Source organism: Pempheris klunzingeri, chromosome 16 (genome assembly GCF_042242105.1).
Source record: "Pempheris klunzingeri isolate RE-2024b chromosome 16, fPemKlu1.hap1, whole genome shotgun sequence".
NCBI lineage: Eukaryota > Metazoa > Chordata > Actinopteri > Acropomatiformes > Pempheridae > Pempheris > Pempheris klunzingeri.
Window position 1 is genome coordinate 22,175,529 of NC_092027.1, and position 72,089 is coordinate 22,247,617.

General features: G+C 41.5%; 1 protein-coding gene across 1 annotated transcript; it reads left to right on the forward strand.

Moving 5' to 3' along the window:
- Positions 1-4,820: 4,820 nt before the first annotated feature.
- Positions 4,821-33,948, forward strand: fam135b (family with sequence similarity 135 member B). Its single transcript, XM_070846488.1, has 19 exons — positions 4,821-4,897; positions 8,276-8,355; positions 14,069-14,208; positions 17,487-17,557; positions 18,277-18,450; positions 19,830-19,956; positions 23,579-23,738; positions 24,925-24,974; positions 25,834-25,989; positions 26,955-27,028; positions 27,117-27,271; positions 27,378-29,343; positions 30,101-30,267; positions 30,517-30,608; positions 30,718-30,815; positions 31,729-31,880; positions 32,092-32,202; positions 32,769-32,882; positions 33,743-33,948. The coding sequence occupies exons 1-19, from the start codon at positions 4,821-4,823 to the stop codon at positions 33,946-33,948; spliced, it is 4,170 nt and encodes a 1,389-aa protein (XP_070702589.1).
- Positions 33,949-72,089: the final 38,141 nt, after the last annotated feature.

Genomic DNA, 72,089 nt, shown 5'->3' on the forward strand with positions numbered 1-72,089 from the left:
AAGGTGTAAAGTCTGTTTCAAAGCTCTGGAGAATCGTGGTGGGGAAACACTGAATCCTGGTTCAAATGGTCTAAAAACAGGCCTTCTGGAAGAGTTTTTATTATAAGGACGAGGCTGCTAATACTCTACATTTTTCTTCAATGAAAAGACCAAAACCAACAAAGAAGAATTTATCTCTCTAATAAGTACAGTCAGAGTAGCCCAAGGCCTTTAAAAAAACCCAAGACATTTGGGATTTGTTTTTAACACATTACTCTACTGTACATCTTAAATGTAACAAGAATTAGCTGAGGGGGGGCAGACAGGCCTTGGGAGAGAGATGAACAAAGGCATTGTTAGTTTTGGTGAGATGAATCGACAATATGAAAATAAGATTAACCCCATGTTAACCTGTGTGCTGCAGTTCTTCCATCATCATCATCATCATCCATCATCATCATCATCATCATCTTCATCATCATGATGATTGACGTCGTCATCAAAGGCAACACCATGTATCCTACTTAGATGAATGACAGCTGTATGCCTTTGAAGCTGTCAGCGTGGGTGTTTTGGTCTCTGCCTTGCTGATTTGATTAACTTATTGATGAATTTTCTGCAGAGGCTGATAATCAGTGTACACAGAGTCTGTGTTCTGGAGCCACATGCAGACTGTTTTGATGGGAAAAGAACAGCATATTAGGTCCCTGGACTGTGAGCTTCCATTTAATCAAGTACACAGTGTTCATTCACCTCCTCACTGCATACCTAACACACTGCTGGAGAAGCGAGCAGCCCCTTCTTTGAATCTCTGACACAGCAGATAACAGATAACCAGGACGGTGGCTCGAGTAAAGGAAGCGATGAAGCAGCTTCGGCCAGTTTAATCAACGCTGAAGAAATCACAAGCTGCACATACTCCAGCGTCTCAGTCTCACATCAAATGTCTTTAATTGGCTCGTGACATTATGAGAACCGCTGTCATCCGTGGTCCCCCCCCCCCCGACTCACTCAGAGCTTCACTCTCATATGTGGCTACGACATGCAGCGTCAGCAAGAGGAGGCAAAACAGTGTCTCTTCAGGCCAATTGCAGCAGAGGCTCGCAACATTAGGGACGGTTACTGTTTGCTGTAGTACTGTAGCCACCTTTTTATTCTCCTCTAGACTCCTGGTTTTGGAAGGCAGAGGCTCAGGTTTTATTAAGATTTACTGGCCTTTCTTTCTCTACCGTTGGCAAGATTCTCATAATACATCTTAGCAGCATTAGTAAGGTGGATGAGAGTGTTTCCCTGCCAACTGAAAAGACACCTTGGACTCACCCTATTTTCACTAATGAAATTCTGGTGTTGGGGAGGGACACTGGAATAGGTTCTCTGCTCATGGTGAAGTGGCAAATCAGGACATTTTTTTTCCATTAAAGGAAGCAAATAACAGACCAGAAACTTACCAACACTCTTAACCAAAGTAATTTACCCTGAAAGCAATTGAATCAGAACTAAAAAAAAATTTGTTGTGGTTGCAAAATTGAGCAGTTTAGACAAAAGCAATTGACCCTTCCCTGAACAGCGGTATGCACGGGGCTACAGTGAGAGAGGTACTTGGCGTTAAAGAGTTTGGAGTGTGGTGCTTTTTTTTTTCAAAACCAAACACATGAAAGCAAGAGCATCAGGAATGGATTAAACTGTGCATTTATCGCCTTGAAGTTGCATTCGTTAGCACGTCCAGGTAACTAGCTGACAGCCCAGCATTGCCTCCAAGGCCAGAGAGCTCGACATCAGCCAACTATGCTAATTTGTGAAGTTAGTTGAGGATGCGTTAAAAAAAAAGTCCTGTTAGCAGCTCTGTCATGGTGTTTCATGTTACACTCCGGCAACTTCACCAAAGTTATCCAAAATGAATTTTCTCAAACATGTGGTTAGCCTTCATCCTAAAAGACCTCCCTCTTTTAACATTAAATGAAGTGAAGTTGTAAGACAGGAAGACGAACAATCATATTATTATGAAAAGAACATTGCTGTTTCTTTATCTCTGTGTATGATAAGTGGACCAAGAGCCGGTGAGGACGCTGACTTTTTGCCTATACTAATGGGACATGTAGCTTCATCCTCAGTGTTTTAGCATGACATCATATTTAGCCATCAGACACTATAAACGTTCAATTTACAGGGTTCTCATTTTAAATCAAGCCAATTGAAAACATTTCAACAAAATCAGCCAGTGACAGTGTCCAACCGGTTAATGCAGCTCATTTTAGCTATAGTAGCTGCCACCTTTACAATTCTAAAGTGGGTATGTGCAGAATGGACAGCTCGACAGGCGTGACAACAGAAACTAATGCTGCAGTGTATTGAAGGGACATTTGCTAGCATAGTGACAAAAAGACTAAAGCTGTCACTTTTTAGCGTACGGTACGTGGATTGGTTGCATTTACAGAATATGTGCAAGCTGTAGTTAACTTTAATTACCAGGAACTTTTACAGTTTAGTAGCAGCAAATGAACTTCTAACAGCACCCCAGAGCCTCAGCTGTGGTGTAATAAAAGCAGCCTGTCTAGGTAAATCTTCTCTGCTTAAGGACAGTGGACTGAAACAGTAGTATGCTTTTAAGCCAGCAAAGCTGAGAACGGGTCGTAATGCACAAGTAAAGTTGCACTTCTGGAAAGTGTTTTTAGCAGCAACAACTCTGCTCCTGTTGTGACACTAAGTGTCCTAACGTCCTCTCCTAGTGATCAGTCTCCATGTCGGTTTTTTTCTACCGCAACACTAACCGAATACGCCTCACATGTGAGGATTATGCTTCAAAGCAGTCAGTGAACGTTTGTTTGATACATTCTACTGTAAAAACTGTCAGTGTTTCATCTCCTTTCGTTTGGTGGCTGCTCACTTTTCTTTTTTTTTTACTGCGTTTCACCTTCTGAAGCATTTTCTCTGAACACTGCAGAGTATAAAATCCATACCTGTGTTTTCCCCCTAATGGTTTCAGACTTTGCAGATTTAAAGTAAAATTAGATGGTTCATGTTTGGAAGTGCAAGGGACACACTGAGCTTTAATCGCTGCAAATGGAAAACACTCATGCATAAACATTCATGCATGCATGTGAATAAAGCTTCAGTGAGCCTGATGTGTTGATCACAGGTTCTTTTAGAGACTTTCTTCTTTTAGAGACTTCTGGTGCATTTACACACGTGTCTCAATCAGCTGAGGCAATGAGCATGTTGACATGGGCCTGTATTCCTATCCTTTAGGACCTAAAGGTAATAGCCATTGTAGTCATTGCTAAATACAATAAAACACTTAGCAGAGCATTATCCTCTGACCTTAAGGGCTCATAGGAACTGAATGTGCATTTATCACACTTCAGTTTGCCATCATCAGTTTGGATGGCGGTAGGCTACCTACTAAATCTGATCACAAAAGAAGTTTCAACCGTAGAAGCACAAATAAAATACAGTAAAAATACAGCAACAGGTAGAAGAAATTTTGGTTGTCAAATCATCATTTCTTGTGTTAGTGGGAGCTGCATGTTGTTTGTGCCACATTAAACTTTAAGCTCCACATTTTCATGTGAAACAGAATAAGGAGGGTCCACTCTTTGAAATACAGAAGCATTTACAAAGTCATGGCACACTGACACTTGAAACTTGAAACTTGAGGAAGCTTTTTGATTACTTTGGTATTTTTTACATCTGGGCAGTAATTTTTACAATTTTTGGGTTCGAATGGCATCGCTGCAGTCGGCAGCCACGAAATGGGCAGCAATGGCTGCCGACTGCACCCCATCAAGGAACTAAAATGTCTTGTCTTTGCCACTGACAGGCTCAGATTGTTATGTCATTCAAAGTTTCTGACAGCACTACGGAAAGTATCCCTACAGAGACAGGCCTGTCAGACCCTTTTTGTTTTACCGGAAACATCCGTTATATCACTTTCTTCAACGCCACCGGACCTCATCGATAGAACAATGATTTAGTTAAACAGAGCATGACAGAGCTGGAAGCTGCTGGTTTACCATTTGTGTTAATTGTGTCGCTCTAGTGTTAAGAGTTAGAGTTAGTCTGGATCCAACACAATGTTTGCCTAACACACAATTACACAGACAAACTAACCAACTGAGGCAGTGGTAGACTGGAAACTGGAAACTCTCGTATTTTGTGACGTAAAATTCCTGTTTTCATCAATGGAGTCTGATTGTTTTAGAAAGATCGATATAACGTCTGCGTCCATCCATTGCAGCCCATTTGCTGCTGCTGCTGAGTGGATCTACTCAACCAAAATATGTTTTAAAAATGTAAAAAAAAAAAAAAAAAAAACGTAAATGGACAAAGATGATAACATGTAATTACCCCTTTTGTAGGTACTGGTCATTTAATTACAGGGCAGTATAATAAACACGGCAAAACTACACAATACATAGATCTAATGCTACTAATTATACAGCTTATCGTAACAATGTGCCAAAGGGCTGACACTAACAGTAACAGAAGCTCATTTGACCTGAACTCAAATCAGCTAAGACTGATAAAACAAAGAGAGCAGTTTCCTGCTGCACACATCTGTGCTTTTACTCTCTAATTCAATCAAAGCTTGTTGCTCATTTTTCCAACATTTATCTGAACAGTGACAGTGATAACTGCAGTATATTCAGACCAACATGTCTGTCTTAGTCTTATCCAGTCCGGTCTTCACACTGAACTGTGTGAGTCATATCACCTCAGCAAAACAGCTGAAATAACAGTGTGAGCCAGTTTTAGAAATGTCATCATAGCTTATTTTTTTGCATATTTGTCTGATATTTATTTTTATGTCCTCTCTTTTGACAGGTGATGAGTGGGATTATATCATGTCTGAAGTACAGGGAACACTGGAGTTTTCTGTAGAGCTGCACAAGTTTCACAATGTGGATCTCTTTCAAAGGGGGTAAGCACTTCATCTTCCTGAGTCAACACGACACTTGTTTATATTAGCTGGCTTCACAGCAAAGTCACAGAACATGTTCACATTGATTGCTGATAAATGCTCAACACAAAATATTTGTCAAAAGCATCTGTTTTTAAATTATTAGATATTTTCTCCACTAAAATACACCTTAACTGAATGTAAACTGAATTAAAAAGTTCAATTTATTAGATACATATTCTGTATATATATATTAGATACATTATATAGAATGAGAAACCACAGAGATGTGACATCACAAAATTATTTATTGTATTCAGCAGCTCAGTATAAGCACGACAATGAATGCTACCTGTACGCGCGCTGCTATATAAAAATGTAGAAAAAGATGGGTGAATTTTAATGATGTAAATCATCCAGGAACGATGAAGGTAAATTTTAATTTATCAGGTAAATTAAAGTGACGTGCCTCTCTTCCTCTTTCACTTCGGAGATTCCACTGTACACCTGGATCACTTAGGAAAAGAGATTCAAATGTGTGGAAATCCTTTAATCTCAGTTGGATTTGTCGTCAGGCAACAGAAACACCAAATGAAAAAGTTTGTCGGGACATCATGTGGTCCAGTGAAATGTCGGTTTACAGTTCAGCAATTCTGCTTTCAACGAGCGAAGAAGTTAAAATGTACAAAGAGGATGAAGGAACACATTTTGTTAGTACATACTGTGTTTTCTGCGTTGTTCTTTCACATAACCCGGACATTATTAAAAGAGCCCTTCCTCATATTGAAAATGACGTCAAACACAAACAGCAAACGCAGTCCTTGGCCCAGGACGCTGCTGCTTAGGTCCAGTGAAACCAAAAGCCTTCGCTGAGTTACTTTAACTGTCACAATGTATGTAATGTAACTGCTAACAGAAATTAAGTCACCCCCAAAATTCTCACTTCACTTCCATAACGTATGTATTTTAACCTAAACCAGGATCTTTTGTGCTTGACTCTTTGGGAGTCACTGGTAGGTGTTGTATCCAAAGGCATAGTGCAGCAATTATGTTTTGGCTAAAACAATCAGTCCTAAAATGTATAAAATGGAGGTCTTACAACCTTCCCATCAGCACTGACCTGAGAATGTGAGCACAATATAAAAACACATGAATTACACCATAGAAACATCTTTTAAATATAATAGGCTGCACCCATAAGAATAAAAACAAGGAATGTAAATAAAGGAGCAAACATCAATATTTTTCAGTTCAGTTCTTCATGATATTCCATGACATAAAAAAGGACCATACTTATCCCGCCATGATGTGTCTGCAGGAAGATTAAAACCTCTCATCTGGTCGGGCCTCCGATTCGCTGAAACGCCAGCTTTATCAAAATGATTTCCCCCCCTCTGGATGGGCTAAAGCTTTATCGCGGTAATCCTTTCAGCTGAGTGCACTAATATGTTTGTTTTTACCGGTCGCCACGCTGCTTCACATAGCAGTAGAGATCTAATGTGAACGCTAAGACCAGTGGGATCCAAAACTTGAAGCACTGTGGAATAAGAACTGTTTTGGTCTCCGGAGGACTTATGTATCTCACCACAAAGCAGTGTGATTGCAAAAAATAAAAAATCAATACAAATCCCTGCACCAGACCGGGGACCGCACAGCTGTAAGCTTTGGAAAGGCCCAGTCGTACGCTGATTGCATTAAAAAATACTGATTAAATCTGCATTTGATTTGTAAAGAAGTGTCATTTTTAGTTCTCGCTAATGGAGGCGATTGCTTCAGATACTCAAATTACAAATCCAGCAATTTCTTAAAGTTATGTATCGTAGTTTAATTGTACAAATAAAAACAAACAAAAAAATATTCTACATGTGTTTCAGCCTTTTATACCCAATAATGAAAGTAAACATTAATGCAGCACACAAGTCTATTAAACGTAGTCCACCCTTTTCATTCCATAAACATCCATACTTATTTATTTACTTATTTATTTGTCGACCCCGTGAACCTCTCCCATGTTCTTCTCCGCCAAGCCTCCATCTTTAGGAGTCACTGTCACTGACACACCGATGTGATGACTGTTCACAGCCATGCTTTGGTCTCTCAGATTGCCAGTGTGAGTCCCTGGAGAGCTGAGATGTGCTTTTACACAAAGCTGCGCTGACTTGAACTGTCAAAGTGACCTTTTCAAAGACATGTTTTCCATTGCCGCCTCGAGTCTGGAATGCCATGTAAATAATAATCCTTATTTTAGTCAGCGAGACTGCTGTAGTCTGCTTTCCATTTTATTGCGCTGTGACGATATTCTGTTTTCTTTCTTATCAATTTAATTACATTTCTAGCCACAATAACCTCATTTCCCTCCTGAGATCAATATATATATATATATATATATATTTTTTTTTTTACCTTACCTTAAATGCTGCCCAGAACTGCAGCATTCAAGCAACTGAAGCTCATCTGATACTTTGCAGCGTTTAAATAGCGTTGCATTATTATGTCTTTTTCATTATTAATAACCGTTTGCCCATCATCCTTTAATAATTCAGCTACATTTGTACAATTCATGGCTGATTTTGTTTAACATGATGTTAACTTCTCATTCATGTCATGAGGAGCACTTCTGAAGCTTAAAAGCTGCACTAGATTTTTGCATAAGACCTGCCTCGTCGGTGCTAAAATAGTGCCTCCTGGACTCTGTCTAGAAATACATTATGCCCAATTTGAAGTTAGGTCACACGAACGGTGAGCAAGAAAAGGCGACGCCACAGACACAAATGTGATCTAGGTCATGTCAACAATGCAAGTGCCCCAAATACTTATAATATTAGCTTTTACCTTATGTCATGCAGGAATGTAGGTAGCTGAGGGCTATTTTGGGTTCAGTAGTGTGTTTGCTGGGAACTGCGCTATGATGGTTACATCAGATCTTTTTGGTATAGTCTTATTTTACAGTCAGGCAACTTCTGTTCTGAATTCAAGCTGATGTATGTTCCCTGCACTTGATCATTTCTATAATGTCTACCCGGAGAATGCTTTGAAGCAACACTATCTTTAAATATTGTGGAAAAAAAACATTTAAAATATTATCGCCATAGATTTGTCCCATTGGCACACATGATATTCTGGTGTCAAGTGCAGTCAGGAGTGAAAAATGCCCACTCGCATCAAGATTTTAAGAGTGAAATTGGAAATATCTATGAGACAGCAGTGAGTTTAAATACCCTGATTATTGAAAACTAGATTCAAGCAACTTTTTTGCCTTCCCTTTCTTCTATCGTTGCATTAAATAAGACACAACACAACTTTTTTCTCGATACCTTCACACCATTAGGACAAACCAGTACGTGCACTTATTTAGTGCAGTTTGAAGAGTGACTGTTGTGTTTGCGTTCTTTCCCTCAGGTTCTACCAGGTACGAGCAGGGTTGAAGGTCTCACCTCGAGTGCCCCACAGGTTGATAGTGACAACACAAGACAATGCCGGTAAGGAGGAGTGATGCTTGCATCCGTGCGTAATATCCTCAGCCACCACACTCACCTCTCTCACGAGGCCATCCTCGTTCTCGGCTGCAGATGACTTTCCAAGTTCCTATATTGGTTCTCAGTAATCTTTCTCTGCTTTTGCTCTGTTGCTAGATGAACCCATGTTCGGCAAACACTAACTATTTTGAAACACGTGTAGAGACTGAAGATATTAGGTTCTAATCCATTCCCGTATTTAATCACGTGTAGGTAACGTTACACTAGATTAGAAGATTGCTGTTTGGACTAAAACGTGAAAACCAATATATCAGACGATATACTGTACATGAGCTCCTTGAGCAGCTAATATTTACAGGTATTGGGTTTTTTTCAGAGACAGTAATATTTCAGAAAATATCATTTGAAGCCAGATATGCAGAATCAAATATAGCACACATTGTAATATCAGTGCATATCAGTTCGGGCACCCTCTATTATCACTGTAGTATTACTCAATCATACAAACCAAATGAATTCTTTCCAGCATATCTGCGCTGTTTATCACTGACTGGCCAGAAGTTGAATTTTAATCAAATGTCATCATGGGTCTGAAATATTGACAAGTGATGATATTAGCTTGATCCTGTGGTTCGATCCTGTTGGAACAGTGTTTTATGATGGACAGTGGTCCACGTCTAAAAAGGACTGAGTGTGAGAAAGTCTCACTTGACCCAAGGAAGCGTTTCACGACTACAGTCTGCATCTGAATTACACAAATTGTGTTGTTCCTGTGTTGTTTGTCTTTGAAGTCTGTGGGAAAACAGTAATCTAACACAGTGTTTAGTGGTAAAGTACATGGTGGTGCAAGCTCTTATTCTCTGCCTTTCCTGGAACTAGTCGGTGGAATATAAGCATTTTGTACGTTCTCTGGGTTTTCAGTTCCCTCACAGATTCATTGCTTCATATTGCGGCTGTATTTCTGACATCCGTGGATTCAAATGAGCTTCAGTTAGAGATATGGTTTTTTGCTGAAAATCAATCTACAGATGCCCGAGGGAAAAAGTACGTAATTCAACATCTTCTTATTGAGGTGTATTGGATTTACCTCACAATGCACCTGAATTATTAACAGTTAGTGATTCTAGCAGCGAGTCATCGCCATTGTCCCAACTTATACTGAAGGGTTCTGCATCAGAGAAAGAGAGTGGTGCCTGGGAGTTTTATGGCTCCACCTTGTCTCTGTGATTTAGGACATTTGGCCGTCTTTGGGTTTAAGACTGACTGACTCACTCTGCAGACAATCCTGCCTTTCATATATCTCCCAAAGCCAAACAAAGACAATGTGATTTTGCTTTTTTCAAATGGAAATCAGTTTAAGTTTTAGCTGTAATTCTATTGAAAAACATTAGGTGATCTTCCTTTTTTCTGTGATGCCTCAAAATATTCTTTTATACTTTGTGGAACAAATACAATTGTATTGGAATCTCTGTGCTTCAGGTATTTTCCTTTTTTTTTTGTCATGATGAGGGATTTAAGATTTGACAGCTCAGGCTTAAAGCAGTGCAGCGTGGAGCACAATAGAACAGCTAATCTTAAAAATGCTGTACTTCAAAGAAAATGATATCTAGTACAATTGAAGTACGAAAACAAATAAATACATGACCGGCAACAAAACACAGAGCCAACGGGGTAACTGGGAATACAAGCAACACTTAACTTGATGATCTGTGTGTTTTACATCCCCTTATTCCAAAACACAATTATTTACAGATGGTTTCAGTCATAAAAGATTCCTCATGTCTGGTCCTGTTTTGTATTCATAGGTTGTGACACAGTGTTTCTGGCCCAACCCAAGTGTTAAAATCTGAACGTTTGGCAATGCGGGAAGCCGTTTCAGTGGCAATACAGATTCACAGTAATAACGGCTATTTTTAGCTTGCCATGACTGGCGCGCTGAGTGTGTGTGTGTGTGTGTGTGTGTGGCTCTGTGAGTGTGTGTGTGAGCATGATCTAGCCGTACCTCTGAGGACCAATTACTAACAGTACATCCCACTGTCCTTGTGGGGACGTTGTAGATTGTGAGGACAATTAGGTCCCAAATATGATTTCAGGCTCAGTCCTAGCTTAATAGGACTTAGATTTTAGGCACTTAGGGTTTAACGTGAAAGCCACCTGGGAGATAATGTGTCAGTGTAAATGTTCTCTTAGCTATAGCAGAAGCAACGCGTGTGTTGGGAATGACATGGCTGATTGCGTGGCAAGATGTGGCAGAGATTCGTGTCATTTCAAGTGTTGTCTCCAGAAACACAGTGACAGGAATACCAGCTGGGACGGAGAGAAATCCCAAAAGCCAAAATATGATAAATTGCAATGGAAACTGTAAAAACAGCAGTTCAGTAGTCTTACTCTCACTAGTCTAATTTTAGGGTTCTGAATCCCAGAGTTGCAGTTTTACATGATGCCAGGGGAGGAAAATAAGACAAAGCATATTGTGACCGCAGGCAAATGTGCTTCAGTTGACATGCTCAGTCAATTTGGTAATCATTTTTCGCTCGTTCATCCAGCCTGTGATGCCAAGGAATCTGACCTTGAGTGAGTCAGCAGCAAAAGAAGACCTCCGGCTAGCCTGGCTCTGTGCAAGGTGGAAAAAAAATAACTCCCAACTTTAAATGGCAACACACGCTCAACACCTGACTAATCAAGGCATGGTTTGCCTTTTGTTTAGCGCATGCATTAACAGAAATGCAACAATTACAATACGCAGTTTTCTGTCTGTAGCTATTGGCGAACAACAGTCGGATGGAGTGACCGCAAGGGAATTTTAAATATTTTGAATAAGCAGCTTTAGAGATGTTGGTTTGGCATATTACTTCACATTGGACAGAGCAAACGGAGCTTAGGTTCTTCATGCTAAGCTAGGCTAAACGTGTCCTGACACCGGCTCTGTACTTAAAGCATAACCATGAGATTGATATTGATCTCACAAGCAAACAAGGCCAAAATCCTACTGTATGTTCTGACCATGCAGATGTTACAAACCTACATCTCAGTGTTCCTCAAGTCTGTCACACATTCCAAAGCTCTGCAGCCTGCGGTATATCTAATCCACTGATGGCAGTCCCACATTTTTATCAGGCAATAGCACATGTGGAAAATAAGGAATATTGCAGCAGTGTACATTGCAGTGAAGATCATATCCATATTGTAATTGGAAGGCTGCAGCCCTCCCCATCTCCTCCCCTCCCCTCCCCTCCCCTCCTCTCCCCTCTGCGGCTCCTTCCACAAGGTCACGTATTAAGCCTATTCACCTCACTGGCTGAATCCTGAGCAGAAATGCACCAGCCAGTGCTCCAGCCAGAGAGAGGAACTACATTTATCATACAAAGACACAGGAAATAATCCCTCACTCTGTTTTTTATGAAAGTGTATGCTTGACATTTCAATTGTCTGTGCCCCTCAGACAAATGAGTTGTGTGTAAAGGATTGTGACACACACTCAGCTGAAGCATTTAATGACTGTGATTCGCTCACAACAACAACACAATGATTCTGAAGCCAGAGCGTTAACTGGGAGAATTGGATTTCTGTTTATGGTGTCTCCTATTGCATGGACTAAGATACTCCCTCTTATTAGTATCATGAAGAGCAATTCTACATTCTGCTTTACTGATATGGAGTGACGAGCATCCACACACACACACACACACACACACACACACACCCTCACTCACAGCAGATGTAGAGCACCAGAGGCTGTAAGCAGATTATTTCCAGCACAGACTCACTGTGGCTAAAGCTTAAGGGCATTTCAGCAGGTTTTAATGTGCAGGATGTGATAACTCTGCAACACCTGTGTAAACTGCAGTATACCAAAATATTAGAAGTGGGTGGGTTTGATGTATTTCTGTTGGTCTAAGTGACTGCAAACATGAATAGGAGCAATAAAATGTATTCTCATCGCGTTTAGAGAGCAATGGGAAGAACGTGGAAATAATATTGATATTAAAAAAATACAAATGATATGAAATGATTAGTATTAGATAAATATAAATTAATAAATATTAGGCTGTGTAATCTAAATATAAGACAATTTTGTCAGATTAAATATTAGGTATACCTTACTATAAACATTCACAGCAACACCAATAGAATCTGCAGTCTAAGACAACAAACAATTGGCACCTTTCTGTCTCAAGCGAAAGTGAATATCATACGATCCAGAAAAGTAGAATTCACAGTATGCTTGTTATATTGGATTGCATTATTATTGTACAGATGCTGCTTTTTTTTCTTTTTTTTGCTTTCCCCTCGTATGCAAACAGCATTGCTATCAATGTCAAAGCCGAGATCTCAGCCAAGCAGCTTTCTTATCGAAGGTCTTATCACTTTCAGCTCCTTACCTTGGTACATAATGTAACGTTTAATCAATGCTGTAAAACACAAAAAACAGTTTGTGTGAGTGTGTGAAAATAGCGACGGTAACTGCAGCAGGTACGCGTCGCTGATTTAGTGACTTTTGTGGTCACCCAGCACAGGAGAGAGGGCACAGAGGCACCTGGGGGAGTCCTTCACAGGTTAAGACAACAGACAATGATCTGTGCTAAATCCTGTGCACAGTTAAATCTCTCATCCACTTGAGCTGTGCGTCTTCAGAAATTGAAACCCTAACAAACACAAGACATGCCACCCACAAAAATATCAAGGTCACACTGACCTGACTGTGAGGCGACAGTGCTGACACAGAGCTACAACTTCCTCCACATACAGTACATACCCAGAGGGATTACGCTGCCTCTGTCACACATCCACCAAGTCTTTGACAACAGTCATGCTCCCACACATCCGTCACCCTGGCTGGGGCTGCTTGATGCTGCAAGTGGTGACAGCATTATCAGGAGGAGGCCTGCGGAGAGAGGGAGAGTAAGAATGAGATGGAAAAGAGCACAACCTCAGCAGGGGATTTTCAAAGACCTCTCATGGCTCGCAGCTGGATGGCAGCTCTGCCTCCGTGACTGCAGCCCCGCCGGGGACAAAGTGCCGGTAGCAAAAAGTAAACAGCCATCGCATTGTTGCATGAAAAAGTGCTGCAACGCGGGAGGCGCCGGCAATCGAAACACCCAGGGTCCGCACGCAGCTTTATGCATAAGGGTGTATAAGGGCTCATTTCTGTGCCTAAAATCCAATTTATCTGTTTCTTCTTGTGCTTGAAAATGTGTCTTCATTTAGATGTTCTCCTGACATCCAAATCTCCCGCTCCTCTAAAACAGACAGATATGACAGGGGTATCGATCTTCTCATCTAACTCCTAGCGAGCAAGAGAATAAGTGCCTTTTACAAAATGTCAAACTATTCCTTCAAGGGTAGTAGGACTTTAAACGGGATATGGTTGGCTATGTATTGCATTCGGAGGCATTTCTGTATGTAGATTAGCCTGTATGTGCACAAGCAGATACTGTAGATGTAGATTTTGCATTGTTTACTGCAGAAAAGTGGGCACCAACTACATAGTTGGTTGGCATGGACAGTTGTTATGAACATTTATAACTTGTTCTACGCATGGTGCTGTGGTCTGTTCTCAACTCTGCAGGATATTAACCTGATTTCACCCACGTTGAATTTAAAAACTGGACAAATACAAAGTTGACTTTAGCGTTTAGGGGGTTTTCAGATGTGTTTTTCGGTGGTGTTTTCAGATCTGAGTGTTTATTGTGCGTCTCGTTGTGTCCCACATCAGGAGAATGCAGCTTCAGCTCGACGGGGGTTTACGACGGCACGGTGTTCAGCCGGATATTTCAGATCCTTTACAGAAATGAGGAGATTGCGGTGAACGACTGCATGATCTTCAAAGTCCACCTGCTATTGGACGGCGAAAAGGTGAGTCATGCCGGTGACATTTTCTGCACACTCAGACGTTTCCTGTTGAAGCGAAGAGAAATTAAAAGGGAGAATAGGAAATGCCATTTGGCTACTTGCATTTTATCAGTGGTTTGGCTGTAAAATGCATGACAGATAATTACAGTGGAAGCCGCTGCATAATAGTTAAATTAAATTGCTAATAATCCATTTTGTCCCACACACAGTCCTGGTTACCGCTCCTACCATCTGACACAAACAATACTCCCCTTCCATTACAACGTTTTAAGACAGTAACTTGAAGCAGAATGTGGCTCTTTAATCTTAATAATAATCTGAAAAGTAACTAGGAACCGTCAAATAAACGTGGTGGAGTAAAAATGACAATATTTTCCTGTGAAATGTAGTGGAATACAAGTATAGAAATAGTATTACGAGAAAATACTCAAATGTTAGCATACAAGGACGAGTATCTCAAACAGTAAGATTGCAAGTATCTCACATTTGCACTGAAGTATAGCTCTTCAGTAAATGTACCTTATTACTTTCCCCCACTGATTCCACCTGCTAACAGGTTAGCATTGTTGTTTCAAGCACAGCAACACGATGGTGTTAGCATTTCACTGCGAGCATAGTTGTAGACTGTCATTATGTGCCTGCACAGGAGGCGTTTCAGCCACGTTTGTCAGTCACATGTCTCAGGCGCATCTGACGGAGCAAATACTCTTCTATTTTACACAAAAACGCTGCGTGCAAAAGCATTTCTGCATGTATATGTTATGCACTGTTGCCCATAAAGTCGGAATAATTGTTCAATACCCCCAATGTTGTTAAAGCCTGAATACACAGTTTGCAAAGGTTCATTGTGGTTTAAGTTTCACTGTGATATGTTTGGAAGAGTTTGATCAATAAAGTTGAGAAGATATAAACTTTATTTATCAAGAATAAATCACATTGTCACAATCATTTCACGAGAAGAGGTAAAAAACATTTTATTCCAACTTTATGGGCAACAAGTGTATATATAAGATAAGAGTGATGTTTCCTTGACAGAACAAAACTTTTAGTCTGAAAAATAGACTTTTACCAGAAACAACAAAACAAAATGTGTAGCCTGAAAACAATCTTGTTGATCAGTTTGCAGCCCCAGATTTATTTTTCGAGCTTCGGGTCGGGGTTCAGTGTCTCTCCCTCGGACTGGGAACTATCGATCACAAACACAGCACAGCGCCCAGCCCCCTCCCCCCAGGCAGAGCAGAAACTTTTGCATATATATCGGCATAAGCAAACTGATGTCCAGTTGGTGAGCTCTTCACCCCAGTAAGTCTTAGCAGTTGACACCGTGAGTGTAAAGTTGATTTGAGTTTGGGCCTCCAAAAGCAAAATAGAGCCTGGAGCCCCAAAAGGGCCAAAAATACATTCTACTAATTTTATCTACACAAAGTCCAGAAGAATTTGGCCGTAACCATTAGAGAACCAGAAACAGTCAGAGGATCATTGAGTTCAACAGCTTGCCTCTTGGAATTAATGTGCTTTAATTGACAGACAAATGTAAATTGCCTGTGCCCCACAGTGCCCGTGTTGAGCTGAAATGATCAGGCGTGTAAACCTCCCAGACAGATATTGATGTACTGTCCTTTACGGTTTCACCGTGGGCGCGACCCCGAAAATCCACTCTGCCTGTTTTTGTTGTTGGGAGCCACCGGAGCTCAAATTGATCAGCAGTGACAGCGATGAGACAGGCCCGAGGCTGGGGTGTTTGTGTGGGAGGGTGTGGGGTTAAGATGGCCCCTGCTCAAAGCTAATCATCCATGTGATAGCCATATCTCACACACTGACATTACCCTGCACCACAGCTGCTCTCTGACATGCCAACAGTATAGATGACTGGGTTAGTGTGGAAGGATCCCTGCTGCAGTCACAGTGTGGATATTCTCTCTCACGTGACTCTGCATGAGTCCTAATTTTAGAAGATTCCATTAAATGTAGGCATTCGTGTGGAGGTGTGGAGACAGAGGAGCTTTAAGGCATATCAGATTTCAGCTGTAAGCTCTCCCGAAGGCTCCCCGCTCATTAACCTTCCCGAGGTTATCTGCTGCTCACAGCTACAGATAGCACAGACAAAAATAGCCCCTCATCTCCCCCGTGTACACCCATATGTATGCTTAATCAATCAGAACATCAATATCGTGCTGAACTGCAAAGATCTGTGTGCTTACTGTACATTCTCGACCAATGTAAGGAGCAAGAAGAGGGAAGAAGAGGAAGAACTGCGCCTAACCCTCTGATTATAATAACCAACACTGAACCTCGATCCTCAAAAGACTCCTCTCGCGGCACCGCCTTTGTAGTCTGCTCATACCTTTTGTTTTTTCCTCCTTGTTTTTCCCATTCAAATCGGTGCTCTTTATTCCCATAAGCCGTGGCACTTTGAACATGAGAGTAATTGAATTCTGTTCACTCTACATCGGATGAAAAGAAATACGGGGATGCAGTTTGTAGACCAACACAGAGAACATAAACACTAAACAGTAAAAAAGACAACCTTGAGGTAACTAAGTGTGCATCGCAAACAAGGATGTTCACATAGGTTTCAAAGCTGAATGGCTATATTCACCTACACCCTAACCTATGTACTGTAATGGCCACCAAATTCTTGTTGATCACTTGCGGTCGATGCTCCTCCTCACTGAGGAAAACTTAGGTTTTCAAGTGTGACATACAGATTGACTGGTGTCTAATTAAAGGAAACTCCTGAATAAATGAGTTGAGAAACACACACACAAATGCAAGACGCTTCCATACAGGGATCAAACGTTCACTGAGCGGTTGGATGAGTATAAAAATGATATGCTGCTCCATCAGAGTCACCGGATCTCAACCTAGTTAAACACCTATAAACCCAAACAGAGAATAACTTTCATGCTTTAACCCTAGAACACTAACGTCGGGTGATTTTCACCCACGCGATTGTGGTCGCGTGATTTTCATTGTGTTTCATTGTGTCTTTTTTTTTTTTTAAAGGACTTTTTTGTTAACGATTCCCTAATTTTTCACTAATTTTAGAGCCTTTTTATAGCGTCCCCCCAATGATATCTTTTTTTCCGTTTTATGAGACGTTGTATAGGGGAAAATATAAGAAGAGGACTTCAATTTGCCATGTTTTGTTGTACTTTAATATATTTAGATGAGAAGTATTTTTTTATCGGGTAAAATATACCCGACGTTAGTGATGGTGTTACTGACTGTTAGGTTAGTGTTCTAGGGTTAACTTACACTACTGTACCCATGTTTTGCAGGTGGAGGAGGCCTTGAGCGAGGTGGACTTTCAGCTAAAGCTGGATCTCCATTTCACTGACAATGAGCAACAGTAAGTTTTCCGGTGGTTTAGTGTGTGTGTGTGTGTGTGAGTCACAGACACTGCTAGACTTTCCCCTTGTGCAGCTTTTATGCAAGAGTGAGAATGCAAACTAGGCATGAATAAGGGCTATTATGTCTTCTGGCTCATAGCCATCTCTTTAAGCACCTGATCACAGCGTTTGTGCTGGCAATACATGATTGCTGTGATTTGTCTGTTTGCGGCGGACAAACTGAAGTAAAAACGGGTAGTTTACATTAGCTTACATAGCAAAAGATGCAATTTTTGGTGGGACCCCGCTTTTGAATTGCAGCACATCAATGAAATGCAGTGAGTGCAGCATTTAAAGCGTTAATTCATGGTTTTTGTCGTACTTGTGTGATTATACTACCTGGCAAGACTGGATGGGGGAGCTCTTTCTCTATATGAAAGCATGGACTCTGGTTGCTGACTCTCTTTCATAGCTGCAAGGACAATATACAGTGCGTGTCTTTAATGATATTATATCATTGGTGAGCAGTAGTCGGCATCCTCTGACACCTTTTAAAGGCCCGAAACCAATAGCTGCTTCTTTCAGCACCAAGGTACAGACTTACCAGGGTCAGATGTAATAGATACAAACCTTCCTACTCAGCATGCTCAATAAAATCACTTCACTTGCACTTCATTTATTACTTAAATTACTATTGGTGCATTAGCGTAACATCTGTCTTTCTTCTTCTGTTCCTCAGGCTGGCAGAGATTACTACTGTCCCGTTGATCAGCAGTCGAACCCTCAGCCTCCACTTCCACCCGCGGAGAGGCCTCCACCACCACGTCCCCGTCATGTTCGACTACTTCCACCTGTCCGTCATTTCTGTCTCCATACACGCTTCACTGGTTGCCTTACATCAGCCGCTAATCAGGTAGGTTTACGAGCGGCTTTGCAAGCATTTGCATTTGATGGATGTCGAATTTGCTGAAAGCATGAAACCATTCTTAAATGTAATGTGATCCCAGAGACCCAATCGACCGTTAGCTTAGTTACTGTTGCTGCAGCGTGCCTGTCAAACTGTTCACAAACAGTTTACAATGATGGCAATGGCAGATTTATCTCCCATAAATTTGACTGATAAATATTTAAAACAACAGCTCTATGATGTCAGACGGAGATACAACAGCAGCATCTTATTTCTAGCCAATGATGGCCCATTTTGACGGTCGACATGACAACCTAACCCTAGTTACAAGCTGACTCATTTTAAAATGAGAAAGTGGGTTTTAAGTATGCCCTTGATGGCTACATACACAAGCAAAAAAAAGAAAAGAACATATCAGGACAAGGAAACATCAACAAAATGATGTGGTCGTGTTGGTTTGTGGTGCCGCGAGTCGCCATCTTGCTTTCGTGGTCGTTGCTATCTTGAGTTTTTGGATCGCTTTTACTCTAAATGGGACCATAATTTGCTAAACGATTCACTAAACTAAACATCATGCTGTATTGAAGAAGACTTAAAGTGAGAAATCGAGTGAGAAAAAGGTTCAGTTTCTCTTAGGCTTCCGTACAATCAGGCTTTCATCATTAGAAAGAAGGCAGGTTTAAGGCACCTCAGCATTGGCTTCACTGTCAACATCATAAAGTCGGTGTTCAGATCCAGAGGCTACGTTTGCACCTTTTATACAGTCAGTGCCTGTAACAGTCAACACTTAAAGCCTAGTTAGTTAATGATGTGCCTCTCGACCCTGGATGTAACGCTCGGTTAGGTTGTAAGCCAGTAACCCTGACGTGCTAATGATCGCAGCTTACGTTCGAGTACCTTCCATAGTCTGTAAATGCCGGCTTCACACTAACTTTGCACACCAAGCTTGACTGACCTAGCTATAGTTGCTAAACTATGATTGGACAATTAGTGCTCATGCAAGCAAATGGCTACTTGAATTTAGGGAGACGTTGAGCTCTAGAGTGAAAACTGCTATTGCAGTCGTATCCATAATATTAAGAGCAGACAAACTCAAGGGAATGAAACAGCTTTGTCTCCCTCGTATTTATTTTGGCAGCCACAATTAAGAGTGTTTCCTCTACTTGCTTAAATAGATGGTTTTCCAAACACTTATCTGATGAATTCAGCTGTCAATATCATAAAGTCGGTGTTTAGCAATGCATTACATAGATTACTGCAGCACTTGATTGATTGGAACAGAAGCAGCTCCTGTCTCTCAGCTTATCTGTCTTCCTTCACACACACACACTCACACACACTCTCATGGTGTGTCCCTGCATGTGTCCTCCCTGTTCTCTCTGCAGCTTTGCGCGGACAGGGAAGGGCTCCTGGCTGGGGAAGGGCTCGCCAGAGAGCGCGAGCGACCCATCTGCCATGTCTGTGGAGAACCTTGTGTTCGGGGCTGGCTACTGCAAGCCTGTCATCTCTGAGGTATGTTAACCTTTAGCAGATCAGCAGCGTTCAAACGGAAAGTCACACACAGTCAAGCCCATTTTGTCACAAAGCTGAAAACAGCTCAAAGTGAGCCGGGCGTTGTTCCCGTTTAGCTAGTTGTTCCCTTTTTTTTTGTTTTGTGAGCAAGCAGCTAAATGCCAGGCGATGACGTAAACGTGGTCTCGGTTTAGGGACACAGACCGATGGATTTAGTTGTGATTTGTTTTGGCATGTCATCCAGAAGCAACAGGACTCTGTTGAGCCCAAGAGCTGGATTACTGATCCTGGAACCGTCTGTCCCTCCGAGTCGGTCATTTGTCGGGGTTCACTGGAGTCTTAAGGCTTAAAGACCAAAGGCCAATGCTGAGATTATTACTGTGCTGCACTGTGACTTTTCATAATATCTGATTAACCCACCTGTCCAGGCATGTAGGCCCCAGGGTTAGCATCTGGAAATGGTAGCAATTCTCCCTGGAAATGGTGGTGTAACACGTCACCTCCCTCTCATGCTTCCGTGCCCATTCACAGAACAGTTGAGCTGCACAACTGCATGACGCCAATCACTGTTATCGCAATTATTCATTTTGATTATATAAGTTTTAATTTACATGGAACATAATTATTTCATGACCCCTCACTCACCTAAGCATTCAGTTACACTGCTTGTGGAGCAGTATTTCACCAGTAGCAGCAGGTGGAACATCTGGTCACTCTAAATAAATGAGCATGGTGTGAAATCAAACTTTCTCCAACTGGTGATCAAGTCTCAGAAAGGAAAATTACGTTTTCACAACAAAACTTTGTCCCTAAACTTTGGCCAATACACAGTAATTGCATACTAACAGCACACATTGTACTATTTACTACACATCTTTATAGTTTACTTATTTTAAGTTAAAGAAATAGTTCCACATTTTACAGAAATGCTTCCATGTAGTTCCATCACGTAATTCCTTATAAAACCACAAGCCCTTTGCTAACTGCTTCCTCCTGCTGCCAGACTTCACGCTGAGATAAACAGAGCTAAGCTAACTGTCATGACATGACATGAGAATGGCATTCAGACAGCCAATAATTGTCAGACAAAATGTCAGACTATGTCTTTGACATCAAATAGCATCATATATCTTTTTATACTAACGAGGAAGTGCGACTTGAGAATTTCAGCCTGAATCAACCTTCCAAAAGTATGTTCTTCATTTCATCTTTAGGTTTTGGGTTTTTTTAGTTTTCCAGGATCATTTTTGCGTTTCCACAATTTGTATGAATGTTTGCTCAGTGAGGAAATATGGCGCGTCCCTTTCTACAATCTTCTCCCACAATGCAATGCACAAAGGGAAATGAAGAGCTGCTTAAATTAACATCTGCATGTTTTGCAATCATGTTCTGTGAGTATGAAACAGTAAGGTTTGCTGTTCAAAGTGTGTACTGTGATGATAAGTATGCAGGGCCCATTATATAGATAGATATAGAAGTATGTAGCGGATTAGTGGACTCGGGACAAGCTACAGTATCCATCACAACAAAATCAAGCAGATTTAGTACAAATACTGACATATTTGAGCTCAGTTAATTCAGTCAACATACTGTACTCAAAGTATCAGAGTAACTGATTCTCTCACTGATGTTGTCATTATCTTTAATCAAAATCATCTCTTATCTGCAGTTTTCTCTTGTGTTTGCCAATTATTTCAGCTCATCTACAGCTGTAAATCCGTTGGTCCCATTTTCTCCATCCCTCTCTAACACTCACCTCTCAGGTCCCCGCGGACGTCACAGTCTACACTGTAAATCTTAATGAGCGCCACGGTCGCCCACCCCCTCTTCCTCCCCCTGGTTTTTACTCCCACCCCTGGCTGGGCACTTTAATAAGCTCTGCGTTTAGCCAGGCGGGTGGGGGTGGGGGTTAGGGGGAGTGGGTTTCGTTTGATCACAGTAATGAGTTCTGCTCACAAGCGCCACGTACCACATAGCTGCAGGTGAAATCACAGAATGCCGCCTCCTCCTTCACCTTTATTTATTTAGAGCTTTTCACCTGCGGCTACACTACGTTTTCAGCACTTTCCTCCTTAACACCTCCGCATTTCCTCCAAGTGCTATGTTGTTATTTCTGGGAGAAAAAAAAAAAAAAAATCACATGTTGTAGATTTCCATTGATATCAGCGGTTTCATCACAAGAGGAAGGAAAAAGTTCCCTCCATACATTTTGAGGGAAAAAACGATGCAGTTGTCTGAAGTCTTTTTGATGGAGATCAAACATGGTTCTGAAGGCAACTACTCAGCAGTCCTGTCAAATAGATATTGGCCTTTGAGAAGCTCTTCTCTACCGGTACAAAACCTCCTAACAGCAGCAGTGATCGGACGCTCAGACGCCGCTACACACCGCGATGGTGGACGGCAAAAGTTGCATCAAAAGCAGCAAACAAAAAGCAGGAATTCTCATGACAGGTGACCTAGAACTTGGGCACGTCCCAGGCATTGTCAGCCCAGAGAGAAACTATGGTTTTAGGATAATAACTAGTTCATACTGAAAAATAACTATTTTTCTCTGGCCTACACTCGCAGACTGATCCAGGCAGGCCTCTATAAAGGTAAAAAGAATTATGAAAGTAAACATACAGATGTTCCTTCCTGGTTGGGGTATACTGCACTGCTGCAATTACAGAGCGCACACAGGTATGATGATAGGGCGCGAGACTTTACTTGCTTGGGGCAAATTACAGTACATCCCCAGATACTCAGGCATGACATGCCTTTCAAAGCTGCGAGCCCCACTGGCGCTGCCAAAACATCCCAGCGACGGGAGGAACTCTGCTGGGGAGCCGACCGATTCAGGCGAGGGCAGTCGCTGGTCACGTTCAAGGCTCCCTGGCTCCAGTTGTTTGGGCTGAGGGCCATTAGCGCTTCAGGAAGATAAATGACAGACATGGTTATGACATCGAGGCTGTGGTGATTTGTCGCTGTTTGGACAGAAACTCGTGTTACACTCATCACATGCTGTAAATTGCAATGGTGAAACACAGCTGATATTTCTAGTGCATTGTTAGAGAGCCATCTACTGGGGACACGGGCCGTATTACAGCTTATATTTAGCTCCCACTCAACAGCAGGGCAGATTGTACTCGAGCTACAGAGGATATTTTTATATTATTTTTCTCCTTGACATTGTTTTGTTGTGTGATTTTGACTCTACACTACACACACGCTGTTAGATATTCACTATTCCTTGTTCTCCTTACTCATCAAACCCCAGAGGAAATGGGTCAACTTCCCATACTTGTGAACTTTTACAAGTCATAAGAAGGATGCGTTACATCCTCCTAAGGCCACGTGCACGTATTGATCTTCTTTTATAGCTCGCAGCAAGCTGTGTTTAGGAGCCATTTGTCTCTAGCGTCGCATTTGATCTTCCAAGTAATTATCTTATTCGTTTCTAATCAGAGACAAGCTCCTTTTAACACAAGGTCAGTGACAAGCCTGTACAACTGCTGCAGTGGCGGCTGTAAAGTTCAAGTACGTGTGTGTGTGTGTGTGTGTTATTAAGGCAGGCCATTTTCTGAGAGGTGACTGCTGACCTACATAGCAGCTGACATTTCCCCCCGTGTCTCCTTCTCCGCAGGGAAGCTTTTATGTTCCCAGTGAAAACTGCCTGCAGAGAGCTCATACGTGGCACCGAAGGCTGTGTCGCCTCCTGTTGGTCGCAGGCAGAGGCCTGCACACCTACTACACTGCCCTGATGAAGGAAATCCCACAGCTCCAGCAGACCCCAATAGACTCAGGTGGGCAGCGGCAAAAGCAGTGAACTCAAAGTTTTATTTTTTGGTCTTTAAGAATATTGGAAACATCTTCAAGCAGATTACTGAAATTTAAGGTCTATTTAGAATTCCTACTTTTGGAGCAGTAGGTTTTCAATAATCTATTGTATCTATACTAAAACACTTTTCTGTGTTCTTCATGTCCACATCGAAGCCATCATCTGACTGTAGAAGTATTCACATTTTTTACTCAAGCAAAACTGCTGAGCTAGTGAAGTGTGTATGAGCAGGATGTACTAATGCATATTGGACTCTCTCAGAGTATTATTACTTATTATGTAGTAGTGCAGTATTACTACTGACTCATTAATGTGTAAGGAACTTTTTAATGTTGCTACTACTGGAGGTGGAACAGTTTATATGCATTCTTTATAATGCATCATATTTCACAAACTCTTCCAAGAAAACTGTGGTCTGAAATCGACGAAAAATTAGTAATAAATAAGGAGCAGCTATAATTCCACCAATCAGACTTGTGCAGTCTGACCTCAGCTCCTCCAGGCCGCATATTTAAGTGTCCTGAGGCAAAAAACTGAACCCCAAATTGTTCGCTGGAGTGTGAATATGTGTGAATGAACACACACATCTCCTCCAATAATTAGGTTCCTCCCGTATGACTGATGTGTGAATGGGTGAATGTGAATGTAACAGACAGCGAGGTGCTACACAAGTACAGTCCATTTACCATTTAAGTGTAGTGGAGTATAAAGTGTAGTATTTGCATCAGAAATGTGGAGAAAGTGGAGTATTGCAAATTAGTTACAAATGTTACATTCCAGAAAACTGAAATACTCAAATTAAGCACAAGTACCTTTAAATTGTACCGTACTTGTGTACATGTACTGACTCACTTTCCCTCCACTGGTTAATAGGTGAGATTTTATGGCCTTAACAATAAATTTCATTTAGCTTTGTCCTTAATCACCCTCTTATGGTTTTCGTCTTCAGGTCCAAAGATTATTGGATTCGATAATTTTACAATTTTCCGTGGATTTGTTGTGTTTTCGCCTCCTAATTAGAATTGAAAAAGTTTCTAAAATCAGTTAAATGTCTTTCTGTCATTACATTTGTCTTATGACTATACTGATTACACACCGAGTGTAATCACATCATTTGCACTAAGCTCCACAAATGACTTATGTCTCCACAGACGTGCTGCCTGTAGAAGAAACTCTAAATCAGCTCACAATAGAGCTACAGGTATGTCTCTGCTCCCTTGTGATGGACACTAACATTTTTCTAGGTCATGTCTATAATTTTGTTGCTGCTTTCATGTTATTAGCACTGGCGCTATTTTATTTTGATGTTGTTTAGTTGTTGAGGAAAGAAATTGTTTTTGACCTACTTGTATCATGTATGTAGAACATTTATTAATTGTATTTAAAAAAATTGTGAGTCGGTGCAGGGTTTTATTCTTTATTCTAAATTAATTCTATGCAGAGACAATGAAACATTTGAAGGCTTAATCTAGATGTCATGTGATTTTTTTTTTGTTGACATGCAAAACATCACAAGAGGAATTTGGATTAATTGAGAAAGTGAATGCTGCAAAAATAAACTATTTCTTTCTTTCTTATCTCCTGTTTTAGAGTTTAGAGGCATCGTTAAAGAGCCATTTGTTTAAGGGGATGGATTTTGGTGACTGAAAATCTTAAAACAATTAGTCTGTTAAGACATGAAGGAGATCAATAAGACATTCAATTATGACTTTCAAGTGTTAAAACAAATCTCTTAAACATGTTGTGAAATGGATGTGTTGATCGGTATGATGGCCCAGCTGTTATTACACACAGAACAGCATTGCTTGATTGATTGATGAGTTTTCTACAATGATCCAAAGATGTAATAATAATAATAAATTCTATTTAAAGGTGCCTTTCTCTGCACTCAAGGACGCCGTACAATGGATTAAAAAAAGTAAAGGTAGAATAAATGCAAGAGAGGCACACTGCAGACACTACGTAGTCAGTACAGAGGGCTAAATACGTTAGACAAACACAATTTCACTTTGATATTATCGGAATAACTTGGTTTTCTGACCCCTCCCTGCCCCCGTCAGCTCCAGGAAGGCCACGAGAGAGTAGCGGAGCAGATCAGCAGGGATGTGAGCAAGCTCTGCTCCCAGCTGGCCGCTCTGTGGAGCAGCTTCCTGGACGCCGCCGTGCTCAACCCCCACATCCTCTCCTACCTGGCCCAGGAGCACCACACGCTCAGGGTGAGGGTCACGCTCCGTCAACGGCATGCTCCCACAGCATCAGCATTGACTGTGTGCTCTCTGAGCTGCGGCCCAGATTGTCTCCATATTAGAGCGCAATGAGGAGGGTTTGTGCTGATATGTTTAAATTTATCCATTTCCGTCCTCAGCGCCCACACCAAAATACAAAAATACTACAGAACAAAGGGTGGTTTCATAACCATTGACATTTTCGGTCTTTAAGCAGCTCCTTGAGGCATTCTGTGACCAGCTTTATCGAATACGCTTCTCTCGCACCGCACTGAAATGATCTCTCTGGGCACATATGAGTAAAAATATCATCCTATGAATTGGGAGTCAAAGGTCAGGAGTTAAAATGACCAAACTCTGGAGGCTCAGAGTGATCTGTGCGGGGAGTTAACCGAAATGATACGATCGGCAGCTTAAACCCAGCAGAGCAAGCTAATGTAATTTCCAATGCAATTTCTATGTAATCACTGGGCTGTTGGATACGAATGCGTGCTTCACAGTGGAGTAGCTCTCAAGATTCTCTCGTGTGGCACTGTTTCGTCTAAGTTGTCGGAAAATAATGAACATATTTGCTTTGGTATTAAATTGCCCTGAGGGGATACTGTCATGCCTACACCCCTCACTGGAGTTAGGATTTCAATTAACACTCATTCTGTAATTATTGTGGGGTGAAAATACACCAGAAATAGTGTTCCTGGTGATTTGCCTGTCACAGTGGCTGGCTTTCAAGGATGATGCCTTTTTTATTGGAGCTGCAGAAGGAGAGAGCTTTTGGAGCAAGCGTGTGTCACAGAGTGGAAGTTGTGATTTGAATCTCTCTTTGTGTGCAAGCCTTGAATGTTTGAAGTCAATGCGACCGACGGTTTTCATCATCTTATGCCGTAATGCCATCAAAGACTGAGACTGAGGCTCAGCCGAGGTGAAAAATGTTTTTTTTCTGTTTGTGGAAACACCAGGTCAGGAGGTTCTCAGAGGCGTACTTCTTCACGGAGCACCCCAAAGAGACATCTCTGACTTTTCAAGAGGAACTGTAAGTGTCAGCCTGCTCGGAGAAAGAAGAATTCTCTTCTGTGAATGGAGAGAAGTGCAGTATTTGTGATATTATTCTGCTGATTCAGAATCAACAGACACGGCCAGATAGCTGCAGAAGTGCGGAGCTCAGACTACCTGACCAAGATGCCTCCTTTACCTGTTGAGTGCCTGGACATCGATGGAGACTGGAACAGCCTGCCCATCATCTTTGAGGACAGATATGTGGAGTCTCCTCAAACAGGTAATACAAAAAGTGACTTCTTCTAGTCTTATTCACAGCTTCTAAGCTTTGATTTACTTTCCAAGGTATATGGTTCAGTGCAACTACAATTTCCTTGTCTTTCCAGAGTGGGTATCACATGTGCCAACAACTGACGGGCAGAGCAGCTCAAATTGTGCCATCTCTCCTGCCAATGGGATTTTTGAAAGAGGCCAGGGAGCCCGATCACCAGCAATACCCCAGGATCCCTTGGACAGTGACGAATGCATGGACCTGCCCACATACGTCTCACTCATAGCGGAGCAGAGTAAGACCAGCAGCAGCACCATAGGTACGCAAAACCTCATTCTTACCGAGGACAGTGCTGAACCCTCTCTAGCAGAGGCAGAAAACTCAAAGGGACCAGAGGAAAAACAAGGCCAGGCTGAGGAGAGCTGTAATCCAGGCCTGAGATTCATCGAAGTTAAGCCTTGTGATGTGGATCCGTACAGAGGAGAAGCGGTTCTGGTTCTGTGCTCAAACCACAGTCCCCTCATTGACTCTAATAACAGCAGTGATGAGTCTCCAGCTCATCATGGAACAGAAAATATGGTCCAACTTAGTGATACCGCAAGCGACAGCAATGCCAGAGAGAGCGAAAACAACGATGAGGAGTCTGATGTCGCCATGCCATTAAATCACTCCATGGATGATGAGAGCGAGGATGTTCCTGTCATCAACCTACCCACTGCCCATGGGCATCCAGTCATACCTCCCTTTCCTGGCGATCTCAGAAAAGAGATGACTCACCGTGGAGGCCTGGCCGGCTCCAAGATCATGAAGCGCTCGTCTTCAGTTATTTCCGACTCAGGAATTGAGAGCGAGCCCAGCTCGGTGGCCTGGCCCCTGGAGGCCGCGCTGCATAGCCGACCTCCTCTAGACTTCTCCAGCGAACGGGAGATCCCGCAGCAAATAGTGTGCCGCCACCCAGTTCACCGCAGCTCTCTGGAGGGCCTGCAGATGGAGAGCAATGGCAGCCTTCCAAGCGGAGGCATACAGGCCTCGCTAACCTCTATTAGCTCCCTGCCCTATGAGGAGGACCAACAGCAGAGGCAGCTCAGCAAACTGACCAAGTCAGTGTCTGCACCACAGATAAGTAGCCCTGAAGACACAGAGGAGGACCATGTGCTGCTCAACCAGGAAACAGACACCAAGGACTCATTTAACATCAACTCTTCTTTGAACAGCAACCTGGACACTGAGCAATCTGAATCATCTCTATTAGACCCAAGTTCAGTGACAAACCTTGAGAATATTAGCTCTGAAAAGTCAAACTCTCCACAGTACCTGTCAGAGACATACAGAGCCAAGTCAGCGTTAAGTGGTGTGTCTGAAGTCTTGCTTTTACAAGAGCCTGTAGAAAGCCCTCATGTGAAGGGAAGCACTGTTATTGGCAGCCATGGGGAGAAAATGAACCATCAAACACACATGAGCGGAGAAAGTGCCTCGGTGGACGATGTGCATCTCGTTGAAACCGAAGCAGCGCCCTGCAGCTGTGGAAACAAACCATGTGTGCATAAAAATGAAGCAGATCAGGAGAGGATTAACAGTGGAGATGAATGCCAAAGTTTCCATCAGAGCCAACAGCTCAGTGTTGAGGACCATAAGTGTCTGGATCCCTCCCGAATTCTTCTACAGCCTTCAGGGCTTCACCACTCCGGTGACCTCCCCAACAGCACCACCAACACACAGAGGCCCAGTGACCTCACGGGGCTGATAGCCAATGATGTCGCCTCAACCGCTGACCTCAATGGGATTTCAGATAGCGAGAAGGAGCCTTTAGATTGCCAGGGGAAGTCCTCCAAGATCCCCAACTCTGGGCTGGCCTTCGTGAACAAGAAGATGGTGGAGGTGGTGAACATGTCAGTGTCCTGTGCCCCGACCTGCCTGCCATTTTCTTCTGTTCTGAGAGACTCTCCATCCATCAGTGGGATGTCCGCCCGCCAGGCTACCTCACCTATCACCCATCAGCCCCTGGGTTCCTTCGGTATCATCTCCTCGTCTTCGCTCAATCCCTTGAACATGGATGACGAGACCAACGAACGAATGCTAAAGTGAGTTAATGTTTTAGCTAAACTTAGTGTTAGTGAAGGGAAGATTGTGCTGGAAACGTGTTGCATTTTCTGCTTCACTTTGCCTGCCTCATTCAGGTTTCAGCAAATAAATGTTTTAGAAAATAGCGTCCCTCTTCCAAGGAAAACTAGTGAGAGTCTGGGAGTGAGATTATAATCCGCACCAGCTACAGCAAACAAGGCCAAAACACAAGGTTTTATGAGTATTCGGAGACGCCTGGTGTCATGGGGTGCAGGAGCTGGCAGTTACTCACTCTTGGAAAGCGTAGAATTACAAAATGAAGGGAGGGCAAATTGGAAGCGTCAAGATGAGGTGAAATGCCTCCTGAGTGTATTAAACCACATCAAAGAGCGCAGACAAATCCATCATGATTAGCTCCAAGTACAGGAACTGGAATCGGATTTGTTTTGACTCTGTAACTTGGCGGGATGACAGGGTGATAAAACTCCGAGAAGCTACTGGGAGTCTGTGGGACTTTTGTTTCTAAGCTTTGGAAAGGGGCAATGTGGAATGAAATTAATCAAAAACAAAAATGCAGGGCGGGTTATCCTTTATATTTTGGACTGATTCACCTCTAAGAGTTGAGATCCAAACTTTTTTTGCAAAGTAAAATCTTAGATCAGCATTTGCTTGTCTTTGCACATTACTGCAAAGTTCTTTTTTCAATTTATTGCTCACATACAGAACATAATCTCTTGGTGTTTTTTTTTTTCCAAATGTCATTTCCTTTTTCTCCAGTTTCTACAAAGCCAAAGAGGAGCTGTTCAAAGAGTTGAGCTTCCAGGCCAGCTTGTACAGCGACCTTCCTGTGCTGGCATCAGATCTGCCCTATTTCCCTCCAGAGGAGGACGACGAGGAGTTTGATGACGGCATACACCTCGTGGTGTGTGTCCACGGGCTTGATGGTGAGGCTGCATGCAGCTGAATGTTCTGGCTGACACATCCATAGAATACTTTTACTTTTTAAGATTTTACTGTCGTATTAGCACTGTAAAAGCACAGTATGTCTTACAAACTTAGAATATCACTGTGCACTGTTTCCTGTGAATACTAATTCTTTAAAACAGATTCCAGGTGTCTCTTAAATGATTAATGGGCACTCTTCATAAGAGCTGAGCCAGAAACTGTGTGTATAATTTCCTCTCTGCTTCCAGGAAACAGCGCAGACCTCCGGCTGGTGAAGACCTTTATCGAGTTAGGACTGCCAGGATCCAGGCTGGACTTCCTCATGTCTGAAAGGAACCAGGTACATCTGACGATGGGATCAACCTGATAACACGCGCAGTCACATTTTCTGAGAATGCTTCAAGGCACATTTGTAGAGCGCTGACGTCTGTGCTTTTCTTTGCCTGCAGACTGACACGTTTGCAGATTTCGACACCATGACGGACAGGTTGCTGGACGAGATCATTCAGCACATCCAGCTGTACAATCTCACCATCGGCAGGATAAGGTCAGCCGCTCACATTTAGCACTGTGCAACATACACTGCACTGACAGCTGCCCTTCTGTGTGATTGTTTGAGTTTCTTTGGTCAGTAGATGGCAGCAGAGACTGCGCATTGATCCTTGGACTCGCACGAGGGCCTTAACTTATAAGAATCGCTGTTTCATCATAATATATAGACTGTACAAACACCAAAGGGATAAGAGGCACAAAATGGATGAAAAGCTCCTATCATACAGTGCCAATAAGTTGCTGACTTTCACTTGATAGACTGTACCCCTTTATGCAGCAGTGTGTTGCCCAGTTCCAATCAAATTAAGCTATTCATCTTTCTGCTTAATTGCCCTCAATGTGCCAATTCATTTCTTCGGAAGAGTTTCTACCCAAGTTTGTTAACTTTCCTTATTGCGGCGTATTCTCCAGAGAGCACGTATCAAAGACAAAAGCAATGGACTGCCATAATAGCATCTGGTTCTTTCCACATTACTTCTATATTTAGTTTGGTAGGAGACAGATGAGAAGGAGCAGACATGGCGATGAGGGATTTTGGGTAGCGCTGTAACAGTACAGTAATTAAACTAAGTGACAGACGTAGCTTCATGAATCTAATATATCCCTCTGCTGGGAAGACGCTATTAATTTGTATGGTACATTCTCAATGTTAGCATCATTAAGTTGTCATTGGCTTTGAGAATGTTTAAACATTTAACAAGTTAATGACTTTTCTGTAATCACCAGTGTTGTAGCTAAAAGCTCCAAATAGTCCTCATTGGAAGTAGTTCCTACTTACAGAGGACTCTATAATAAGATGCGGAACAGTGTCGTACCATAGGTCAGCAGCGTTGGAGGCACTGTTTTTCCAGCCACCCACTCAAGCTGCAAGTTTATCTCCCTCAAAGTTGTTTGTCTCCGGCCAACAGCTTCATCGGCCACTCTCTGGGGAACATCATCATCCGCTCGGTGCTGACGAGGCCTCGCTTCCGCTGCTATTTGCCCAAACTGCACACTTTCCTCTCGCTGTCAGGCCCACACTTGGGAACTCTGTACAACAACAGCACGCTGGTCAGCACAGGTGAGGCCACCTCTCAGCTGTGGGGAAAAACGCATACTGCAGATGTGCTGTATTAACAGTGCTGTGCCGCATTTGGATGTTTTTTTTTTGTTGCTCAGCAGCATCCAGTCTTTTATCTAAGAATACCATCCTCACTGCTGTGCTTCTGTGCTGGGGTTTCAAAAAGTAGGGGTCCTGATTGTGTGTGGGTGTGTGTGTGTGTGTTGCTCAGGTCTGTGGTTAATGCAGAAGCTGAAGAAATCAGGATCCTTGCTGCAGCTTACCTTCAGAGACCACGTCGATCCACGGAAAACATTCCTGTATCTCCTGAGTCAGAAACCAGGTAACCGTCTGAAAGCGGACGAATGTGAAAAAGAGACACTATATTGACTGCCTCACTTTACAGACTATTATTTGAAAGACAGTCTATTCAAATATTCATGAAACTGTTGTCATCTTGTCTTTTTTATCAAATTTCTCTGTGTGTCAGCTCGCTAACACTCAAACCCCTGCCAGCGAGCTGCGAGGCCCGTGAGAGGCCTCCCCACTGTGTGAGTGGAACAAAGCAGTCGTTTGTCACACAGGCTTGAAGAAGATAAGCCTGAAAACACTTTTTTACCCCTCCAGCACCGTGGCAAGCTGACAAAATGATCCAAACCCTGTCATTGGAAACCCACCAGAGCACTCTCTTAAAAGCACACTGACAGGAGACTTGAGAAAAAACCCTGTTTTATCGTATCAAGCCTGTCATTGCACTTTGTGATTGTACTTTGCGTTTTTACAACCAATTCACTTCTTTCCTCTGCCTTTCCCGCTCGCCACCTCTCTCTCTTTCTCTCTCTCTCTCTCTCTCTCACACACACATATACCCTGCAGTCTCATTTACTCTTTTGTTTTCTGTCCTTTCAGGGCTCCAGTTCTTTAAGAACGTGGTGTTAGTGGCGTCTCCACAGGACCGCTATGTTCCTTTCCACTCTGCCAGAATAGAGATGTGCAAAACTGCTCTTAAAGACAGAACCACAGGTCAGAAGTGCATGTATTAATGCTGTATCGGCCTCTCTTCTCTTTTCTTTGCAATCGTTTTTTATCGACAACACTAAAGCAGTGTATCTGTAAGCATGACATATTGGGATTATTTAAAGTGACGCTGTCTAAATTCTGAAAGAGGAAGTAACACATTCTTCCTCCGACAAATGTATTTTTAATTTACAATAAAAAGAAATAAAAGGCACCATGGCTCAATTTACTGCATGCATTGGCTTCGCTGCTACAGCTCTATGCGGTCTGGTATGACCAGTAGATTATTAGTCGCTAGCAAAAAAGATTCTATTAAGTTCCAAGGTTCATACATTTGTGTTGCTACAACTTTGTAACAGGAACAGTGTCTGTTACTGAAACACTTTCCACAAAATATTGCTCTCACCAAGTTACATCGTATGACACTAATACTCAACAGTGAAACCTATACAAATGATGCTATCCCTTTAGCTGCATTCGGCATTCCTTGGGTTGAGAGATGAAAACATACACCATGTGTCCATTGATCACATTTTTGTAGTTGTTGAGTAAAAAAAATGTTTAATCGTGACAGGATCTTTCCTCCAAATGTAAAGAACTGTAGCCAAGTAGGGACATGTGACTGCGCTCATCACAGCCTTTAAGTAGTGCGACGCTGTGGCTGTCGACAGTTAGATGAGAAGGCTCCTGCATGTCTATATGGTAAATGTGAACCTATAGCCAGCAGGTGGACAGCTTATTTTAGCATAAAAACTAGGGGGTTGTGTGCAGGACGCCGGTATTTCTTGGCTGGGATTTGAATAGAAAAGGTGCATCACGTACGTCATGTGACTCACTGTAACCTTGCTAATTCTTGTGCACTGAAGGGCCCGTGTACACCGAGATGATCAACAACCTCCTGCAGCCACTCGTGGAGGCCAAAGAGTGCCGGCTGATCCGCCAGAATGTGTTCCACGCTCTGCCCAACACGGCCAACACCCTGATCGGCCGAGCCGCCCACATCGCTGTCTTGGACTCTGAGCTTTTCCTGGAGAAGTTCTTCTTAGTGGCAGGACTCAACTACTTCAAATGAAGGTGCTAGTACTGCACGCTTACAGGCCAGAAGCTGTCGGTGGCTGATGGAGCCGCTTTGGAGGATAAGGTCCTTACCTTCTCTTTGTACAGTATATTCAGTGTATATAATCCCAGGCATCCAAGATGCAAGGCCTGTATTTCCCATTTGTTAGCAGCTGTTATTAAAAGATCAATGTATTGTGACTGTTCAAACTGCTAACTCAGACGTCTGAGTCTGACGTGTAGCCATGCAAAACGAAACATCTGACACCTATCGCTGGATTGACTGTGGATGTTTTGTTGGCCTTATGAATAACCTTTCAGCCAGAACACTAACAGATGCTAATTGTGGTCGAAAGCATTTAACTCGTCTCCCTTTAGAGTTGGTTCAGAGCCTGGTTGATCGAATCCTTCTTTAAGGGTTACACCGATGATAGTCTTAAGCTATCCTTAGAACCGAGGCAATAGATGCACAGCATTTATCCCCTGGATTGTACATGAAGTATTTTGTTGTACAAAACATAGATGTTCCTTTATACAGAAATGAATATATTGTTTAAATTATTTATTTTTTATCTGCGTATGTGTCGACAGTGTAAGTAGTCCATCTAAATGTGATCTTTTGTGTGTGCTGTCACCATCAAATCTATCATACGGAAATCAAGCGTTTATACAATGGAGGCAGAAGTATCATTACCCCATGTAGCCTTTAATCCCATTCAGTGGATATCTGCTCTGTCATACCTTTACGTTTGTTCAACTGCACAGCAGTTCAGCCTGACTCAGTGGCCCTGACTAGCGAGGAGTGGGCTCTGCGGTATGTCTGATACCAAATGGCTCTACCTGCTGTGTTAGCCTTCACTTTTTAATTGATTGTTTGCCCTGATTGATTAAGGTTGATTGGCTAAATCTATGAAGCCCTGCCCACCCTAGTTAGTGTTGCTGTGCTCCTGTCAAAAACACAGTGAGAACAGGAAAAACAGGTGGCACAAAACAGGCTAACTGATACGATTAGCAGCCAATAAACTGGACGTATAATGTGAAAAGGAAACACATTATCTATGATATACAGTACAATCTTATGGTCTAATGACCATCCCTTTTTTAATGAGCCACTTTAAATTGCAAATTAAAATGATCTCCACAAGGATGGACTCTAAAAGGCACTTTGAAATTCATTATTTCTTTTAATGACGTAAAAATCAGGGTGCCGCTGCTTTTGTTTTTCTGGAAAAACGGAATGATTTTGCACCATACACTGTGGAAGCATTCTCCCACACACACACACACACACACACCTAGTTCAATATGATGCATGATGATAGCAGGGAAGCACCGTCGTAGCACACACACACACACACACACACTCTCGTGTTGCTGAACACATACATGCACAAGGCCATGTTTTCATCATCTCATCAGCTAAGTCAACGAAATGTCTTTTTTTTGTTTCCTGACATCTTTCTCCACAACCTTAGCTGTCACATTCAAGCGTGACACGAGAGATGTCGTTTCGCTTCCCAGTGTGCTGTTGAGGATGTTTCCTCATCCCCGTGCTGTCCATCAAATGATGTTTACATTAGAGAACTGTTATCGTAGTGTTGCAACAGACGTCTCATATCCACCGGTGGCTGTGCATCCGCTGTATATGTAGTTATGTACATACACAGAGCTATATTTAACCTTTGCACTGGTTTGATGGCAAGTGCACTTTATTAACAACCTTGAATCAACCTCCACTAGCTTTAAAAAAAAAAAAAAATCCAAACAGCTACTTTTTTCCTATTCTTTTTTAAAAATGTATTCTTACATGCACTGCTTCTTTAGATCTGAAGGTCGCGTCCCGGCACTTGTCGTACAAACTGTCTGTCTCGTGCCGTTCAAGCATTGTAGCGTCTTCAAAGAGTACAAAAGATGCCATCGCAAAGTGCTCTTCTCTGCTCTGCAGCTGCTGCAGTGTCACCGTGATCGACTCTAATCAAATGGGCTCCTTCAGGACGCAGAGATCGCTCTCAAAAAGCCACTAAGCAAAGCAGCGTAAGCAATCTGTAGGAGCTGCCATGCATCATGCATCATTTCTCAATCCCCCACCCACTCCACGCCCACCCCCCATAATATGGATGAGGCCTGAGCTTGTTTGCTTTCCCTCTGCATGTGTGTTTAGAGCCATTTGTGTTTACCCAAAGGGGTCAGGGGGAATCGATGGAGGGAAAAAGAGTTTGTGGTATTGAGATTGGCCCCTTCAAGGGCAAATGCAGGTTTGAAATTGTTTCTTGAGATGGATGGCTGTCCTGTAAAAGGTTTTACTTGAAGGTGCGGTGTTAGATCAGAATTGGATTAACACAGCGCAGAACTCCATTCTGTAGAGCAAAGTATTTTATGTTTTTTCCTTTTTTTTTTTATGACTAAATCTGTGTGTGTGTGTTTATGCTGCTCTCATAACTGAAAGTGAATTCTGTGGTGATCCATAAACCCAATAGATCCTAGCAAGTGCTGTCAACCCTCAAAACTAGCTGACTTGAACCTTTTTGTATTTGATTGCCCTTTACTGACAGTCCTGTTCACGTGTAGTGTGTGTGTGTGCGTGTGTGTGCGCGTGTGTGTGAGGAGTGTGTCTGCTAGTCCTTCATGTGTTTGAATAGAATGTAAAAAAAAAATGTTTCACTGTGAGGAACGTATTTATTTCATTCTGCAGTTCTTTTGCTGAATGTATAACATGTAAAGTACAGTAAATACTACTTCATCTGTGCCAATACTACTCTAATATTTTTCTATGTTGCTGACTGTACTGTATGTATTATTCCTCAGTAGCTCGTGTCCCATGTAAAAATATAAATACAATTATACAAATATATATATATGTGTATATATATATATATATACACATATATATATGTGTGTGTGTATATATATATAGCATTATTGTTATAACATATTATAACAATTATGACGTTACAATAAAAATGTTCCTTTTGCATTATTGTTTTGTTCACCGTCTTTCAATTTCCTGTTTTCTCTCCAGTTTCTACCTGGTTTAACCCTTTCAGACTCATTGTTACACATATTTATGCTGTCAGCCATTGTATCCAGTAGCTAAGGAGATTCTTGAAGTTGATTAACACCTTCATACTTCTCGACATACATACATACATACTACACATATCATTTTAAATGTGGACAAAACCGGATATTATTTTTGTTTTTCAAAATAAAATGTCCATCCTAATGGTCATCCGGTCCACGGTGACATTCAGAGGCAGCTGATGAGCTGGTGGCTCATTAAGTTAGCACATTAGTCATTTCAGTCCTTTTACTGTTGCTATTTTTCAACAGCCAGAAGTCAAGTTCATATCACGAAGATCATTTAATAGAGAAGTTATCCAGGAAATCCCTTAATATTAATCAGTATAAAGTATTTAGTATAAAGCTACAGTGGTTATTGTCATTTAAGACCATGTACAATGAAGTAACTTCCAAATGCTCTGAAACAGAATCTGAGATTGTTGGCCTACACATTTATAGTTATATGGTTACAACAACTGGAAATAGAAAAATATATTAAGATTAAGACTTTTTACTCCATTTCAATAGCATAAAAAGACAAGAGTCTATGTAAAAAAACAGATTTAGACTGATTTCTACATGGGAGAAAAGTACCTTTAAACACCTTTAGTTATTATTATGTAAATCTTGTGAATATTCTTAAACAACTTTGTATTTAGTCACATGACGGAGTGGCATTCAGTGTAGGAATACTGGTTGGTCTGGGGCTGTGGGGTAAAATGGACTGGGGGGAGCAGTAGGGACCCACAGGTCTACTCAATCCTCCTCTGTGTGAGACAGGTTCTAAATGTTATATCATGTTATCTCTTCATCACCATTGAAAGCAAAGGTGAACAGGGAATTAATCATTTGACCAAAATAAATCTTAAGAAGGTGCACTAGCCTCCTCCACATTTTTATTCACATCTCATGGTCTTCATCAGATCCGCTGTCACCACAGGCCCACAGCATGGAACTCTAGTCATCTCATGAAAGATACATAACATATATTATCACCCAGTATTTAGGCTAGTCTTACATATCCATTCGATTTTACAGCGCTTCTGCTTCCACCGTGTCCCGTTATACATGCCATAGCTATCAGTGGTTTGGATAAGGTGGGGATTTGTTTTGAAACCGTCCAATCATCCGATTTTGTTGCGCTATTGGATTCATTTAAGCTTCATGTACGTGTGTTGCAGCATGGAGTAAAGATATTATCATAATCAGTGGGATTTATGGCCACAAACTACAGAAATAGAGCTCTGGCTGTGAATTAACAGAAGGCTGGCAGGTGATTTTCTATAAAAGACCCAAACCAACAACGCATCAGTCCGTGTCGCCCTGGTCGTTTTGTGGCTCGCAGCCCTTAAACCTTAAAAAGCAGCACACAGATACAGTATTAAATCTCATTTGTAAGAAGGCTCAGTAATTTCCTAAGACAGTTTTTACTATGCTACTGTTCTACTGAAACAGGGAACTATTTTCAGTGGTGGATAATTACACATTTTTCCTGCAGCTGGATAGTGTGTGGGATCAACTCCAAATAAACTAGAGTTCACAGGTTGATCTTGATAATGGAACACACTGTAGTTTCTGGACAGTGGAGCTCTACAGGACAGAGGAATAAGGTACATCAGGCTTTGGAAACATTGGCAAGATTCGTCAGCAGAACTGGGCTTTGTTTAAAAAGTGTTACTGATACCAACAGTGTGTCATCTCCACGCTCGAGGTTCTTCATCACGTTACTCCCAGCTTTTCCCGAGATAATCCTTCCGATATTATGTATTCATTTCCATCAGACACCACAGACGTGCAGCGTAGTTGTACTTTTTAATGCACCACCTCAGACTGTATAGGTTGTGGCTGCCGCGGTAGTGGGCCAGTCACACTTTGCATGCAACGCTGGCACTGATTGGCTGCAAGCAAAACCAAACACCAGATCTGTGCACGAAAAGGATCGAATGCAGGTATCGTTTGACAGCAGAAGTTTTGATGCTACTTGGTGCTCGGTTTATTTCAGTCAAGATTCAAGATTCTTTATTTGCCACATACACATTATAATGTGCAGTGAAATTTTTCTTAGTGCCTGTTCCAGAGTGAAACAAATAAAATAGAAATAAATCTAAAAAAAACACACAAAGTGAAACAACAAGAATAGAAACATTTATATACACATAAGATAAAGATAAATAAATAATAGATAAAAGTCTAAAACAAAGTTGGTATCTTAAATCTTAAATACCCAGCCAGATTTATTAGGATTAATTGGCCTGTAGGAGCATGCCTTATTTTTCCCATTAAGACAGCAAAACCAACTAGCTAAGCCAAGAAAATAACAAAAACTGATACAAATGTGCTTTTTACAAACACTCAGTGTTTTGTATTAATCAGTTGTGCACCACACACTGTATGGAATCACCCAAACCTTTTCAGATCCACCCTAAATCAACTGGCTGTCTGTTGCCTAATTTTCCCTAAAAGACCAATACAGACCCACAGTGCTCTCCGTGCAGACCCATATACAGCTCTGTCACCCTGTCAGGGCCCCTGACTGGTGCTTGTGCTGTGTGCAGATATGTGGCTGTTTGCTGCCTCCCCAAGCTTCTCGGTCCACAGAGGCAGATTTGTCACGGCCTTTAACTTCTGTCTGTGTATATTCTATTAACGAGCCCTGTTGTGGGACAACAATGACTCGTCATTTGTATTGTCGGTCGGTGACACGCGCAGTAAACGAATCATAGCAGCAATCCCCTGCTGACGCCCCATTTCAACTGCATCAATTTATGACTTCCAGGTTTGGGATACCCCGGAGCTATAAATCCAGGCCACAACAATCCATACTCAATTTGATTTCAGGGTGTTCTTTCTCATTCCGCCGTCCATTTGTCACTGCATGTTGAACTCACGATCCAACTGAGGCTAGTTGGAGTCCCTCTACTTGCTTTTTTCCCCCTTTTTCCTCCCTCCCTGAAATCAATAGAGCTCATTTTTCCTCGCTGACCCTAAAGACATCGCTCCGTCGTTGAAAAAACTGATGAGGGACCCGCTCCCACACATAGTAATGCATTTCATTTGCTGCAAGTTAACAGCAATTGGTTGGTCACATTCACTTATCATCAGATGCAATGAAATCACAGCAAATAAAAGCAGCGCTCTTGTTTACAGCTCCTCTCTCGCACAAACACATCCCCTCGGAGACCTATCTTATTCTGCATGTGTCGCTCCTCCTCAGTCATAAAGTGGAGGAGAAATGATTTTGTCATTAAATCCATCACTCAGAGTTGATTGAAGCGGTGTTCATTCCATTGTTTGCCTTGCGAAGGAGGGAAACCATTAGTCCCAGAGTGATACTTTGGGCAGGCATCATCAATAAGCAAGCCGCCAGTGGGAGTAATTATTGCTGCATGAAACTGTCTGTGCTGGAAGGTAATAAGATCTCACATGGTCTCATTATCTCCCATGACACTGATGAGCCGGATTTCACACCTAAATAACAAGAAGATAAGGCGGCACAAATACAACAGAAGTGGACTTTCAGTGCTGCTTTGAATGACGTCTTTCTATCCTGATGATATGTTGTTGTTGTTTTTTTTCATCTGGAACAGTTCAAGTTGCCACAGTGTCATGTTTGTGGAGTTTATTTGGAGAACTTTTTCTTTGAAAGGATGCTCCGACTACGAACAATTGCAAGTGCATTCTTTCAAAAACAAGTGTAGTGTATCATTACGAGCAGCAGACAGTGAGGACTAGACTCTGTACTTGAGGCGCTGCACAAAGTGACCGTAATGGGGGATGACAAGGACTGCAAATCAATACCTGCAAATGTTTTTTGGCTTTCTAAACTCACTTTCGGCTGGATTCTGTCTTGCCAATGAATATTTCTAATCTATTTAATAGAAAATTGTTTTAAAACTGAAAATGTGAACCTGCAATTATGCTAAAGAGTGAAATCTGGGAGCGATTGTTTCAATAGGCCAAGATTTAGACCTTTATTGCCCAGACATCTGCCATCTTGGCCAGCCCCAGGTGGTCCCTCTCAGTGTTCCCAGTGCTCCGACTACTGCACAATGAAAGCAATATTTGCAACTCTTTTTTAAATCCAAGGATCCATCATTTATCTCAGCCAGTATGGTTAAAAAGAACGGTCAGTATCAGCTCATGTTTAATCCCTTGTCAAAACACCAAATAAGTGAGTCCCTAACTTCCCTTAATGCATCTCAGTAACATCTTCTCATTACCCTCTCTGACAGGTTAACGTCCACTTCATTCAAACTCCACACGTACGCTTATTTTCCCAGCTTTGACTTGCACTAATACTTAAAAAGACGCCGTAACAACCTGCCTGTTATTTATCTGCCATCTGGGTGCCGCTGTTCATACAGCACACCTCCAGCCTTTTACAGAGTTGAGGACATCCATTTGCTTAAATTGAAAAATTTCATCTATTATTGATGAGTTGAGAACCTCTCAGACAAGAAGTCCATGTCTGCAGCACAATTAGTGTCTGGTCTACATCAGAAAATCCATCAGCGGGGCCTCTAATTGCTTGCAAATTCCAAAGAGAAGTCATGTCTTCTACCAACCACTTGTGGTAGTTTCTCCTATTTGTCAGAAGAGAATTCCTCCTGAATGAGCAACAGATGGTGACATCTCATGTACAGCGTCACATATGCAGCATGCTACAGTATGTTCAGGCGTAAACGCTTCCTTATTTCTATTTTTTCTCCGGTTTCTTCACTCACTCACCACAGCCTTTTTTCTGTTATGAGGAGTCTCTCCAGCAGATGGCGCTACTACTCTCTGTTCTTCCCCGTTATGTGACACTGGCTGAGGCTATTAAAAAGGATGAGCAATGAAGCCATTTTGTCAGTAATATGAGTTTGTCAGTTATATGAGACCGTAATAAATAAATAAATGGATGAATAAATCAATCAATCAATGAATAAATAAAAATATAAATGAATGAATGAATAAAAATAAAAAGACACGATGCCCTTTAAACTGTGATAGATTGTCTCATTGAATTGTTGTTTAGGTAGATCCTGTTTTTGCACTGAAAGAGCCGATCTGACGAGCTGCAGAATAATGTGTGTGTGTGTGTGTGTGCTGAAAGCAGGCTTACAGGTATCTCTATTTGCTGGCAGTGAACTGATGTAAACCTATAGGTCAGACACATCTCTAATGAGTAGAGCAGTGTGAGAGACCCGGCACAGTGCAGAGCTATGGGCAGCGGTATTGATCCAGAGACATTTAACATTTACTGTAGCATCCACACTGGCAGTTAAGTGTCAAGATGCCTCCTCGTCTCTCCTGTAAGTGGTTAGAGGACAAGCAAAAGCTTCTGATTAGGTGTAAAATAAACGGCTGAAAAAAAACATAAATTCCATCCATCTTAGCGTTTTAGCCAGCGAGAGCCCGACAACTTTTCCGTTTCACCTTTCCTCAAGGTGACCAACCTTTTCTGGAGCTGGATAATAGCGAGTCAACTTTCTAAAGCGATTCAGACAATACCCCACCATTTTCGTAGCACTGGCGGTGAGCACACTTCACCGGTCACATCCATATCATTTCTCAGCTGTGGTGGGCTGTAAGCTGCAGAGGTCAGTGAATCCTGAAACCAGATATATCTGTGGGGGATGACGTGCTGTCAAGGAACAGAGAGAGAGATGCTAAAGGGGGGAGAGAGGGGGACAGAAATGGTTAATGCGACGTGCAACCAATACCGTTGAAGAGAGACAGTTCACCATTTTGGGAAATATTTGCTTTCTCTCCAATAGTAAGATGAGGAGATTGAAAAAAAAAAATAAAATCAACGCACAATTTCTGTGCATTGAGTATGGAGCTGGAGTCAGGACATTTAGCACAAAACACAACAAACACACCTTATTGTGCCTCTAAAGCTGAGCATCGCTTTGCAGCTCATTTCTAACATATGCACAGAAATGCAAAGGCAACAATTTGTCATTTTTACAAGTGTGACTATTTCTTGATTTACATTAGCTGATCTGTCCGTGCATGCCCCGACTGCTGGGGGCATGTTCAGCCTAGCTTAGCATAAAGCCTGGAAGCAGGTGGACACAGCTAGCATCACTCTGCTCAGAGAACTATACCAACCAACACCTCTTAAACTAGAATATACCAGCTGGGTGCAGTGAGTCCTGACTGTGCAGCCAGTAAGGTTTCCAGCTTTGCTATCATTGTGCCTGCACACGCACAAAAATCCACCCAACGATTACATTCTTTTAAACGTTCTACACTTTATATACAGCTTCTGTTTATACACTGTTGCCCATAAAGTTGGAATAATTGTTCAATGCCCCCAATTTTGTTAAAGCCTGAATACACAGTTTGATCAATAAAGTTGAGAAGATATACACTTCATTTATCAAGAATGAATCACATTGTCACAATCATTTCATGAGAAGAGGTAAAAAACATTTGATTCCAACTTTATGGGCAACAGTGTATTTGGGGTTTAGATCTAGAAATGTCTATAAAGGTCTATTGAAACAATTTGACATGAAAACATTAAAACAAAACTAAACATAGGTTGTATGTAATATGTAAACATCCATAATGTGTCCAGTATATATTGGAAAATATCCATATTGTTTATCAAAGCTATTTTACTGTAATTTCGTGTTTCGTGCTGCTGTTAGTGATATTCGTAGGAGATACATCTTCATCCTTTCAATTTTATCCAGTTTCATCCCAAGAAATGCTATCGGAGGGTCCCTTACAAGCCCAGCATCTAGTATTTTGTTCACAGTGGTAAAATTGATTTCCCAGAGTTATCTAACACTGGGCCAAAATATATGAAAATGGATAGCCACGGTCTGTGTCTATGACTGGAGCTGTAGTGTTCTGAAAAACCTGTTTGTTATCCTCACCGCAAATTGGCATGTGTGACTGAGTGGGCCTGAGCACAGACCTTTAGCCAAACTTCCTCCCTTATTTCCTGTTGCAGCTCTCAGTCTCGCTCTTCTTCCACACAAGTATCGTCCTTGAAGCTAGGATTCTGTATAAGTTGGTTGTTGGCTCATCCCCATGTTTTCTAGCCTGAACCTTCGATAAATCCTGTTTCAACAGAACAACTAGAACTACTGTTTTAATTAGCACGTACTGCAATATGTTCTCTCAACTTTTGTATAATCTGTTTTTAGTTCATGTGCCTTTTTGGTGACAAGATTTTCATCATTTTATCCTCTTCGTCCATGTAACTTCTAGTTTCTATAATGACAACATCATCAGAACACAACCTTCACAATTACCCATTATAGCTGGCTGCATAGTTAATGAGGCGCTGTTTCCTACACAGCGCAGCCACTGTTTCTCCTTCAAAGCCTCGGGGGACGCGGAACAACAAGCAACAGAATGTGCGCCTTGAGGGAATTTTAAAGCTTGTTTGGTTAATCGCTATAAAAAATGTAAAAATTGAAACATATAATATTCATTTGGTCTTTAAAAAGTAGCTGCGGGTTCTCTGAAATCATTGGAACGAAGAGGGCTGCGCATAAATCACAAGTTTTTCACCGGGTGCTGAGAATGTGGAAATGAATTCTCAGAGAGGTATTGAGGATGACAGAGATTCAGCGTCTTACCAAAAACCACCGGATGGGAAAGATAAAGGCAGATCTGGCACGGAGGGTTTTAAAAATATGAAGTAATCTCCCTGTAATCCTAAGAGATCCCAGCATGCAAAGAAATGGTAATCCCATGTAATGATAGATGATCCTTACAAAGGTCCACTCTCTATCATGCAAAAGGAGGTCTGTGAAAGAAAGGTGAAAGAGGATATACTGTGTGAGGAAAAATATCCATATGGGCTTTATGTCTGCACTCTCAAGTAAATCATCATGACTTTCGCCCTTCGACAAAATGTGCTGCATTGGCAAAACCACAAATATGCTGAGCGAGAGATATTGTGTCTTGATATGTTCTGAATCCATTTCATTTTTAACGACAGATTAACCTTGATCCTGCATATCTCGGGATTATCCACTCAGTGACAAGTGCATATGGTGTGCTTTTCTGAAATGCATCCAAATTCAGCATCGCAACCACATGTATTCACACGCATTCACCCCCCCCACCACCCCACCCCACCCACGTCCTCATCAGAATCTGCCTCCTGATCTGGAACACTGTTGGAACTCTTGGGAATCAACGGCGCCGTCTTTAGATGTCAGGGGCCGCTGTGATCCTCCTCTGAACATCACACAGCTCCTCTGAGGCAGAATCAGATGCTTTTCTCGCACAACATTTGTCCTCCAGATGCATTCTTGTTTACTTGTGTTTCTCGCTGCAGTCTCAACCTGTTTCTTCTCCGGCTATGTGGAGGCTGCAAAGGTGTAAACTCCTTTAATTTCCCTCACATGGAGCTGCAGCTGTCCTGTAGCGCCTGAGCCCTGTAGGCCCGCCTCAGGCTCCAGACACCGGAGAAGAGATTTCGGGTGGAAGTCAAGACTGAAATATGGATTTTAGTTGAGAAATTGATAAGTTACAATACAAGCAAGTCTTTTGTATTGAACCTCTTGGGAGATTTAATCATGCAGAGAATTCCAAAAGAGGTGAATGAAAAGGTCAAGCTTCAAAGCAGATCAAAACAAAACTCTGCTGTGTCTGTTTTCTTTATATTTCATACATAAAGGATGACAAAGGGCTGAAAGAGACAACAGATCTAATGTTGATGAGTCCAGCTCTTTTCTGGATACACTCGCTGCTCACTGCTGTATAATAGAGTTTGTTTTTCGCTGAGGTTTTGATGCCTGGGATTAGATAAGGAACTATGTTTGACACCAGACTTTCTTTTGAATAAAATGACGACTTCATATCTTCTCATTCCGTGTGGATGGAGCGGTGTAAGGCACCCAGCAGGTGGACGCGAAGACACAAGTTAGTGCTTATTTATTTGCCGAGAATATTAGAAAAGATAAAGCAGAGGTGAATTTTAACTAAATTAAAGAGTCAGCAAAACAGAAGTGAACTGAAAATACAGCAAATTAAACTGCAACAGAAGTGAACTACTCACTAAATGACATCCTGACACATTATGGGGTGCACAAAACACAAGAGCAATAAAATGTCTAATGTCTAATATGCTGTAAATGAGATATTTTGCTACCTACTAACTCAAATTGTTGCAAACGGCCGTTTACCTGCCTGTTAGTGGACTTAAACATGCAGGGAAAAGGCCAAATGAATGGGGAATGTGTAGGAAAGAGGACATCACATTATCAAATGTTTAAGAATCCCCTCCGGTCATGTTTTACATACATATAAAATGCTCTGCGTGTGCTAATATATTATGTCTGCATTGGGTTTTCTGCCAAACAAGTTCAATTTCCTCATCGAAATCCATTAACTGGCATCTCCTCCTCCTTTTGTCTGTTGGTGAGGCCATCATAGCCTCTCCGAGCCCCCCTGTGTTGGAGACGGGTGTCCACACACACAACAAAGTGGAGGGCAGGTTCACAACATCCTGGTTGCCGAGCAAAAGCAAAATCTTGACATAACATTTCTTGATTTTTTTCCACCTCCCTTCGATACTGGGGCTCTGACAGGGATAAGTGTGGGGGGAAGGGTGGGTTGAGATGGATGGAGGGACATATGAGGGGGATGGGTATTATAGCTGCCTGTTTCTGTAGCTGTGCCAGAGTGGTCGTGTCTGCAGGACCTCTTAATACGACACGGTACACAAATTCGCCAATCTTCATCTATGCTCAGCCCGCCCCCCATAATCTGTGAATATTTAACTGTACATATGTAGGTAAATAATTCAGCATGAAAGTCTAATTCAAAGTTAATTAGCAGATGAGATGAAGTAGATGAAGGTCAACCTCAAAAGACTTCACTTGCCTTCCAGTTTCATCAAGAACGAGGAGGACGAGCAACTGGGATCCATCAATTCAAAACATGTAGCCTCCCCTGCTAATACAGTTAATTGGCAATTTGATTAAATTTCAGAATTGAATTGAGAAGTTGGCCATTCATCCTTTTCATTTTACAGAGTTATAGGTTTCTCTCTCCGGACCACGAGGGAGAAGTCTATTAATAAAAAGTAATATAATTCTGAGCTAATTTTTAAAGCTACTGAGCCGTTTAATCACCGGCACATGTGGATCCTCTGAGAAGATAGTTGAGACAAAAGATGTTTTTACCAGGTATTGTTTTTAAATGCCATCTTTGGTAGCCATTTGATGTTGGTCTGGGAGCGAACGGTTTGCACTGTTGCCAGAAAATCTTGCAGGAGGAATCAAATGGAGATATTGGCTCAAATTCTGATGATATTTAAACATGAAGCCTCGGTGGAGACAACCAGCAGGGACTCTCGTGAAGGGAAGCCCGCTTTATGAATTTGAAAGGAGGGAAAGCTGCGTTGCTCTCCTCGGTGCAGGCTTCATTGTACTTCCACACGACTAAAGCAGAGCAAAGCGACCTGCTGGAGCTGCCGGTGGAGGGAGAGCCCGCTTACGCGCTCTTGCATGGAATGTGAGCAACAGCCTGTTGTGACCGCTCGCGGTTTTCCACACTGTTTTCGAACCTACGGCGCCGTCGACGTGAGGTAACTCGCAGTTGGAAAACACGAGTGCGGGAGAAGAAATCCACTGAAATCCCTGTGAGGTGAATTAATGAAGAGCAGGTGATGAAAGGGTTACAGGGAATTCACAAACACAGGAAGCCCAACAAAGAACAGTCAGGAGTCGGTTTTAATTGAAAGGAGGCCTCATCTCATTTGAGTAGAAGCGGCGCCAGTGGCTTTGATGTTGGGGTATCCAACTGTCAGTGTTACATTTTAATGGTGACCAGGTAGGACAAAGAATGGATAACAGGAATAAATGAGGACGCTTTGTTCAGGAGAGTCGACGTTATGCAAGATTTGCAACAGAGAGGAGATCAATGGTGATGCATTTTTCATTATCCAACAGCGGTAGGATGTCAGAAACTTGTACTGCTGCTGAGCTGCCGGACATCGGCGAGGATGGCTGAGCACATGCAGGTTGGTACCTGTTGCTGCAAAATCAATACAGAGCTGTAACATAAAAGTAGCACTCTAAGCTGATGTAAAGTCTTCTCCACGGCTGTTTTGTTTGCTATCAACTGTTATCGACATAAGTTTTGAATCAGAGGATGGGGTGACGGTTTGGATCATGGCTGAGGAATCACAGTGTAAATACTGAACACAGATGGGGAACAAATGAATCCAACTGGGAGGTGGAAGGAAGAAATACAAAGATTAAAGGCCCTGTTAGACCAGGATTCAACATTCAGTTAAACTTCAGTGAACTTTGGGGCGGATATTCACTTCTTAACAGCGCCGAGGGGATGGGAGAGCCAGAGAGTCCAAACTGGGGGGAGCTTTCACAGCCTTTAGCATTAAAGCCAGTGATCTACAACCACGATCTGCTGGCAGGAATTAAGCCCAGTGTTTCGTAATGAAGAGAAAAACGGGACAGAAAGACAGAGACGGACAACTGACAAACACGACCAGCAGCCAGTCGGGCTCAATTCAGCTTCATCTAGAAGCTTATAACTTCATTTCAGAGCAATCAAACGAATGCTGGACAACCTCGTGTTCCTGTGTTACACAGTTTGGAGCAGCCATTGCAAAATTATCACTGCATCAAAATTTTATGAAATGTAACAAAGTCACAGTTGCATGACTCTGTGGAGTTGTCCGCCCCGCGGGACTCAAACAACAGGGCGTCATATACTCTCCGCTTTGAGGACGCCACTCGTAGCCATGACGACCAATTACACAGCAGTGCAAGTGCAGCGCTTTCTCCTCAGGTAGAGAGACCGACCTCAAGTGAGCTCATGTTTTTTACATTTTACAGTTTAAATAGCATTCACAATGTATTCTCTATTATTATTATTATTGATATGCAAATAAATCATGAAATAATGCTCCAGCTAACTTTAGCATCAATTAACATCAACATCAGCAAACTCAGTGAATCAAATACCGCCAATGCTACTTCAATAGATGTTAATAAAATAATCGCAATGTCTGTATAAGCTATGTATTAAAGTTTTCCTGATTGCATTTCCACACGAGGGCAGCACGGTGGTGCAGCAAGAAGGTTCCAGGTTCGAATCCGCTGGTTTGGTCTTATTGGTTGAGAGAATTATGTAGCGTTACTTACTAAAATGTAACCTTATTAAACAAGAAGACAGGCAGGAGCAATGGAGGCGAGTGGAGCAGGAGCGAGGAGGAGGGGTAGAGAACAAATATGTTTGTTTTACAGTAGAGTGTCAGGTTATTTCATATTTCTAAATTATGTATTGTAATTCACTGCCATGGTGGCACGCGAGCACCACTCAGGTACAAGAAAACCCTTTCCCCCGAATCCTAGAGGAAACACCGCAGTCTACTTAATGTGTCCTCTTCGGCGTGACGGGAACAAGAGGCCGTCTCTGTCTCTGCGCTGATGGGAGCGTCCTCAGATGGATGAAGTTGGTAAAAAGAGAGAAAACTGACATTATTTGTGGGAGGAGGATACATGATGGTCACCATTACTGTGGACATAAAGGACATGAAGAGTGGAAAGGCTCCCGGCCACGCAGTTAGGAGTCTGGTGAGAACTGTGGCAGCATAATTCAGATATACTGAGGCTGCAATGTGATCCACTGCGATGACCAAAATCAATCCGGTGTGGGCGGACCGTCTCCCTCCCACTGCAGAATATTGCGCATTGGTGAAGTGATCTGAAATCTGACTTACTCCCCTCTCTTTCCGTCTCTCTTTTCAAATTCACACACACACACACCAACTATCAAGGGAGAGGAGAGGTTCTCAAGCTCCAAAATGTACACAGTTCACTATTCAAACAGCACCTGTTCAGTAATGATAGATCAACACTGCCAGGAGAATGAGAGAGCATATTTAATTGGATGTTTACATGAGGAATAACTTCAGCCATATGGATTAGATTATTGGACCATATGCACTTGAGCACTTCATCTGGACGCCTAACACATAACGAAGTGACACATAAGTGTTGAGAAAACTCAAAACCCGCAGAGAAGAAATAAAAGCTGCCCCAGATCCCATAAAAGCTTCCACCTTTCTCCTTAAAAAGAACCAAAAATGATAAAAACAGGGACATTAAACATAAAACCATGCGAACGCCACGGTGCAGCTGCCCGAAGACCCTTAACAAACGGAGACGGTGAGTTATGGCAACAGCTGAGTTTTTGGAGGAAATTGAAAATAAGGTGAAATTACAAGCCTGCTGAGGAAACAGACACCTTTGTTTTTCTCTGTTTAATATATTTCAGAATACACATCACTGGTATTGGACTGTTTGACAATCAAATGCAACCTGATCTAAGTACGGTTTTGTTTTCATTTGCTTTTGAAATGCACTGGACTCACCAAGTTAACTACCAACATCCTGGAACAAAGCAAACTTTACTAAAAATAGTTCCAATGGGTCAAGAAACGAGAACAGACATTTACACATGCTGCCAAAAAGAAAAAAAAAAAACAGACAGATCATCTAAAACACTTTACTTAAACCAACATGGGCACGTCTGTAACGCTGCTAATAATCACTCATTGCACAAGACAGCTGCTCGCACCACGTCAAGTAAAACAGATCAGAGTGGAACCAAGAAATGAGACTACAAACTGTGACAATGTTAGCAACAGGGAGTTTGGATTGCAAGGCTATTCGTAATGTGCATCCCTGCTTGCCCAAACAAGGACAGGCAAGTTTGAGGCCATTTTTTTTATTTTGGTAATTCGGTTTGATGATCCATATTCTCAATTTTTTTCATTATGTACCACAGTGGCTCTCTGGGGTCCAGACGAATGAGGCAGAGTAAAAAAGTAAACAGATACGATAAATACAGCTTTTGATTTACATTTTGTAATATTCTGTAAATACTTAGATTAAGTGAACAACCACTGCCTGACAAGGGATGTTTTCATTATACTAATACACTGCCGTGTGACCTAAAGTTTAGCTCCGTTCCATTTATCAATCCATTAACCAGAGACATAACAGTCCATTTTAGTAGCTCAGATAAATATGCTCTCAACATGTATCACTGCTTCAAGATTACAGCCACTTCATTATCCACTGCACAAACTCCAGAAATAACATGTCATTAAAGTAAAATTTCTGTAAAATTGAATTAAGTGAGATCATAAAATGAGTCTTTCTGGTTCATTCGTCTACAAAGCCGATGGGAAGCCGTACATTCCTGAGCAGCATTAAAAGGAGAAATATAGTAGTGATGATTTGATTATGCTTTGGTTCAACAGGTAAAGACTCCGGCTGTTCCGATGGCTCGAGCTGTAAACAAAAATCCTATTAGGTCATGATAAATGATTGTCTTTCTGTGAAAAAAAAACCTTCCATCGTTCTCCCGTGTGCCTCTTAATTATGTTCCTTAGCCCCGGTGAATTTAAAGAGGTAAATAATGATATGATTTTTTTATTACGATTCATCAACTTTGCCTTTTGCTGCCGTTGGAGCTGGAGAGTGCCCCGAGTCATCATCTCTCATTAAGTAATGAATAGTGATTGGTATGAAATTACTTCACCCCACTCTGCTGCCTGTCCATTAGTCCGTTAATCAACAGCATATGACTGCCAGCCTGCACAAAATCCTCTTGCAAACAAATCACCCTCGCCCTCCATCCCTTCCCTTCCCCTAAAATACAATTCCTCATTTGCATAATGAGGGCCAAAGGAGGGCAATGTTTGCTCATAATCAAAATGCATTTATTCACAGGAAGCTATCCTGTTGCACCTGCTTAATTCACACCTGCTCTTTTCTGTAATCAAAGCCAGGGTTCAGGTGGACGCGCAGGCCCTGTAATGTGTTCTCATAGGGCCCAAAGTCTGTGAACTGACAAAAGAAAGATTTTTATGATTCAGAGAGCTTCACAAGCTTGGAGAAGGTGCAAGAGAATCAGCCATGTTAACCTTGGCCAACACAATATGAACACAAGTAAGGGCTTGAATAAAAAAATATTTTCATAAATTATCATCATTATCATTTCACCCCCACTAATTCAAACATTTTAGAGATTTCGCCGTTTTGTTTGGAGCTGCGTGGAGATAATTCGAATCAATCCTCCTTACATCTGCTCTAATCAGTATCATTGTCTTAACGAGGATCAAATGACCATGTATAATGAACTTCCCTGTTTTGGTTTTCTTCTAGCATTCTCATCGACCTCACTCGTAGCACGCTGAAAATCAAAACACGGTTCACGACCCGCCCAGCACCTGCTGAACAGCTGACACAGAGTTAGCATCTGGCTGCTGACACATAGTGGAGCATTTAGCAGCTAAAAAGCTAAATGTTTCCCTCAGGAGTTGGTGGAGACCAAAGCAGAGCTAATAACAAAAATTTGAATTTAGATTCATCAGATGACCAGAAACTTTGAATAAATGCTACAGTTGCTCTTGTGTCTTTTGTCTTATCAATAAAATGTATTGTAGTTAGTTAGGATCCAAACTAACCATTTAAAACACCAGTGTTGTTTACCATGTTTTTGTCCAATATGTAAAAGTCAAACTAAATTGTGCACCTTCCTGTTCTGCATTTCATCATGACTTATTCCATTGAATATGCCGCCTCTGTGTCCCATATTATTGATGTCATGTTTGTGGAAGCAATTTTCCACATTGTGAACAATATAACTAACTCCTCATTTTTACATTGACTAACAAGAATGTACAGATGAACTGATGCATTCTGGAGACACACAGCCATTTAACTAGCTAAGGGGCCCGAACTGTTACAGTGGTATATTTTTTCAAGGGAACAGGCTGCTCATCTATATTTGGAAGTAGCATATTGATAGATTGTCGCCTTTTAGAACCGTTGGTTAAACCATGCTGGGCCCTCCGAGGTGACCCCAGACCTGATGCTTCTTTGCAGGATGAAACCCACCCTCTTTATTCCTCATCATGTAAAAAGCTGCTGAAATAACCCTGTGGCTTATGAACCCTCGTCCGACCTTCCATACAAAAGCTGAGCAATGTGCGACCCACGCATATGGTCAAAAGCCCTCCAGTGAGCAAAACATCAGAGAGCCTGAGCTGACGGCTCTACTGATGGTCAACATCAGAGTGTGGGGGCCATATGGAGCAGTAGGGGATTTACTGGTGCCCTGCTGGACCTGTGATCCAGCAGTATGTCCACTAACAGGGAAAAAAACCTCAACTCATGCTGTTTGATTCATAGTGTGAGCTGTATTTAACAGGTGGGCTGGTTCGGCTTTTATGGGGGCAGGGCATCATCAGAAATGCCACGTCAATCAAGCATATTTCTTTATTTATACATGAAAATTCCCAATGAAAATGAACACTTATACTTTGTTCTGCATTCTTTCCACACTGTGTTGTAGTAGATGTGTGATGTCGGGTGTGGTATGGTACGTCTGGGGTCAGTCTGGGTCAAATTTCCGTTCTGTTATCACAGTCTGGCACCGAATGGCCACAGATCCTAGGTGCTAATCCTGATTAGCATCTTGCTGCTGTGTTTCTGCACTGCACCTCCCAGAGGTCACCTGTCAATCAGGCAGCGCGTTTGTTATACTGTGATGTCTCTTTGATTTACTGTTTGACTTTGTGTTGGCAGAGGCGCTTTTTTCTTTTACTGTTCGGCCTCTATAGCTCCTGCTCGTCAGGTGCATCTGATTTCTTCATATCTCCTGTGATTTTCCAATGCAAACGCCTGCTGTAATCCACCACCATCATGACATTTGTTATACCTTAATGTATTGTTACATTACCAGACACTAGTGAGTAGAGATAGATGTATATTTCTATGGTAAAAGCCACATTGTATTACAATATTACACTGACATTTCAAATGGCCTCCTTGGTTCAGTAAAGCAGCGATCAGAGCAGCTCATGTTCATTATGAGCTCACCTCAAATGTGACAGTCCCAGTGAAACATGTAAATGTGAATATGCCCCGACCTAACAAGGACACCTTGTTAACCAGCATCATTCTATATGATGAAATGAGAAAAAGCACCCTTATCCATCTCTGTCAGAAAAACAAGCAGCCTAATAGATGGGATAAGGTCAACACCAAATGTCAAACGTGTTTACCCTCCAGAGGCAGACAGATTGGCCAGTATTCATCATAAACACAACAGGTTCCCATTACCGAAACATTCTCTCATCCTATTTTGATCTACTCTGTCCCCTCATTCGGGTTTAATTGTGTGAAAATAAAATGAAAAAGAGATGCAGGAAAAGAAAAGCAGTCCAGCACCATCTTTTCCAGCTGAACGCTACATGGTGTTTAAGGACAGTAAAGGTCATCTTTTCATGAACGATGACACACTGCAAGCCTATAAAGCAGGGATTCTCCCTCTGATCGCTCAGGGCACGCGCCAGCAGGAGCGCGTGAGTGGAGAAAAATAGAGAAAATGCTATTGATCGCGGCGCTCCTCGCTGTTATCCACAAAAAAAAAATTGGGGAGCTATGAGCAGCTAAGTGAGATGGATTCTCTCGTTTCTCCTCCTCTGTTAGGGAACATACAGTATATCACGTGAGAACATTCCTACGCAGTATTTACAGTCTGTCTGCCGTGCATGGCAATCATGAGGACCAAATTGCTCTATAACACATCTTGACTGATAAAGATTCATGCCAGGGTGACCTCAAATTCCCTCACGTCAGTGTAATTCCTGTGTTTCATTACATGTGTAATGGAAGGTGAGTGTTTAAAAAGAGGGCCAGGGATGCCGGGACAATTTATTTTTCTCTACAAGGCCCAAACTGTTGGGGATCAATAGAACAGGAGTTAGGAGAGGACTGGGGGTGCAATATGTCATCATTTTAATGAAATATAGATTTGAGACTGTTAAACAGCTTGCTAGTGCAGGTAAAATTGCTCACTTTTTCACCGCTAAACAAAGCCATCCATTTAACTGTAGAGGGATCGATTGCGGGCTGTGTACCTTTCAAATGTGCCTACAGTTACATCGAAGAGCAGCTAATAAATCAAAGCAAAGGGTGCCGCATCTTTTACAGTCATTGCATCAATATGAAGCTCCATGGCTCTCAGCAGAGTCTCCAGCAGCCTCTTTCATCATGAAGCACAAAGCACAGAGAAACAATAAGTCCCTGCCCTCTTCTGTGTTCCACGTCACACAGGGATGGTAAGATTTACCAACTCGCATCGGCAAATCGGCGTAAAAGTTCATGAAGTGTGTGCCTGGATTTAAAAAGTCTCTAAAATCAGAAATCGTCTCTGAGATCTTTTCATCAGTAAAATGCGATCTGTTATCCTGCGATCGTGTTTGTGTGTACACATGCCTGTATCTGTCCGTCTGTCTGTCTGTCTGCGGCTTAAAAGCTGACATCCATAGAAAAAAAGTTTGGTCTTGTTTTCAGGGTTGAATTGGCTGGTGAATTTACTTCCTTTTTTTTAAAAAAAGTTTCCCCACTACAAAGGACTTGTGAAAAGGCCTGTTTGTGAAAGCGAAAGGTGTTTCTTAGAGGTCAAAAAGAAACAGCCTAACAGCTTACCGAGCCGCAGCACTAGAGAGACAAATGTGTGAGGTCAAAATGTCATTTTTCAGTTTGTTTATGATTTGCTGTTTGCTTAAGTGCAACTAAAGAAATAACATCAAACTTTCCCGGGCCATGTTCAATTGCAGTGTTCTCTTTGGCATCGTACTGAACTGCGCTGTGTTGAATCAAATCACGTCGAATCACATTGCACGGCAGTGGGGATGAGTTGTATTGTACCTTTAATGTATCTGATCTTTGGCAATGTATGGAGACGCCCGTCGCATTGGCCTCAGTGATGGAGGCACACTTCCCTAATATTACAGTATGCGTACATATACATAGATGTTACAGGACCATTATTGATGCAATGATACTGTAATGACGTAGCTGGTTTAGGCGGAGATTTAATATCTATTTTTATATTTTACACACTAATCACGTGTTTTGTTTGTAAAATATTGACCTGAAAAGTAACTACAGCTGTCAAAAAAAGTTAGTGGAGTACAAAGTACAAGTTCTATTTGCCTCTGAAATGTCGTGGAGAGGAATTATTATGTAGCATAGAATGGAAATATTCAAAGTCCAAATGCTGTGAATGTGTTGTTGAGTAACTAAACAGTGAATAAGTATCCCCCAAAAGAGATCTGGTGTAAAATGAGAATCCTTTGTGTAAATATTGACAGCATAGGATCCTCCACTGCCAATTTAGCCATTTCTCATAAGGTATGTTTGGCCTTGCTATTAAATGTGTGCAGTTTGTTATGAATGAGGCTTTGTGGGATGTTGAAAATGAAAATTTACAGGGGTGATAACAGAAAACAATATTTGCTGGGAGAAACCTTACCGAGAAAGGCAATTACGTTACTGTAGTACATTTTAGTTGACAGCAGTGGATGTCTGTCAGCTGACAGTCTGCGAATCAGTAGGTCGCTCAGGTCAAATCCAACCTATTCATCACGGGCTTTTAGGCAAAGGAGTCTGACACAAATGGATTCAAAAAAATCCCAGCTGTAAGGTAGGCACTATTAGAAGATGCACATGAATGGCACAGCAGGACTCAGTGTCAGCTTTTTATACAAATTGTCAAGAATCGTTTTGTGCGAGAGAATCCTGTTTAATAATAGGCTGCTAAATATAAGCAGAGTGGATCCACTTGATGCGTGTGGCGTTAATGAATTTCAAACAATTTGAGATTTGTTATCCGGACACATTCTAATTTAACCCTGCGTGAGATGTTTGTTTTAGCGCTCGGGCACCGCGTTCAGACAGACAGGTCGGGAGACGAAAGCTCTTTGTATCAAGTGACGCTCCTCCTACCAGAATTCCCCGTCTCTGACAGCAGTGCTAATGGCCACTTTTAAGCCAACCTAAGTGACCCTTAAAAGCGCGGGCGATGTTAAAGTGGAATAAATGGTTCCATAAAAGCCGGCTGGGATGTTTTTTGTCATCCATCTTGAAAAATATCTCTGGGAAACGTGTGTTTTTCTTTGTCACTTTTGGCAGACAGATATGACACCAAGGCCCCCGTGCTTTACTTCAAGGCTTTCAAATCACTATCCAACCTATGACTTGGAGATATCAATTTGAGCTTGGCTGGACTGAATCTCTTCTTCCGTTTTGCATAAAATTGACAACCATCTGGGGAAGCCTTGGAAAATTGCCTTGCACTGAATAAGTGATGAAGAGATGAGTCTACTGTCAGCTGTAATAATGTGGCTGCTTTAAATGCATTGGCACCATTGTGGTGCATAATGACATCATCGGGGGGATGTCATGTCTCTGATCTGTATCATGTAATGCAGCTGAGCTTCGACTCTTTTCACAAGCGATGTACCTCATTTTGGGTGGTCTGTTATCATATTAGTATCTCTTCATCAAACAGATGTGCCGGCGATAGCTATTCACATGACACAGTGAGCACAATACTGGCTGAACTTGCTGTTGCTGCTTCCAAATGTCAAAACTAATCACAGCTTTGTGCAAACAAGGCAAATAATTGCAGCTGAGGCTGAGAAAGTACAGGTTAGACTAATGGAAGCTGAGAACTCTGAAATCTGACAATGCAGAGCTGAAGATGATGAGCTGAGTCTGAAACATCACACAGTGACCGGTGTGAGCTGAGTCTGCCACACTGGGGATGAAAACCTTCTGATAGATTGTAACATTTGTCTAAAATCAATCTTAGGCTGAGATTTTTACATGTTGTGTCCCACCAGTGGTAATGGATCATTTAAGTAATCCATTGAATGACTTGCTTCACAGCCTCACAGGGTTGATAAGCACGGCTAAAGAGTTTGGGTCTTGTTTAATGCAAGTGTGCTACTTTACTTCCTGATCTAATTAGATGCCCTATAATGGTCACATTAGCAACCTGTTTTATTTCCTGTAAACTTGGATTTGGTTCAGCGAGAAAAGCACCTCCTGCGAACAGTCGATGACTTTGACGGAGAGAACGGCGTTGGTGCCAGTGCAGCAGCCCCTCAGAATCGTTCACTTAATTCATCAGCGGATGTCTTAGTTTCAACCAGTGTAATGTCATTGTTGGAATACAATGAAACAAAGTGAATAAGTCACATTACATTCATGCTGGATCATTATGCAGTTGGACAAAGACATAAAAAAAAATTATAATTTTAAACTCTGAGTGTCAAATCTTTAGTCTGGAAAAATCCACAAATTTACCATTTCAGCAGAAATTGGAAGTCATTTCAGGTTTATTTGTATTTGTGTACACAGGAAATCTGCTCCTGGAGTAAAAGTCATGATAGAACATCGTTCCCACTTAGCTTTTTGAAAATCTATTGGCCGTTTTTTGTGTGGGAGATTTCATACAGCTGCTTTACACAGTTTCTGAAACATTAGATTAATATAATCTATTGCGCTTGAACTCTACAAGTTTGCGAGTTGAGAAGAGAAAGTTTTGTTAGCAGTTGGTCACTCGGGTGTGCTGAGAGGGCCGGGTGTTCTGTATAAGCTGTGAATATATCGGCACATACATTATGAGCCACAGTTTGAGATGAATTTGATTTTCTTTGTTGTTGTCGACAACACAGAAATCCAACACAGCACATTGTCAAATTCTTATGACTTTGCTTTAGTTGATTTTAAAAAACACACATAACATGATCATGTTTTTATAATCTCTTGAATGACATGGACGGCACATGTGCACTTTAGGGTTTTATGGCACAAAACATTCAAGTGCTTTTGCTCTCAGAGACTGAGCATGATATTAGACCCATAGCTCCATATATGAATTTGCATAATCCACTCCCCTCACTGCACCTCGGACCCCTCCCAGTAAACATAGCCATTTCCATTGCTGAGTCTGAGTGATGATTTAATCCTTAATCATTTAGATTTAAAGGTGTCCTCCACCAATTTTACACATGAAGCTCAGTTTACTAACCATGATGAGCGCTACACAGCCTGTGAAATCAGTTGTAAAATGTTATCTGCGGCTGTGAGGGGAGGGGGGCGGGGGGGGGGAGCTCCCTCAATGTAAGTCTTAGAAAATAAGCCTGAAATCATCAGTGTTTGCTCACTTTTGGCTTGAAATTTCAAATATATAACAGAAAGCCTGCATCACACACTGAGGATGTGTAAAAACTGCAGGCAGTTATCATGCAGGGGGGAATCTCATGAAAAATGCTATTATCAGTCCTGCATAACGAGGAGCGTAATATTCAGGGTTATTGGGGTGATTTTGACCTTTTTTTATCGTTTTTTTTTTTTTTTTTACAAGCCCTTCAACTTTTTTGAGTGCAACACTAAATGGATTATGGATGGATGGATGGACAGGATAGCCCTTTAATTTTAAAATCTTTGGGTGGGTCTTTAATGTGTTGTCCAAGCTTCTGTAATTACTCAATATGATTAGAATTCGTTTCATTTAACTGATGAGAAAGATTATTTGGTTGTAGCAGTTTGAGAGCGAGAGCACAGGAGGATTTTGATTCTCTCAAAGCGGAATAGCTGATCTACCAAAGTAAAAAGGCCGAACTGGCTCAGGAAACATAAACGCATGTGAACACCTTAGCGCTGAATATCAACTACCACGAATGCATGAGGGGAATACTGTTTCCTGCCATAGAATTGATCACACATTTCCTAAAAATGAGGGCGTCTAGAATAATTCTTATCCGTGTTTCTAATCAGCGGGTAGTGTTAAATAAAAACAAATACCTTAATGCTTTTTTAAATGATTTTAATTCATTCACACTTTTTAAATCCACACCCCTACACCTGTACTGTTATCTCTAACATTTGTTGTAGGGTTGTATTGTATTAGATAGAGTTAGACGTAGATGGAGTTGGTGTTTCATTTCCTGCTTTGCAGCACAGACACACTAATGCTGCTGAAGGAGGCGAGGGGGAGAGAGAGAGAGATTGGGCTAGGTGCTTGAATAATGCCTCATGGAGTGTTGATAACCTTTCAGCTTATTATCCCAATTAGAGTACACAGCTGGAGGAGAAAATTAATTCAACACCGGCCCATTTTGTTTGTTTATTTACCGATGTGTGCGAATCGGAATGGGGTAAACAGAGCTCAGTGATCAAGGCTTCTAGTCGGCGCTGCAATGACGGTCATCGTTCTAACCAGACGCCCAATGCAACCATTTAACGTCTGCAGCGACTTAAAAAATGCACGAGGTCTAATAATCACTATCCATTCGCCCACGTGCAGGTGAATTAAACCAATCACGAGCACATTCGTGTAATTACGTATAACGAGGAGCTGATTTTATTGTCAAAGTGAACGGTGCGACAAGCATGCAAGTAAATCGCAATAGGTGACTTTAAACACAGCAAAGGCAAAGGAACGGCGCCACAGTCAAAAGGCCCAAGGCACTTAAGTAAAGAGGAGGGATGGGGAATTCGTAATCAAGCAGCAGATGGAAAATTTTCTTTTGAGATCACACTGTTGGCACATTTTAAACTGAAAGATGTATGTGAGCCAAGAGGAAATGGTGCTTTCCTCCATTCTCCTCATGCCATAATGTGGGTTTCCTCTGAACTGGTGTAATTCCCCTCCCAAGGGGACAAGGTTGTTCCACATGAGCTGGTTCCCTAATAACCAACCCAAGCCTCCCAGTGAAAAATCCATTAAGGTCAAGTCATGCATAGTTGATTGAACATCTCGTCTGGTGGTCTGCTAAGGAGAGCCATGAGCCTAAGAATACCACATTAATCAGAGGCAAAATGTTTTTATGGTTATGGAACCGCAGATGTTCTTTAGGGGACTTTTTGGCACATTTGTATCATTAGTGCACAAGTCTGATTTAGCAGCATATTTTCAGCAATGGGTTGATGTATGAGGGTGAAGTCGCATGTAAACAAAAGAAAGGGACTTTTCAATCGCAGCCCAAAACGTTCCACAGGGAGTGCTTGTAACTCCCAGGGAAGATCCGGCAGCTCTCGCCACTAAATATTACTCTGCTCTCCAAAAAACCATGATGACAGTAACCTGCTGCTGTGCGAATGCAAGAGGTGCTTCAAGAGCACCCTGATCTCTCCTCAACCTCCTTCTATTCACAGCCAGCCAGTGTTCTCCCTGCTCCATTAGTTCAGACACCGCATCCATCCCGCCGAGCCTCGCATGGGGGAGGCAGAACCAAGGACGTCACTGTCTGATGCTGTGTGTGTTCTTGTGTGTGTGTTTTGTATTGTGGCGGTGGTGGTGGTGGCGGCGGCGGTGTGTAGCACCTACGGTATGATGCAGCCAAGCATGAAATCACCTCTCCTCAGCTTCAAAGGGCTTACATGGATTTTTAATGATGAGCCCGTATCTTTTATATGCCAAATATACTCAATGACTCCATTCTTTTTAATGCATATTTAACAGTAAGAAAGAGGATGGGACTATAACAAGATTAATGGGATATGCACAGACGCAGGTGTCTCTCTCTCTTCGGGTTAACACTGAAGGTGTCACGTTACATGATGCAGCCCTTTGCATTTTTAATTCCGTGATTTCTGTGGGTTAAGTAAACTGGCCCTCAGGCTGCCAAGAGGACAAATGACAAAGGGAATAAATGAATACTTTAAACATATTATTTATACGCAGTAAATAAGTAATTCATTAATGCTTTATAACACACTGTAGTGTTGTAAGCGAATAAGAAGTTTTAAAAATGTTGGTGCATGTCTTTGTTAATAACACGTCCTATAGAGCATCCATAACAAGTGTAAACACAGCTAACGAAAGCTGGATAACTTAGAACAACATGGCTGTAGACATGTGAATTCACATGCATTAAGTTAATCAGTTGTTAAGCTGCTGTGCATGTCTGACACAGTTTGGTGACTAAAGCTAACACGACCATTTCAGAACTTCAACCACAGGCTTATTATTGTTACTGTAGCAACAAAGATCCCAGTATGCCCAGCACTGCCTGATGTATGATAATTAACAATACAATTAGCAGTTGGTTTTTGTCTCCTTTTAATGGAGTTGCCATTCTACAGCCACGCTTGCAACATCCCCTCTAACCTGGTACATCATGCGTGGTGTGCGTTGTGATGATGATGATGATGGACGTGACTCAAGCTCATCAATGAGATTTCTCACCAAGGTATGCTGTGTTTGCCTACTTATTCTTGTGGTTATGACTTATCAACCATAATTTCTATTAAAACCTAATATCAAGCCTCTGGTACAATAGTCAACATTTCCTATCCGACAACACTGGTTACACCTTTAGCAATATTAGATAGCATGGGGCTGGTGCATCTCATATAGACGCCAAAGGGGCATAACAAAGCGTTAGTATCCGGCTACCTGGGAATGAGAATGGGTTGAATATTCATTTAAAACCTGCAAGTTTTCAGAAGAGCAGGATCGACTTTTGGACATCGACTATTTATACACTAAAGCCAGCCTGTGTTTTCTGCAACCCAGAACTCAGGTTTACTAAGATTGCTGAGAAGGTCGCTGAGTAAAGCTGGAGCTTCTACAAAACTGGTGTATTTATTAAAGCTAATCATGCTGAATAACTTACAGCATATTTCTCTGTAATAGCAGAAATTAACCTTGCAAAATGAAATGATGATAAAAAGTGCTAATTAAAAGACTTTTTTGCTGTAAATACTTTTTTCCTTCTCACTCCGCTATGTAGGAAATTACCGATTTGAATATTCTTGCCTTTGCCACAAACTGGACTTGTACATTTAGGGTGACAAAATTACCATAAATTATTACTATTATACTAATATACTGCACAGTACAAAATGTTTTTCCATATGCATTCATTTATTTATTGCCAAAAACAAACATTCACAGACAAATAAATGTACAGTATGTTTTCCTACATGGTGAAGCTACTTATTCTAGGGCTCAGTTAGACTACAGGGAGGTCAAGACCACCTATTTAAAAAAAAAAAACTCTCGAAATCTCAAGAAACTTATTATGATTTGCATGCTGGCACTATGTTGGCAGTAATTACATGAAAATCAATTTTATTTGTTCAGGTGTTACAGCTGATTAGTAATAAAGTATTGTGTGTTTTTCTGACTTGAAACACGTTCATACAGGGCTGTAGTACAGTAGGAGAGGTTGTAAGAGAAATGTCTACATGGACACAGATCATCAGATCATCACAAAGATCATTCTTTGCCATTATTAGGTGACACTTTAATACTATAATTTAATTATAAGATGTATGTTTCCTGGTAACACTTTTACAGTTATACTGTTGATACACATGGGGTTACAATAAAGTCTTTAACCTTATGCAAAGCAATTAATTGAAATATTACAGTGTTTAGTTTCATCTGCAGAAAAAGGCGCCACAGAAAAGCAAGGTGTTTGTCAAAGTGCTGCACAGAGGTGACTGCAGATTGCACTTGCATAAAATGTCATCAGGAGCTCGGCAGCAGCTCCCATCTGCTCAGCACAATGAAAAAACTCTTGCAGAGTGTGCGGCTGCACCGCCAGAGGGGAAAGCCAATCAAATTAATCACTTACTCTTCAACCCTACTGGGAATCACTGTGTGCATGAATAGAGAAAACTGTATTCATAATGGGCCATGACCCACTGATAAGTACCATGGGTGGAGTGTATGATTAAATTAATGGAAGACGGTCACATGTTGCTTGTGTGGAGAGGGGGGGGCAAAATACATCTTAATGTGCAGGAAAAAAATCAACAGCCAAGGCCATTATAGGTAATTTTAGAAAATTTTAAATATTATGGGCTGCTATTCAAAAGTCAAGACGCTGGAGAAGTTTCGTTTCAGGTTCTAATTGTGTCAAGAAGAGATGGAGGGCACTGGCCGTCAATGCCCTATTTTTCATCTGCAGAGACATGTGGTAAATGTGTTTGCCTTTCTGCCTCTCTGTGCTTTTTACGCTGCACCTGAGCGACTAGTGGCTGCATATTCCAGATTCAGTAACGAATCACTTTGCATGACATTTCTGCACCAAAGGCACTTCTTGTCATTGTTGCCGTGCGCGCCTGTGGCACTCTGACGAGGAGGGAAAGTTTGTTGTCTGGGAAAAATGAGCTTCAGCATGTGTGACAAACACTTTACCGCGAGTCTTTACACAGCCGAGGGCTTCCTCGCTGGCACTCAAGCATGTTGCCGCTGTCTGTGGAAATACTCACTTCTCTGAGCTACCGTTGTTCAGGCTACAAGACAATGGGAAGGAAAATGTATGCAAATGTGACCTTCAGTTAAGTTGCCCATTTCTCTGCAATTTAGGACAGTTTGTTCAATTTCTATCAAAGTAACTCAATAACTGCTTGACTTCTTGGAATAGAAGGAGAGTCACATAAGCTCACAGTGTTCGTAGACGAGAGATTTTTTTTTTAAACAAGATAATACGAAAAAATACAAAAAAATTATTTTTGTTCTTGTTGTTCATTGCTGTAATAGTGCACTATGCTACATTAAACATTTCCCAATACTTACATTATAGGCTAGTATCACACTACATGGAACTCCACTTAAATGTCTTTGTGTGCAAATAATGTAAAAAAGATACAGCGAACATAATACATACTTAACCCATCAACTGGTAATGAACATTGAATATCTTTTCTTAATATAGAGCAACATACTGTTTTCTTACAACCTTATTGTTCTCAATAATCTTTGAAAACATGATGCATTCAAATCCCTTTTTATCATTAAACATACAGTCCTCTAAATAACTCAAACTGATGTTAAAGTCTGCCTGCGTTGGAACTCAACCCATTAAACCATGAAACTAAATTTTCAATTTTTCCCAAAGGATAAGCTGCCACACATGAGATTCAAACAAGAGGAGATGCAGTCATGAACTATACAAAGCTTTAAGCGGTCATGCATTGCGAACATCAAGGCCACTCTTGGGGGGAAAAAAAAATAGGTTTTCAAAAATAAAACTATTGTATTTTCAGGTAAAAGTTGCAACATTATGAGAACAAAGTTGTAATTTTGATTGTTATTAGGTGAAAAAAAAAATACAGTATATATTATATACACAGTCCACACCGCTTCAGTAAAGGACGTCCTTGGGGAGGATCCAGTGCTTTACCTGGTGTACTGAGTGCTGTTCTGGCTACAACTTTTCAAAAATCATCTGGGCTAAGGATCAACAGATAGTACAGGTCAGGAGCTGGGTAAACTTTCAGCTGTTACTTTGGTTGATGGAGCTTCCGGCTGTTACAAACTCACCACTCATCACTTATTGATGGCCAAAAGACATTCCCCTGCCCTTCCTTTGTTGCCACTCCTTGGTGTCCTTCCTGTAGCACTGTCAAGCACTCTGTGTGCACTGATTTAGGTATAACTGCTTTGTTTCCTTTCAGCATATTGTTGTTCTCAACAGTGAGCTCATCAGGGACACCAAAGATTGGCCTTGCCTCATCTGGGATGCTGCATGCACATGTTGATTGTCCTCTCTGCAAGTGTAGTTGTGCGTTTTTGAGTGCTGTCTGCAGCTGTGTATTTGCAAACTTCCTCCAGGCAAAGTGGGGTTATCGTCTGGGCAGCAATCACCTCAAACTCCTCTTGTTCCTCCTTCTGGGGGCATAAGTTCTCTCTTGCGGTGAAGGGAAAGGGCTTACCTTTCTTGTAAACTACCGTCTCTAGAGCCAACATTGTATGCTGCAAGCATGCTAAGACCATGTCAAATGGCTTCTTGAGGATTTTTGCCAAATGCTGGTGGTCTGATTTAGCCACCACTGATTATGGCCACAGAACTTGCGCATGCACCCGACAAGAACATTACATATTGATCCATGATATTCTAATTTACAAATTTTCCCAATTTATGTTTGCTGTTTAATCACTACAATGGTTCAAGTCCTACTTGAGCAGCTTTCATTCAAAAATCATCATCCTTAGAGAGTAAAACAGAAGTCCCACAGGGTCACATTCTGGGCCCACTTCTTCAACTTACATATATATTTATATGGCTTGCTACAATCACATGGTTAGAGATGTTCATATGTGTGCGGATGGTTTGTTCATAAATGTAGTAGTAGAACCACTAGAACGATTCTTCCACCCTGCTATTCAGAGCAGCATGGGTTTAAAACTGATGCCAAACATTCAATATTAACACAACTGTGTACTTTTGCTTTTCTTCCAGGGTCCTGCCCTCATCAGAAGTTAATAAGCTTTCTGTGAGAGTCTCACCTGAAATTTAGGAAACATTCTAAATTGCTAAGATGCGTGTTTTTTTTTTTTTCAAATTGTGTGTTGCATACTTTTATGTACTTTATGATCTTTTCACATTGAAGTCATTTATTTAGCTTCTTGGTCATGCTCAGCTTCTAAAACAATCAAGCCTCTTAAGATGATGTAGAATTGTACAAAAATCACACCACTGACATATTTTTAGGAAAACTGAATTTGTGTAGTTGTGATGATTCCATTTAATTTGCAAATAATCATATATAAATGCCTAAATAACCAGGCTCAAAAGGTGCCCAGCAAGCTGGTAGTTCCTCTCAGGGATTTTTAGCTCAAGACGAACTGGCACAGGACAAAGGGAGACGCAGACTATTTATACACGAGGTAATGGGAAACAGGTGGAAACAATCAGGGCGGGGCAGACAATCACAATGGCGGGAAACACGCGAGGGCAGGAAGTCAAACAGCCTGAAACGAGAGGAGAGTTAGATTTCATTATATTATTGTTTGTAATTGCTTGTCTTGTGTTGCATTTTATTGAGTATTGAGTAAATTCTGGGATATTTGGCATTGGTTGATGCTACAGGACTTGTCCCTGTACAAATAAATATTAAATGAATAAACATTGGATGTTTCTGAAAAACCCAATGTTCAATGTGGATTAGTAGGCATGCAGGGCTATGCAGAGACTCTATATAATATATATAATATAATAGTGTCTGTGTAGCTGCTGCAGTGCACACGCAGTGGTAAAGATACAGGAAAGCTTCACTCAAATCATTTGTGTTAAATTCAGACATTAGTCTCATGTTAGTGTCTTTCAGCCATATTAGAACCTATTCTGTACCTGTTCTCTCCTAAAGCTCTGTCAAGCCCTCCTTTCACATTTTTCTGCATTGCTGATGCAATGCATCTTGTGCATTGCACACTCTGGCACGCATTGTTGCTGGTGATGATGATGGTTGCTCTTGTTTGACCAAGCATTTCAATTTAACTTCAATTTTGTTGCTGTGTCACATTAATACTGCACCCACATTCACATGCTACACAAGTGTAGGTGCAGAGAGACCTCCGCTGTGTTGTTTTTGTGACTTTACTTACAGTGTTTGGCAGATGAGTATGGCTGTGTTCAGCTGATGTTAGATCAGACTCTCAGCAGGAGACATCTGACGCTGTCATCGCTTATTCCACAAACCGGCCTGCCTCAAAATAAGCTTATGCTGTATTTCAACACAACTAGTTTTCAGTTGTACAATACAGTTCATATTTATTTGGATTTTCTTTTCATGTACCGAGTGCATGACTTCATTTTGATATGAGAAAACTGCTGCTGATTGACCTCTCTCCTTCAAAAGCCCCTGGTCCTGCAAGACAGAGTATATAGGCTTAATCTCATGTACTACATCCCTCTCGAGATTATCACCAACTCTGGCAGCAACACAAGAAAAAACTAAATAGAGTTACTGTGTTAAGTTGCGCTGCTGATCAGAGTTTGCTGGCATCCGTTTTCATTGGGACTATGTCTTCAGTAGGAAGCAGTTACACCAAGATGTTATTTTTCACTACTGTGAGCACCACTTACAAAATTCCATTGACCTCCATTATATTGGGTTGTCAGCAGAAATCTCAAAGACGACCTGTATGGCTGGATACCACTGGAGGGGACAGTGCTGCTTAGGTGAACTCACTCTTAAAGTAGTTCTGCATGATTTGTATGCTTTTAGCATAAAAGCATGCACTGGTACATTTTGATGTGAAAATAAACTAAATGTCATCCTATGATCGGATGTCAGGAAGTGTGCTTTAGTCCAGCATCCTCTTACTTAAATAGATTGACTTTGCATGGAAAAGAAATAATTGTTTCCCACATTTCCCAGATAATATGCTTTCTCACAGTACTCCGAACTTGCCACTATAGAATTCCGTTATAATTAGAGAGGATGAGCACCTTGTTGTTTGTTATACACCCTCTGTATTTCTATTTCTGATGTCATTAGATTTATATGTCAAAACATGTTCAGTGTTTTACGAGTTCTTGAAAAAACTGTATGTACTTAATGTTCTTGGCATTTCCAGGTAAATTGCAGCATTATAAAGTAACTGTCTTACAATGACAATATGAAGTGATAACTTTTACATAACTCTGCTACCGAAAGGTGACTATTTGCATAAAGTTCGGTGCAATTTTCTTCGATTTAACTGGCTGTAGCCTGCATTACATAGTAGGAGAGTTGTTGCTGTTTTATGGCCCAAATCCAACAGCTGTTTACCACATCAGTGAATGAGAGTCAGGCCTTGCACTTTCCACTTAACTTTGCACTTAACAAAATGGTAACTTAAAGCCAGACATTTGTTTTTACCGTTTACTGCTTGTCTCATTTTATAATTTTGTGGTTTTTGTCATCAGTTCTCCTGCATATCAGATATCAAAAATTCTTCCTCAGAGTTACAAAAGGTGATCTTTGAACACACCCAGGATACGCTGGAGGAAAGCTACCAGAGAGAGAGAGAGAGCGCCTTGGTTGTTCCACGTGCATGTAGACCAATGAAGTATAGCTGGAGCTCTCTAAAAATAGCTGCCTCATGCTTTGATTACTCACACATAAAATGGGTTTTATCCATTAAAAGACAAGTCAGTTTTATGTTTTCAATCATGCCTTTAATAAGAATACTTGAGTCAGCCTGTCTGCTTGTGTGTTTAAAAAAGAAAGAGAAGAGAAAAATAAGACAAGCAGAAATATGGCACTTATTCCATAATCTCTGCGCACTGACTGCACATAGTTTGACAAGTTTGTGGGCAGGCCGACAGATTGTCAGTCTGAGATGATTTGTCACGCAGGGCCTGGCGGGTTTCCACTCAGTTTGAGACACTGTGGCCGGATGTTTACACCACTGACAGGATTGTCAGAGCTATTTGTCACAGCTCTGTTTAGTGATCAGATTGGTTGTACCCTCTGTGGCCTCTTCTGCTCCTGTCCACAGTAAATGGCAACAGTTAAACCTTTGGCTCTTAATCAAATTATCCACTATCTGTAAGGATGTTTGTCCCCTCCTTCGACTTCGATGACATACGGAGACAGAGGTCTGCATTCACATAGCCGACCAATCTGACCAAGTCAGAGTGTTACGGATGCTTTGCACAGTTAGAGAAATCATCACCCTGAGTAAGATATAGTTTGAAAGCTTATGTAAAGATGTAAACAGTGGGCTTAAACTTAACACTGGCTGCTGTCTGAAATGTATCAACTACATGCAATGTATGGAATTAATGACTGCCTGTGAAATTGGTCATCAAAAAGAAAAATAGCAGCATTATATGTGCATGTTAATGTTAAAGAGTTAAAGAGAAAATGATATTCCCACCAGCCCCAGTCGTGTCAGTCAGTGTTAGCATGCTAACACACTTAGCTCATATGGCAAGCATGGTACACACGGCCGTAGATGCTTGGTCTTGTTGTGTGGTTAGATAGTGACAGGTCCAAGAAAAGTTTTGTAAACCTGTAACAGAATTAATAAAGAATGTAATGCTGATAAATGTGGTATGGCTAATGTGAATGTGAAGCAACATTCACTTTTATGTGTATCATATGGCCACCTAACAAATATATTCTGCACATATTTCAACTTATTTAATGATGCCCAATGATTTTTAACAATGATTTAATGATGAGTAACAGATTGCTATCATCATGGCATAAAGCCATAAAACTCCACATTGCAGAATATAAACCAAGCAAACATATTATCTATTATTCACCATGAATACTATTTTTAGTCATATTTTCTCACTGTGATCTATTTTTGGACGGTTGAAATGACGTGTGTGTGTGTATGTATTAAATACACCTGATATCTGCCAATCACATCTATGCTGATAAAAAAAAAACAGAGTAATGTTATGCAATTATGGTGGCAACCAGTTACTTAAAGTATTTATGATGAATAATAAATATTATGCCATACCTGGTTATGCCTGGTTAGCTAAGGCTAGCTCTAATATGAACTTTAGCTACATTGATATATGCAGTAAACATTACTTTGTGTAATAACAGGAATTATCAGGCACATAAAGATGCAGCATGGCAGCGTCCAAACTTCCACTGACATAAAGGTGGATATATTCCAACTCCTGAGGGGAATATCCAGGCAGTTGAGCTGCTAAATGCTACAACATGTTCAGCATCTAGTAAGTAACTTAGTATTTGTGCTTGGTTATGCTATGAGGGTGGTGAGAGTGAACAAAAAACAGTAAAGGTGCAGGCCAAAAAAAAAAAATCAAAGCAATGAGCTGAGAGATTCTGCTACGAAGAGCTGAGGGAAACCGCAGTCTGGAGATAAGTCATGTGAGTTTGGTCCTATAAGGAACCTCTTTCACATTAAACACTGTCATTTAACACACTGTTCAATGAAAATATGAATTCGTGCAGTCTTAGTGCTTCCATATATAGACTGTAAATGGGGTGCAGTCAAGATTTACATTACATTCAAATAATGGTCAGTCCTCTCATTTCACACATATAGTTATGGTAGAAATTAAACTCATCAAACAGACAGAAAGCTGGTGAGGATTTTCAGGAAATTAGAGAATAAACCAAATAAGATTTTCCTCAGCACTAATGTAAAACCCAATAGGGGTTTGTTGCCTCCCAGTTGTTCCCACTCCCACTGTGACCTAGACAGTCAGGTAAAATGGATCGAGCTGCTTGTTTGCTTGGTATCCCCTTTGATTTCATGCTCCATGCTTTTTTTCCTCTGTTTTTTCCTTCTTGAATAAGCAAAAGAACCCCCCCCCACTCCCCCCGTCTGTATTTTTGCACAAATTATACATTCATCTTTGAAGTATTCACACCTTTGCATCATTCAAGGTCTTAATCAAACTGAAAGAGAAATGTCACGTTCATTCTCACACAACCATTTCAACATTTATACATATTTTGTAAAAAATAACGATGTGCCTGCAAGGAAGTCTATATGATATCGAACTTAAAGCGGTCGCCATCAAATTTGCTTGTTAGTGGAAAACCAGTGGCAACCATCTTCAGCACCATGTAGCTTGTGTTTTCCTCTCCTGCTGCCTTCCTCAGTTTTTTTCCCTGCTCTTTATCTGCCTTCCTTAGACTCTCACTTTAGAAAATGAACTGTATTAAATTAACTGTGTTAGCTTCCACTGGGAAATCAATAGACAAAGGGGCTGGGATTGTACAACTTCACTGTCCCAAATATACTGTTTTGATTGAACAGGGGAAAGTTGCATTGCTTGTACGGATTTCCACCTCTCACTATTTTTTATTATAGATAAACTAAACAAAACCATCTTAATGTAAAACCGGGATATGGATAGATGATTAACAAGAGGATGAGAGATAAAACACACACACACATCCACACACACAGTTGATGTAGGTATCAGGGTCATGTGTTTTGTTAGGTGCAAGCAAAGTCAGCACAAACACACAGCACTGTTGTAGCTCGATCACAAATGGATGAACTCCTGCATTTTACATGGCACAAGGATGTGCTGTTGCCCAACACACAGTGAAAGAATCTCTGCAATCACAATGTGGTGCTGCCCCCTTAACACTTGATTTGTGCCATCCCACTAATCTAAATGGCCATAACGTTCATGTTTTGGCCCATTTACTGTGCAGCTTTACATGTTACAAGTTTAATGGCTTTGAAAAATAGTCCATAATAGTGTGAGGAGCTGTATGTGAGCAGTGAAGTGAGGGGAAAAAAATGTCATCGTGTTACCCTGTGTGACATATCTTTTCTATAAAGCAACATTTTATTTTATAGGAAATAGTAAATAGTTGTAAAAAAATGTAAGTATAATGTGAAGTAAGTTTTGTAATTAACGTTAGTAATTAATAGCCTCAGAGCTCTGATACTTTAAATGTGTTCACAGCAAGAATCTATTTTGATACTCACCACACAAGCCTGTGTCCTAAAATACCTTTATATTCTAAAAAATGTTTGTGCCTGATACATTTGGAG

What these genes read in the sequence shown, in the direction of transcription:
- fam135b (XM_070846488.1), top strand. Translation starts at nt 4,821, where the DNA reads ATGTCTGAAGTACAGGGAACACTGGAGTTTTCTGTAGAGCTGCACAAG. An exon ending in GACAACACAAGACAATGCCG is followed by an intron (nt 8,356 to 14,068) that starts GTAAGGAGGAGT and finishes GTCCCACATCAG; the next exon opens with GAGAATGCAGCTTCAGCTCG. An exon ending in CTCACCATCGGCAGGATAAG is followed by an intron (nt 30,816 to 31,728) that starts GTCAGCCGCTCA and finishes TCCGGCCAACAG; the next exon opens with CTTCATCGGCCACTCTCTGG.